This window comes from Rattus norvegicus, chromosome 3 (genome assembly GCF_036323735.1).
Source record: "Rattus norvegicus strain BN/NHsdMcwi chromosome 3, GRCr8, whole genome shotgun sequence".
Taxonomy (NCBI): Eukaryota; Metazoa; Chordata; class Mammalia; order Rodentia; family Muridae; genus Rattus; species Rattus norvegicus.
In genome coordinates this window covers 187,913,186-187,974,133 of record NC_086021.1, presented here as the reverse complement: position 1 = coordinate 187,974,133, position 60,948 = coordinate 187,913,186, and the positions used below count along the sequence as shown (strand labels likewise).

The 60,948-nt window shown below is 51.4% G+C and overlaps 1 protein-coding gene and 4 long non-coding RNA genes across 18 annotated transcripts; 2 read left to right on the top strand and 3 right to left on the bottom strand.

Annotated features, from left to right (window-relative positions):
* Positions 1-5,359: 5,359 nt before the first annotated feature.
* LOC102552550 (uncharacterized) lies at positions 5,360-14,430 on the bottom strand. 5 transcript variants are annotated; one of them, XR_005502880.2, is made up of 6 exons: positions 14,006-14,141; positions 13,098-13,522; positions 11,055-11,099; positions 7,364-7,841; positions 6,020-6,150; positions 5,376-5,485 (listed from the first exon to the last, which is right to left on the bottom strand). It is a non-coding gene; the product is annotated as an uncharacterized LOC102552550 (long non-coding RNA). The 5 variants fall into 5 exon arrangements; XR_005502881.2 differs by lacking the exons at positions 6,020-6,150; positions 11,055-11,099 and having other exon boundaries at positions 5,375-5,485; positions 14,006-14,430; XR_010065569.1 differs by lacking the exon at positions 6,020-6,150 and having other exon boundaries at positions 5,375-5,485; positions 11,055-13,522.
* Positions 14,348-16,565, top strand: LOC134486515 (uncharacterized). Its single transcript, XR_010065575.1, has 2 exons — positions 14,348-14,487; positions 15,555-16,565. It is a non-coding gene; the product is annotated as an uncharacterized LOC134486515 (long non-coding RNA).
* A 1,695-nt stretch (positions 16,566-18,260) lies between these two features.
* Slco4a1 (solute carrier organic anion transporter family, member 4a1) lies at positions 18,261-37,399 on the bottom strand. 7 transcript variants are annotated; one of them, NM_133608.2, is made up of 12 exons: positions 37,173-37,252; positions 28,437-29,333; positions 27,410-27,500; positions 25,962-26,083; positions 25,445-25,547; positions 21,814-21,968; positions 20,865-21,060; positions 20,544-20,709; positions 20,279-20,451; positions 19,944-20,008; positions 19,456-19,604; positions 18,261-19,029 (listed from the first exon to the last, which is right to left on the bottom strand). In NM_133608.2, exons 2-12 carry the CDS (start codon positions 29,245-29,247, stop codon positions 18,889-18,891), a joined length of 2,172 nt encoding a protein of 723 aa, NP_598292.2. In that variant the 5' UTR covers positions 29,248-29,333; positions 37,173-37,252; the 3' UTR covers positions 18,261-18,888. The 7 variants fall into 7 exon arrangements, 5 of the variants coding, with proteins under 5 accessions (NP_598292.2, XP_017446938.1, XP_063139112.1 ...); XM_017591449.2 differs by lacking the exon at positions 37,173-37,252 and adding an exon at positions 36,736-37,147; XM_063283042.1 differs by lacking the exons at positions 27,410-27,500; positions 28,437-29,333; positions 37,173-37,252 and adding an exon at positions 26,814-27,000.
* LOC134486516 (uncharacterized) lies at positions 29,329-31,090 on the top strand. Its single transcript, XR_010065576.1, has 2 exons — positions 29,329-29,884; positions 29,984-31,090. It is a non-coding gene; the product is annotated as an uncharacterized LOC134486516 (long non-coding RNA).
* A 10,825-nt stretch (positions 37,400-48,224) lies between the features above and the next one.
* LOC108350538 (uncharacterized) lies at positions 48,225-53,134 on the bottom strand. 4 transcript variants are annotated; one of them, XR_010065574.1, is made up of 3 exons: positions 51,659-53,134; positions 51,447-51,569; positions 48,225-48,855 (listed from the first exon to the last, which is right to left on the bottom strand). It is a non-coding gene; the product is annotated as an uncharacterized LOC108350538 (long non-coding RNA). The 4 variants fall into 4 exon arrangements; XR_010065573.1 differs by having other exon boundaries at positions 51,797-53,134; XR_010065571.1 differs by having other exon boundaries at positions 48,225-51,569.
* Positions 53,135-60,948: the final 7,814 nt, after the last annotated feature.

Sequence of the window (60,948 nt, the reverse complement as noted above, 5' to 3'; positions counted from 1 at the left end):
CTTTGGACAAACCTCCAAGAGGTGAATCTTGCTCCCTCTGTGTGTGTACAGGACCTAGAGAGCTCTGCCCTGAGAGTCATCCAGTATGACATGGCTGGGAACCTGTCATACTGGTGCCCTGTCACCCACACTACTATCTGTGACCGAAGCCTGGGGCAGACAGCCTGGCCTGCCACACTTCTATCTTTCTATGGAAGGGAGGGACTGAACAGGCTCGCTGGCATGTGGACTGAGCAGTATTCACTAGACACTGATAAGAGAAAGCCATGAGATACGTTTGCAAAGCCATGGTCAAATATGTGGCTCTGGGTGAATAGACATGCCATTTGACAAACTTTTGGAACTTTCTCATGGAAAGGGCTGCTTCCGAAAACAATAAGGGAAATCGTGGCTTTTCAAAGAGGACTCTTGGGGGCCCTAAACTTACTCCTTCGTCTTCTCCTTCCTGGGAGTCTCTTGGGGAACAGGCTTCAGAGACACAAGGTTCTACTTGCCATCACTAAAAAGTCGCCTTGCAAATGTCCAGTGTGCCCAAAGCTGCCAAGGCACCTTGAGCCCTTGGATGCGGCTCAGGCTGCAGAGTGAAACAGCTTAGCCCAAGAGTTGGAGGTTTATGGTGTCTGCATGTCATGTTCTTATCTCCAGAAGTAATGAGCTACCTCAAGAGATTCATGGCTGTGATCCTATCTCTGCCTATTGTTAATTCCCACGCCAACACTCAGCCCATCCTGACCCGGGACCAGCAGTGCCAGCAGCAGCAACACTTTGCACGATGACGTGTTCCCACCCTTCATCACCTGACTGCAGAGAGGAGGCTCGTCACCTTAAGGGGCTCCTGTGACTGTAACCCATCCCGGCCATCCAGGACATCTGTCCATTATGGTCTGCATGTGCAATGTCCCCACGGGCTCCTGTGTTTGAACACACTGTCCCCAGCCGATGGTTGTATTTTGGGAGGTTGTGGAGCATTAGGGTGTAGTACTTTTCAGGAGATTGCTTCTGGGTTTGGGGAAGTTTCTGGAAGAAGTTTGAGGGTTCTAGCTTTGCGGGTTTCAGATCAAATTCAGAGCCACATAGCCAGCAGCTACCGGGTGCTGTGAATTCTGCATGGCTTCCCAACTGTGATGGACTGTATTCTTCCAAATTGTAAGCCGAAAATATTCTACCACATCAACGCATCACGGTGCTGTGATGCAGTAAGAAACCTGTGTTTGGTCTCCAGCCACAGTGCCTGGCTTAGAACTCCTAAGGCCCTTCTAACTCCCAGTCATGATGGAAACACCAGAAGAGCCTTTGATTTGAACTGTGAACTTTGGTCCCAGTTTTCCACATGGAGTAACCTGGGTAACCAGGACATCTGTTTTTGGGAAACCCTCCTATAATAAGGGGCTGGACAAAACAGGGCATCCAAAGAAAACCATGAATAATATGCAGATATTATTCTCATAAGTTTTCTTATGAACATATTCTCAAATATGCTCATAGAAAGATCATATGACCCCCACCACCCAGTCTCTCTGGAGCCTTGGCCTCTCTCTAGCACAGGCCCGTTTCCAATTCCAGAATTCCTGAGTTCAATTCCCAGCATCCCTATGGCAGCTCACAACCATCTGTACTGGGATCTGCTGGTCTCCTGGTATGCAGGTGTACATGCAGATAGAGCATTCATAAAATAATACAATAAATACATTTTTTAAAAAAAATTGTCCTTTCTATTACTGTGTCTCTGTCCAATCTTTTTTATTTTTTTCTAGTACACGACATGATGGGAAGATTAGCGGTTGCCCTGTCCTCAGATCTATGTCCGAAGTGGGAGATGTACACCCACTCAGGAGCAACAGTGCTGTGTGACAGGTGGCTGAGGTTCCCCATCCTTGCCGGTCACTGCGTCTAGAGATCAGTAGTGTGGGGGTCCTGCTAGCACAGTGCAGAGAGCTGTAGCCAAGACCTCAGCAAGACTGTCCTTAGAGTCACCCTACCATGCCCAGACACTGGCTGAAGTTGGTTGGAATCTGTTGCTCCAGGCTGATGAGTCCTGACTAACTTTTGTAGGATGGGTCAAAAGCCTAGTCCTGTCCCTCACGATGGAACAAGCTCTCAGCTGTCGTTTGTACTCCGGGCCAAACAGAGGTCGGGCTTCATCTGCTTCTGTTCCCCTGCTGGCCCTGCCTAACCTGCCCTTTTATTTATTTATTTATTTATTTATTTGTTTGTTTGTTTGTTTGTTTGTTTGTATCCCTCCTTGAGCCCGACCTGCTCTCTCACTCAGGCTGCCTGAGGAACTAGAACTGCTCAACAGCTCCCAGGAGACCATCTCAGGGCTACAACAGTGAAGACTGGCAGCCCTGTTGGATGGGTTTAAAACACAAGAAGCTGGTTATAGCAGCCCTCATCTATATGATCCCAGCACTTGAGAGGCTGAGGCAGAAGGGTGCCAGAGGCCCAGAGCCAGACAGAGCAGTCTCACAAAAACAACCAACCAACCGATCCAAGAAACATCAAAGAACTCAGCGACCTTAGAGGACTCCTTGTCAAAGGTGGCCAAGCACACAAACTCAAAACATTTATATCAATGGGGTTGGAGCCTTGAGGAGGCCAGCACCAACCAGGATGGGTTTGAGGCAGGCAAGAAGGAAGGGTCAGACTTACATGACTAGGACCCAGTCATTGGGGTGGTAGTGCTGCAGACATTTAATCCCAGCACTCAAGGCCAGCCTGGTCTACAGAGTGAGTTCCAGGACAGCCTAGGGCTACATAGAGAAACCCTGTATTGAAAAACAAACAAAACAGACAGACAACCCAAAATAATAATAATAATTTTAAAAAAGGCTTGCCCATGTACTCTGTCGGATTTCCCATTGGACTGTACAAATTCCCTCCAGCAAACGAGTAAATCCAACAACAGTTGGGAAACCCAGTGGGGAATTCCCCTTGAGACTCATGTGTGTACACTGAGGAAAAGGTGGTTATAGCACAGGATCATGGGATGGTTTATGCCCAGAAAATATAAGGCGTGTCAGTCACCGTCATTAGGCAGGGAAAGGTCTGCCTTTCATGAACCCACTCCCTTCCCCGTGTAATTACAAGTCCTGAAGCCAGAGATGAACTCCTGATACCCCCTTGCTTGCACAGCTCCCACTCTATGGAGTGTGCGGTCTGCTTTCACACTTAATAAAAACCTGTCCCTTCTTTTGCTGCTTCTCTGTGGTCTTGCTCAACTCTTTGTTCAAGACACAAAGAATGTTTCATCACAGAAGACCCCCAGCGACCCTGAGGGGCTGAGCTACCAAAGCTTTTGCTATGCCTCAGTGTGGCTGGTGACGAACATTTTCTTCTAACTGGGTGGTTCAAACCGGCAGGAGCCTCTGTGTCTGTGCATTCCTCATCTAATCCCTTTGTCCGTCTTCCAACGCAGGTTAAACAGGGAACCACTTGCAGTGCCAAGGAGCAGGATGGACCTCTCTTGGTTTGGGACCCAGGAAGAACCCAACCCGTTGAAGCAAGGGGCTGAAGAGTTACAAGCCCAAAAAGCCGAGGTTTGTCAGACTTCATTGCCGCCCCCCACCCTTCTCTAGGGGAGCAGCAGATGCTGGTGCCGGCTGCCTGTTTCCCTCAGAAATCTCTGAGTGCACCCAGGCAAGGCTCTACACCGCACGGCTCTACAGTCTGGCTCTTAAAAATATCACCGTGGAGGGGAAAGGGAACATTAGTGCGCTTAAGACAAACTGTGTTCCCAAATAAATGAGCAGTTAAAACAAAATCAGATTATGATGCCCATAGAAATCACACCTCTTCCTTCCAACACATTCACAAGTGCTTGCCTGGGAGACTCAAACATCATTGATCATTACAATGGCGGGAATCTGGCAGGAACCTTGCAGGAATCTAAGCCCTTGTGGGCTCACCTTCCCTCCCTCCCATCTTCCCCCCTCCCTCTGTCTGCATGTGCTCAGTGTGACGTTGTGAGCATACATCCATCTATAATGAGCATGGTGGCAAACAGAGGTGGTGTGATGTTTACTTTTCCTTTACAGAAGCCTTGGCATACCAGGGTTGTAGTTCAGTGGTAGAGCGCTTATTTGTGTGTGTGTGTGTGTGTGTGTGTGTGTGTGTGTGTGTGTGTGTGTGATGCAGTATGTTCATGCACATACCATAATGTGTGTGAGGAGTTAGTACTTTTCATCCACAATGTAGGATCAGGGGAACTGATCTCAGGCTGTCTGGTTTAACAGCTTGGTACCTTTATCGTCTGAGTCACCTTGCAGGTCCATGATCAATCTGTAGTCTCTTCCCAAACGCCTTCCGGTGTAGCCCACTAATCCTTTGTTAACCTTCACTACATGCCAGAAGCTCCCCTCTGCCTACCCAGACCAGAAAAGGTCCCTTTATTTTGAGACTGGGGTCCCAAGGCACCTGTCCCTTGTAGGCAAGGCCTAGAGTGGATGGGCTGTCTCCATTCTTCCCTGCTGGGCGGTTAGAAACACCTCAGGTGTGGTTCAGGTTTACAGTCACTGCCCCAGACGGACATGTGGGATGCTTCCGCTGTGCTTGCCAGGTGGACAGGTCATTCTCCCTGATTGGTAAGTGGGTTTCTGGAAGCCCAGGGAAGAGTTGGGGTGGCAAGAAGCCTGGGGCTTCGATGGCAGTGCTCTAAGTCCCAAGTCCCCATGGCACCTGTGTTCTGCCCAGCTCCTATTTTTCTTTGAGATGGTCTGACTCTGGTTCCTCTCTCTCTGACATCTGACATGGTGGCTGTGTGTGCTTGAGCACAGACGGGGCACCTTGGATGGTGACTCCCAAGGCTTCGACTATAACCACAAGACCGTAAACAGAAGAAAGGGTGGCGGGGGAGGGGGGGGGAGATCAGGAGTGAGCTCATAACCCATGGTCTGATACCAGATAGAAAATCTTGACAGTGTCACACATGAATAATTTCTCTTTTCTGAGGAAATTCTGAGGCTGGATAACAGATGATTTTCCTGAGCTGCTCTGGGTGCAGAATGGAGGGAATTTGCTTCTTCCTGTGTTAGCTCTCCCGCAGCAGGCCGCCTTTGCATGAGCATGCAGTTCTCTGACAGCAGGCCACCATTGCATGGGCATGTAACTCTCCATAGCAGACCACCTCTGCATGAGCATGGAGCTCTCTACAGCAGGCCACCATTGCATGAGCATGCAGCTCTCTACAGCAGGCCACCATTGCATGAGCATGGAGCTCTCTACAGCAGGCCACCATTGCATGAGCATGGAGCTCTCTACAGCAGGCCACCATTGCATGAGCATGCAGCTTTCCACAACAGACCATCTCTGCATAGGCATGCTGCTTGAATAGGATTTTGAGGACTGTGTTAGTTAACCTTTCTCATTGTGATCAAACATCTGACAGACACAAATTAAGGGAAGAAGATTTATTTGGGCTCACGGTTCATAGATATAGTCCACCATAGTAGCAGGACAAGATCTGCCCAAGGCAGTGGCAGCCTCTCACCTGCAAAACAACCAGAAAACAGAGTCGAGACCAGACGCAGGATAGGGTTGGCACCCTCAAGGTCTGCCTGCTCCTAGTAGCTTATGACTGCCAGCTAGGCCCTACTGCCCAAAGATTCCACAGTCTCTCTGAACAGTACTTTCAGCTTAGAGACAGTGTTCAGACATGTAAGCCTGTGAAGAACATCTCATAGACACACAGTCTAGTACTACAGTCTCCCAGCTTTTGGTTTTCTAGACCTGTGCACAAGATCTTGCTGAACAGGACTGTGGGCGTAAGCATATTTGTTATCTAGTGATTTTCTCCAAATTGAAAGCCCTGGAAAGAGGAAGGAGGCCTGTAATATTCAGGAAGTAAACAAAACATACAAGATACAGAAAGCTCCTGAAATTTACAAGATCCCCAAGGCCCAGGGTTATACAAGCAGTAACAGTGACTAAGGAGAGAAGATCCTTTAAAAGGATGGAACCACCCACAGATTGTGGAATAAGGCCCTGGGAATCATCTCTCTGTGGGCTTCTCAAGAGTGGTTACCTCAGTCATGCACGCTCTTGTCAGAAATCCCCAAAAGGGCTGGAGAGATCGCTCAGGGGTTAAGAGCACTGACTGCTCTTCCAGAGGTCCTGAGTTCAATTCCCAGCAACCACATGGTGGCTCCCAACCATCTGTAATGAGATTTGATGCCATCTTCTAGTGTGTCTGAAGACAGCTATAGGGTACTCATATGCATGAAATCTATCTATCTATCTATCTATCTATCTATCTATCTATCTATCTATCTATCTATCTTTAAAAAGAAAGAAAGAGAGAAAGAAAGAAAGAAAGAAAGAAAGAAAGAAAGAAAGAAAGGAAGGAAGGAAGGAAGGAAGGAAGAAAGGAAGGAAGAAACCCTGAAAAGTTCTTTGGTTTGCTAAGCTGGTCTTGAGTGGAACTATTTCTTTGGTGTGTTGCCAGTACTTGTCTGGGGTGGGAAGATGTTTGTTTGTGTCTCCTCAGAAAAAGTCATACAAGAGATTCCAGTCTGGGATATACAATGCTTGACTCTTCTGGGGCTTTACTAAGTGTGACTGGTGACTCAGAAGTCACCTGCTGCCAGTTCTCCTTCAACAATGCTGAGGGACACCCCTGGTCACTGAAGTCCATTCTGAAACTGCCTATGCACCGAGGAGAGATTCTCCATTTTGTCAGAGAATATCAGTACTGTAAGTAGGAAGGACATAGTGAGGTTAGCTGTGAGCTGGAAAATATTGGAGCCAGCAGAGGCTCTCGGGGGTCACGGCACCAATCTGACACCACGCAGGCAGAGACAACAGGGCAATCAGTAAACCAAAACAAATTGATGGAGCTGTTTTCTCCACCTTGGGTTCCATGAAACAGCCAGTCAGAGCATTGAAAGCTGGTAGGGTATTGCCTTCTCATTACCGAGGAATTCTCTCCGAAGCGTCTGCCGGCTTGCTGCTGCACACATGAATGCTAATGTCCCCACAGCCCCTCTGCTGTGAAATAAATGGCAGAGTTGAGAGCATAGGAGAGGGGAGTGGGCCTTCTGCCCCCGGCTCTGTGCATTGGTGGGATTCCATGAGTGTGTCTGCGGTCTCTTTTGTTCCTCTGCCTACCCGTGGAGACTCCAGCTCCCCTGAGCAGGGAGGGAGCAGGTCACCAGGCCGTGCCCTCTGAAGGTGTTTTTCCCCTGAGGTAGCTGGGAGAACGATTATCGATCCTGGAACTTATGAGATCCTGCAGACCCACGTGGGCCTGAGACCCATGGGGCAGGGGCAGGTAAGGCAATACATTGGAATGAGGCTCAGGAAGCAACCATGGGAAGGTAGGTGAAGTGGGACAGGGAGGACAGCCCAGGGGAGAACAACCGGTCATTACCTCAATCCCAGGCACAATTCAGCCAAGGAGTCCATCTGTTCTGCCAGGAATCCAAAGCGCTGTCCTTCGGGGCACAGGTGTACAGCCATGCAACTGAGGGATGTGGCCTCCACACGGACGATGTGAGGTCAGGGTTAGCAGGGAAGCAGACGAGTGGAGTAGAGTGAAGTCAGTCAGAGGCTGTGTTGCTTTAACTCTCTTTCCTCCATATCGACTTCTCACACAGAGCTTCCGTCAGGTTAGCTCCTCCACAGTCATGGTCTTTCCTTACTTTGTGTTCCCTTGCCTTCTAAACTCTGGTGCCCTCCAATCAGCAAGGACACGAGTCTTTGGGATGTCGATGGCCAGGGTCCTCTCTACTCACCAAGGCCCCTATAGTAGTTAGGTGGCAGTCTTGCCTTCTGAACCTCCGTGGATTTTTGGGTGTGGCTTTCACCTTTCAGACCATCTTAAAGGGCTGGAGATGACCAGGACATTTCTGAAAAAGAATCAGTCCCATGAGGGGTGAGCGTAGGATCGAGATACTTGAGTAACCAAGGTGCTGGGACCCGACAGTCCCTTCTACCACATCCCACAAAGGAACCCACCAACCGCTCACCCAGTCCTCAAGGCCACAGAGTTATTGCCCACCAATCTGCAGGTATCCATTTGTGTGCCTGGCCTCCTCAGTGGTAAGATACCCTCTTCCAGCTTTCACATAAACCACATGCAGTGGAAGAAGACAGGATAGCAAAGGGTAGCCCAGGAGATGGGCAGGAGGCAGAGAGCACAAGCCACCTTAATCAGGACGAATGGTGGAAAGCCTCATTTGCATCCATAAATCTTATGCTCATCCACGCAGGGAAGGAAGGTTGGCTGGACCCCGGCAGTCCTCTGCCTGTGCCTCTAAGTGCTGGGATTGCGGGGTAACTGCCACACCTGGCTGAGAGATTAACTTCAGGGGCTTTTGTGATGAATCTGCCTTTCCTAACTCAAGTACTGGGGTGGGCTCCTGCTGAGATAGGCGCTAATGTAGCTTCTTTGAAGGATTTAATGAGTTTCTCACAAAATAAGTCCTCTTCTTGTTAGCCAAGCACCCAGCCTGTCCAGATCCTGAAGTCCCGGCAACCAGTTCTGTAGATTCTATGTGTGTGAGGTGCCTCTGTACAGCTGAGCCATGGCTGTTACCCAGAAAGTTGCATCACAGCAAGCCACTGCCTTGGAAATCAGCTGGAGTAGCGTAGGGGTTACAGCCGTCCCCCATTCCTCCTCCCATCCCATGGGGTCAACCTCCATGTGAAGTTGGAGCGTGGCCTTTAAAGTTCCTGGGTTTTCCTTCAAAGCCAAAGCTATTCTGCTTACATGCAGAGGTATCCAGTGTGCTCACAAGGAACTCAGGAAACAGAAGCAGAGCTGCTTTCTGTCTCTCTGTCTCTGTCTTTCTCTCTCTCTGAAGCTAATGGGATTAGGGGGAGGGTGTGGTTAGAGATGAGCAGGGTCAGGGGTCAACAAGGTCTGTAGTGAGTGGGGTCAAGGTTTAGTGTAATCAAAGGTAAGCAGAGATCAGAATTGAACAGGGTCAGGGGTGAGTAGAATAAGGGGTAAGCAGGGTCAGGGGTGAACAGGTTGAGGGGTGAGCAGAGTCAGGGGTGAGCAGGGTCAGAGGTGGTGAGCAGGGTCAGGGGTGAGCAGGGTTAGGGATGAGCAGGGTCAGGAGTAAGCAGGGTCAGGAGTAAGCAGGGTTGGGGTGAGCAGGGTCAGGGGTGAGCAGGGTCAGGGGTGAGTAGGGTTAGGGATGAGCAGAATAAGGGGTGAGTAGTGTTGAGATTGAGTAGTAAGCAGGCATATGGGTAAGAGGCTGGGATAAACAGGCTTAGGGGTATGCAGGGTCAGGGCTACACAGAGGAGGCATTTTGGCCACACAGCTTATAGGCAGGGACACACTTACGCTCAGTAGGGTAGGGGTGGTGTACACCTTTAATCTTAGCACTTGGGCGATAGAGGAAGGGGGTCTCGGTGAGTTTGAAGACAGCCTGGTCTATGGATCTCAGGATAGCCAAGGCTACCCAGACAAACAATGTGTTCAGCCCCCCTCTCCCCTCAAAAAACCCCTAATGTACATTGGGGTGAGGAGTAAGAGTTTCTATTTGGAACAGTGGTTCTCAACCTTCCAAATGCTGCAGCCCTTTAACACAGTTCTAGTCGTGGTGACCCCAAACAATAAAATTATTTTGTTGCTACTTCATAACTGTTATTTTGCTACTGTTATGGATCGTAATGTAAACGTCTGATATGCAGATAGTGGTAGGCACCCCCTGTGAAAGAGTCATTTGCCGCTCCCCCAATAGGGGTCGAGACCCATAGGTTGAGAACCACTGGACTGGGGGCTTGTGGATAGCAGAGAAAAGCCTTTGGGTATTGCTTGGTTCGTGGCGGTGGAGGGAATGGGTAGAAGGGTGTTCCTTTTGTCCAGTGGCCTCTTTCTCTCTTTGTGCCTCATTCTCATTACCAGACTTCCCCATTTCCTCCCGGTCTCCCCTCCCCGCTTTTCAGCATGGCTGAGTTTTCGTCATTCCGGAGCTGTAGGACATGACGTTCAGTCACAACTGTGGTATTAGTGGGGTAATAGACTGCACGCCTCTCCACGGTCGACTGCTGTCCTCGGCAAACAGAGGGACGCGCCTGTCTCAGCTGCGCACGGAGAAAAGGCTCATTTGAGCTGGTGCTTGGAGATAATGTCTTGTGAATAGCTATTTAGCCGTCACCTGTCATCCTGGCCAGGAAGCAGCGCACAGGGGTGCGGGAGATTTATAGAGATGCAAAGCTCATTTTTCTCAGAAACAGCCTGTGGGCGGCTCTGCCCGAGGACAGAGCCAGCTCTACCCAGATGTGGGGGCCAGAATCACCCAGCCATAGAGGGAGGCTCTGGACCCAGGAACCACCACCCACCCGGAAGAACTCCCCCGCCCAACTCTCTTCCTAATTTTTTAGGTTGGAAGCCTCAGGATTCTCTCAGCCACAGGGCCAGAGGTTCCTTTTATGGGCTCCATAACTACAGACAGGAGAAGAAAAGGAGAGAAATGATTGGGGGCAGGGGGCTGGGAGAAGGAAGGGAAGAGGGGGCTAGAGAGACTGGAGAGAAAGGAGGGAGGAGGGGAAGGGGAGGAGAAAGGAGCAGGAGTAGGAAGGGTCAAAGTTGGTAGGAGAAAGAGGAAAGGAGGGAGGAGGGAGGAGGGAGGGTCAGCTCTAACTCTTGGGAAAATCTGGAGAGCCCCTCCCAGGTGAACCGGAGCCGTCTGAATGAAGACCCAGCCCCATCTCTGTTCAACGAGGGAACTGGTGCTTCCTCCAGAGCAGAGCCTTCGTGGCAATGTGTGTTCTTGAGCATTTATCATGATCCTAGTCAAAATCCAATTAGAGACGAACTATTTGTGAGACACAAACTGCGTGGTGGTAGTCTTTCTGAATTTATTCTCCTTTCCTAAGAGCAGTCGAGACCAGGGGAGAAAAACCACCTGCCTCAGACAAGTGACAAGGAGCAAAGGAGCTTGCTCTGAGCTGCCTCAGAGCCCCTGCGTGCCCTCCACACACCCTCCCTACTCACCCGTTCCTGCCCTCTCACCCCTGCTACCCCCTTCCTCTCACCCTGTCCCCTCTCCTCTCACCCGGTTCTGACAGGTCCTGTCCTGTCTTTGGCTATTCCCTGGCTTACCTGTCACTTTGTCCCTTGGTCCCTCTGCAGGAGCCCAAGAGGCCTCTGGGGAGAGTAAGAAATTAACAGCAACTGTTTTCATTGTGTTTCCTTCACAACGGTCAGGAGATACAATCTAAAATTCACTTGGACATGGGGTGAGGAAGGGACCTGGGGCTAATCAGACTCCTAATTAGTGACTTCCTGGTGTAGTAATTGCCCAGTAGTTGGGCTGCTGCCAGTTAATCACTGAGGGTTCCTCAACCACTCTCCTGGAATTAAACTGCTCTCCTAGAATGGGGTTGGGTCTGGGGACAAGGTGGGAGGTGTATATCAGAGGCCTTGGCTTCAGTGACAATCTGAGGACCTGGGGTACCCGAGACTATCCTGAAGGGATTTGAGGGTGACTGGCTATGTTTGTTAGAAGCAGGTTGCTCTCAATCTGCATTGAAGATACACTAGCACAACAGACAGGGTGTTTGGGAAGACTGAGGCTCCAAGAGGGAAGCTACATGCCTGGGAGGCATCACCCGGTGGCGTGTGTGACCACCATACGCTGACCACTCTGTGTCATTTCTCTCTCTATGGAACAAGGATGAGGGTGTCTTTGGTTATTTAATAAAATTTGCATTCATTAGAATGAGGCCTTGGTGAAGCCAGGCCATGGTATCACCCTTTTCTGGAAGTAGGGAAACTGAGGCATGAGTTAAAGAGCTATGAGACCCTTGCATGATTAGAGGGTGCAGTGTGTACATGAAGCACCCGGCCATGGGAGAGGATGTGCCCTGATCTGGGATAGCCAACCTCAACTGCCTCCATGAAAGAGAGGAGGGAGAGAGGGACAGGAAAGGAAGGGAAGAAGGAGGAAGGGATGAGGCAGAGGCAGAGGCAGAGAGGAAACACTCAGTTTGAGCTCCTCCTGAGGAAGTTCCCAAGAGCCTGTAGTCCAAGGCCAACACAACTTGGAATAAATGATCAAGTTATGAATTAAACACAACAGAAATGTAATTACCACGGGAACCAGCTGAGAATAAAATAGATTATCCCCATAACAGTCATTAAGCTGTTATCACATGAGCCCCTCTAATGTGTTGCTGATTAAAGCCAATCCTAGCACAAATGATCATCTCATGGGGTTGTACTCGGCTCGGTTGGGTCCTCACAGAGAGCTCCTGGGGCCTGAAATCCTCAGACTGATTCATACATGACCTTTGGGGACCATGAACTTCCAGCATTCACTCACAAAGGCCCACCTAGTGTTCTTAGGGTGACACGGTCCTAGGACTGAGCTGGCCCTGGTTGCTTGTCCTCAGACCCGTGTGTGAGACAGTTGAGGTAGCCAGGCCCCTGCTTGCCAACAGTTCCTCTGCATTCCTGACTATGGGTGGCATTAGCTGATGGCTCCTGGTCCCAGACAGCATCCAGTAAATATTCATTGAGCACCCATTGTATGCCAGGCACCATTGTAGATGTAAATAAAAGATTCCAGCCACCTAGCTGTGGGCACAACAGTCACAGTGCATTCTTTGGAAGGTGACAACTTTGGAGAAAGTCTAAGTCGTTGGGCATAGTCAGGGGAGTCAGAACCATAAAAATTACAGATTGACAGTCATGGAGGGGTGTCATGGGGAAGCTGGAAGTTCTTGTGCAAAGGCCCTGGGGCAGGGGCCAAGAACGTGTATTATGTTGGCGTGTGTATATGAATAAGTGCATATTTAGGTATTTGCAAGCACACACCTCTTTATCTGTGTGCATGGACTCATATGTGTACATAGACCTGTGTGCATAAGTGCACATGCCTTTGTGTGTGTGTGTGTGTGTGTGTGTGTGTGTGTGTGTGTGTGCAGAGCAGAGTGATTCTGGAGGGGCTGGGGCTGGATATGACTAGAAGAACAAGGGCAGATTTCACACCAGGCTTGGTGGTCACCTCAGCAAGGGCCAAGTATGACCTGATTCTTTACATATCTCCCCTTCAGCTATGGCTGAGCTTGGCTGGTAGAGGTCTGTTCTCTTCCTGTCTACTTCCTGTCATAGCCATGGACGTGGGACCAGAATGCTACTCACCTGGACTTATTTTCACAGCCCTTAGACTTGCCTGGACATCAGATGACCTCCATTTCCTGGGAGTTCCCCACTCTGAGCGACACCCTTCTCCTCCATCCCTGGAGCGCCTACAACGTCTGCCTCTTCCCTAACCCTCTGCCTGTCTCAGGCTCCTCTTGCCAGATGGCTTCACAGGCTGATGTGTGGCAGGCTTATCCTGAGACCGCAGGGCTGGTGGCATGCGTGGTATTCTCTTAGCTTTTTCTCTGTGGCTTGGGTTCCTGGGAGTCCTCTGGCTGTCATTTCGAACTCTGTTGTGGCGTGTATGCCCACCACTGGCAGAAGCAGTTGTTGAATCTACATGTAAAACATACCGTCTTCCAGGTCTGCATGAGGTCATTGCTTGCCCCGTCCCGCAGGGCATTCGACCAGGGTCTGGGGTCCACCTAGGAGAGAATGGGGGACAAGAGAGGCAAAGAACAGACAGTAAATCAAGAGGTCTGATTAAGCTGACAATTTTTAATTTTTCTCAGGCAGAAGATAGACTGGTAGAAGGAGGATATGGGGAGGGGTTAGGTAACCACAGAAGAATGGGTCTGGCTCGATGACCAGGATATTGGCTGGGTAAATCGGCCAGTGGGTGTGGGGGGGACAGTAGAGTGGGTTGTTTAGTGACCTGACCACTGGTGCTAAGCGACCTGACAACCAGATTTATTCTATCTATTGAGTTCAAGCAGAACTGCAGGTGCAGGTCCAGGTATGGCTGCTTTGATCTAACCTAAGGCCAGAATACAATTGCTTTTTAACATGAAGCCTGCTTCCCTCTCTTGAGGCTGCTCCCAACAATTGCTTCAGCCATCACTGGGACCCTTGGGTATCTCCCACTTCAGTTTGGAGCCAGGAGTCTTTCCACCGCTGTAATGACATACCAGAGGTTCGGAGGTGTCGCGCGCCCAATGTCCCGCCAGCAAGAACGACGCGTGGCAACAGGATTCTTCTGCGAGCAAGCCTTTACTGTGTTACAGCTCTTCTTAGTGTTACAGCTCTCTTAGTGTTACAGCTCTCTTGAACAGGGACTCCGAGCAGCAAAATCGCTCGGCTTATATAGACAACAGTATGCTAATTATCTCTCAGGGATTGGTGGGGCTTGGATCACCCCACTACTTGTCCTCCAGGGATTGGCCGAGAATGAATCACCTCATTAGCATATTAACGGTCAACTAACACCTGGTGCATAAACCGCACATGTGCAGTACCGCTGTTCACCACTAGAGGGAGCCCTAGCAAGGGGACAAGCCTGCACATGCGCAGTAAGTCGTTTATATCCAGACAAGGCTGGATGTCGGCGCCATCTTTGTTTCGCCGCGCCGCTCTCTACACGGAGGCTCACAGCCTGCAGGTGCTGGTGAAGGTAGCATCATGGACAGCCGTTGGGAATGAGGGGGCATGGGTTAGGGCAAGTGGCTATATGGGTTACCTCTCCAGGAAGCAGAGCTTCTGCGGCATAGAGCTTGCTTTGTTCACAGCCACCTTCTCTCACAAAACCATAAAGGGTTACAGAAGCAGAACCTTATACCGCCAGTGAACTGAGTATCTTCCAGTGGTCACAACCGGGCCTCAAAGGCCTCCCAGATCACATCAGCTGTTGCAGGGAGGGTTCTGGTCCACCCTAAATACTTGTGGACACAGCAGGGCCATACACCAGGTCTAGGGTTGTGGTGATTCTAGGAGGGTCCTGAGGTTCTCCTGTCCCTCTTAGTACCAACTCTAGCTTTTGCCACACCTGGCTCAGAGGCCTCTGGGAGTCAGTGCTTCTCCAAGGACCTGGGCACCATGGCGTAGCTCTTTTTTCTGAAGGGCGCAGGTTTCTGGATCATGAGCAGCTGCTCCCCAGGGAGGTGTTGTGCAAGCTTTCAGCTCCGTGGAGCAGTCTTGAGGCGAGCACAGGCCCAGCCACCCCATAAGTGGTGTGTTCCATGGCGGCCTCTGCTGAAGGAGCAGGGACTGTGGTCAGAAGTGGGAAGACGATGCCTAGGAGACGCCCTTGGTCTCCACCGGGTTGGCATGGGACACAGAGGTTTTTGTACCCTGGGAGTTGGGACCAATTTGACGAAGACATGATATGCTGGGAGATTAGATTGGCGTTTGACATAGGTCAGGGAATGTTCTGTTCAGAACAGCCTACTGGGAAGAGATCAGCACACATCAGGCCTGACAGCCGAGGTCATAGCGTGCACAGGCAGGCATATGACCCCCAGGCATTCAGCTCCCAGGTGTGCAACCCCAGGCATTCAGCTCCCAGGTGTGCACAGTCCTTATAAGAGTTGCCTTGGTCATGGTGTCTGCTCACAGCAGTAAAACCCTAACTAAGCCACCCAGTTAACTGTAAAATCTCCAAAAAGGAGTGAACATCTTAGTTTGTGTATCATGGGAGGGCCGGGCCTCCATCTGATGGAATTCCTATAATCTCTTTTCTAGGTGGCGTCAACTGAATTATCAGTGTCTCAGCAGAAAACAAAGTGAGGCGTCAAGGGATACAGTCAGAAAAGGCTGCTGTGGACTCTGTCGGGCCCTCTGTGGGGCACACAGAGGCTGTCAGGTGTGATGCACGATCAGGAGCAGTGTTCAGACCTCAGCATGAAGACCAGGCAAGCATCCGGACACATCGCCGAAGCCCGTGTGAGCAGCAGCCAGCCTTTCTGAGAGAGGGGACATGTGTTCTGCATTTCGCTCCGCAGCTGGACACCGCTGAGACACCACTTGGGGAGGCGAAACGCAGGGCTGCTAGGCTACATTACTTTCTCCCCGTTGAGGTGCCCAGCTGGTGGGATTCTGACAAACCACTCAGGGGAGATGAAACCCAGCCTAAGTAAGACAGGGTCCCCTGTCCATGTTTCTCTGTGGTTCTCAAACTCCTAGGCACCCAGACACTGCTGGGAACTTTAAAATGTTGAGACCTGGGGCTGGGGACTGGGGGGTGGGCCGAGATGAGCCTGGGTGGGGTAATCTGACTTAGCTCAGCGTGAGTGTCAGGAGCGCAGAGAGGCCTTCTGTAGGAAACTTAGACACGGCTCTGTATGATGAAGGCCTCCCCCGTGGTGATCCTCCATAAGAGAGACAGTCCTTGCCTGTCCAAACTGGTAATTCACGGCACGCGACTCACTCAGGGTGAACCAGAGATTAAATGCCCAGGAAGGGAAGCTCACTGGCTAAACCCTTGGGGTCCATCTAGATATCTCATTAGCATGGAGAACTCTGGGTTTCTATGCTACATGACCAGTTGTCATGGTCCTCTTAGTAGGGTGTCGTAGTCACATGCTCCAGGACAGGAATTTGGTCAGGAGCTAGTGAGCTCTCAATTAAGGGAGGTCGGGGTTCTGAGCTTTTGCTATTCTACTACTTTACCAGTTCTCTCTGTGGCACAGTCCACTGCCCCACAAGGACAGGGATTCTTCTGCAGAAAATGAAATCAAGGCACTGAAAAGCCAATCAGGCTGTTTGGAGTCATTCAGCCAGTGGGTGGAGCTTCTCTGAGCCCAGAGGACAAGGCTTTGATCAAAGGCCCACGAGTTTCACTGCTCAGCTGGTAGAAGCCAGCAGGCTCCAAAGTCAGGTGGGCCCACCTGGCCATCTGCCCACACAAAGAGCCTCCCTCTGGTCCACATTGTTCACAGTCCTGCCAGAGTGCTGATGGCTGTGCAGGTTGAGTTGGAGTGCCAGCCCCGGGGAAGGGGGATGGTGTCCCCTTCCTTCTCTCTTTGTGAGTCTGCGTGTCTGTGTGTCTGTGTTGCTCTCTGTGATAGGGCGCTGCCTTGTGTGATGGTTTGTGTATGCTCAGCCCAGGGAGTGACACTATTAGAAGGTGTGGTCCTGTTGGAGTAGGTGAGTCACTGTGGGTGTGGGCTTTGAGACCCTCATCCTAGCTGTCTAGAAGTCAGTATTCTGCTAGCAGCCTCAGATGAAAATGTAGAACTCTCAGCTCCTCCTATACCATTCCTGCCTGGAAGCTACCATGTTCTCGCCTTGATAGTGGACTGAACCTCTGAACCTGTAAGCCAGCCCTAATTAAGTGTTGTCCTTTATAAGACTTGTCTTGGTCATGGTATCTGCTCACAGCAGTAAAACCCTAACTATGGTACCTTGTGTCCTCCTGAAGGACCCCCCCCCCCCATCACTTCTCCGGGCAGGAACTCTGATGCTCACAGGCTAAGGGGCAGCTCACTCGGAAAAGTGCTTGCAGTGAAGATAGGAGATTGATCCCCAGTACCTGTGTGAAAAACCAAACATGACAGCACATGCTCGAAATCCTGGTGCTAGGGAGAGAGGCAAGGTAGATCCCTTGGGCAGATAGCCTAGTCTACTTTGTTAGTTTTTGGTCCCAGTGAGAGACCTCATCTCAAAAACAAGGTGGATGGGGCTTAAGGAATGACCATGGAGACTTTCCTCTGACCTCTACACGTATGAATTTACACATGCACCTCCCTCCTATCTAGTTCCCCCCCTCAACAGGCTTATGAGACCCCAAACAGCATATTGGCATTTTCTCAGCAGAGGTGAGGGACTTAGCTATGAGGTGGGGCAGAGAGAGGCCCTGCATTCTTCATTCCTCTGGAGTTGGGTAGCCATCAGAGGAGGCCATCTCTGTGTGCCCGAGTGTAAGTCTCTCAACTCTGTACTCACACCCTCATGTGGATTACACTTGCATCTGTACAATATACCTATGGTCACATATACAGCTTATACCTTATCGACAGCAGTGTCTGACTACTCTGTCCCCAACCCCGAGGTTTGTTGATGGGGTCTGAGTCATTAAGAATGTGGGGGAGGGGGCTGGGGATTTAGCTCAGTGGTAGAGCGCTTACCTAGGAAGCGCAAGGCCCTGGGTTCGGTCCCCAGCTCCGAAAAAAAGAACCAAAAAGAAAAAAGAAAAAAAAAAAAAAGAATGTGGGGGAGGTCCAGAGGTCTGACTAAAGCCTGTATACTTCGGGCCAGGTGTTAGGAGCCTACACCATTATTGCCTTGCTTCTGGTCACAAAGACAGTGGGGATGGTCCCCCGCCCCAGGAGTGTTGTGGCCCCAGCCAATGCCTGGGACTCCCTATTGCTATGGAAACCTATATCAAAGGTGAACAGACAGGCCTGCCAAGCCATAGACTCTCAGACATAAAACATCACACAAGGATCATTGGTTTAAATATTAAAATATATTATATACATATTGTAACCAAAAACATAGAAACACATTGTCCATGCAAGCCACATGGCACCTCAGATGGGATCATGTCCTCACTGCAGTTTGCTTGGACATGAGTCACATGATCAGGTACAAAACTGATTCCATAAACACCATTCAGTGCAAAACAGACGTCCGGACATAATGATTCAAGTTGCTCCCACCCCACACGGAGGCCACCAGGCTTCCAGGACAGGCAGTTAAGTAGATTCAAGCAAAACACCAACTATCTGGTTCCACAGGATCATGCCCAGGGCACTGCTGCCCTGCACAGGGCTTGCCCTGCACGGGGCTTCTTAGTAGACGCCGGAAGTCAGAACCAGGTTACGGTCTATGAAATGTAGTGACCACTTAAGAGACTCCAGGATTTGGGAAATGTGTCTGGTTCATACATGACCCATACACAACCCACGTGACTTCCTCCTTAAAGTCTCTGAAGGCTGTTCAGTCACGGTGTGGGGCGGCTCGAGGTCCCAGAACACAGTGTGAGGTTTTGCAAGGTCATGAGTGTTACTATCCTGTGAGGGTGGGTCAGGGTTTCCAGGGAGAGTCCTCAGGAAATGTGGAGGAGCCACCTGTGTCAGACGTTGCTCTGGAGCTGTTCTGTGGGGCTGTCAGAGGCTGAGGACTGGCTGGGCAGGGAGGCCTCCAGGCCGTCTGAGGACACTGAAGGGGACTTGTAGAGAAAGTAGGCAGCGACAAAGAAGAGGAAGCCTAATACCTGAGGGACAGGAGGAGATGTTAGCTCTCACCAGCCTGGGGACTCTGCCCAGTTGTAGGCTGCTGGTGTAAGACTCTGCCCTATTCTTTCTAGCCCAAAGACACACCCTTTCTGCAAGATGAGTCCCGCATGAAACACCAGTACTTCAATTAAAGAATGAGAACTATCCTTGTTTAAAAGTAGGGGCCAAGGCAAGGTGGAAGGACCTGGCACGGGCTAGACAGGGTCCCCTAAAGACATGTATCACCCTTGTCCTTAGAAACCATGTACAACAACATGGTCTCTGTAGGGCTGAGGAAAGACCTCAAGATGAAGTCAGGGTGGCCCTACCCCATGGCTGTGCCTTTATAGAAGACAAGGTAGGAGGATGGTGAGGAGACAGGGGCAGTGGCAGAGGTGGAGGCAGACAACAGAGGGCCATCTCACCTTGAAAGTGAGTCCTGCAATGAGCAGGTACCGACTCATGGCTTCATTCTTGTACACGAAGCAGGAGCCCTGATGACCACACTGGTCTTGCCACAGCAGGCAGGCCTTGTCAATCACCCAGCCAAAGGCAATGGGCCCTGGGATACTGCCTGCCAAAGGAGAGAGTTCGCTCAATACCCTAATGGTTGAAGAAAGGGTAGGTCATAGAGGAAGACCCTAGCAAGGCCACGCTGTCCATTTGTGTTCTCAGGGGCAAAGGGGGGACTTAACCCCCTTTTCTGCAGAGCTGGCATTGGGCAGGAGTGCCATGGTTTCTCAGGAGGACCTTTGTTGAGGTAAAGAAACCTACTGGGTATATAGAGGGACAATGTGTCCCTCTAGTGGGCAGTTAGGGAAAAGGCCCTTCCTAGTGGGGCCCGTGGCCTCAAGCTTGGAATGCCTCTAGTTTCCGCACAACTGTACATGGCTTCCTCACCCCCAAGCAGTACCTAGCGTTCTAACGACGATCCACTGGATCCCCAGGGCAAAGGACCTCTGCCGATCACAGACACATCTGCAATAAAAATTTCTATGTCAGAGCCATGGAAGCTTGGCTGTGCACCTCATACCCCATACACCAGCCAAAGTCCTGGACAAGTTCAAGGCCACATCACCACCTCCCTGGGTGCCAAGCACCTCGCTGGGGACCGGAGACAGTCAACTCCAATGCCACTAGAAAGAGGCCCATTTCCTGAGCCTGCAGCTACGGGAGGGCCCAACAGCATCTGTAGAGCGCCACCTGCTGGTACTGCAAGAGAAAACGTGGTGAGAGAGAGCTTCTTACCGTAGAGTAGCAGTTAGCGCGGGAATGCTGCTGAGGAATGTAAAGATAATTACAACGAACACGAGAACCAGAAGGAGGGGCTTGCTCTGACAAGTGGAAGCGCACTTCCCTGCGGTAGCATTGCCCCAGCCAGAGGAAGCCTTCTCAAGGATACAGCTACAGCCTCGGTATACCTGGGGAGCCCAACAACAGTGCTGATCACACAAAGGCAGACGTTTCCCCGAGTCCCGGCCAGAGCAGGGGAAGTGGGCGTGGCCACACTCACCTTCTGGCCACCCGGGCCGGTCACAGCACCTTCGGGGCAGCCTGCATAGCAGGGAGAGTAGTACATAGTGCCGTCGGAGCCACACAGGGGGCTGTAGTGCCTCGGCTGGCAACAGTAGAGGGCGTTGCAAGCCGCCTTCAGGTCCAGCTGTCCCTTAGGCAGGAGGCTACAGAAACGAAGCATTGGATGGTGTGTTAGCAGGTGCTCAGGCTTCCTCTTCCCTGCCCATATGTTACTGTGACCCGCACCCCCACCCCAACAGTGCCAACCCTCCTCAGGAACACAGGGCCCCCACGTGTGGGGCGCCTCTACCAGGCTCACCTCCCAACATAGCCAGTTGTCACACCTGCCATGTGCACATTGGGGCAGTGCATGAGGAAGACAAAAAAGGCCAGTAGACTGGTCAAGGTGCAGAACAGGCAGAACCTGATGATCCCAGAGCCACGGAGTTTGAACTTGTTCACCAGGAAGCCACCTAGGAGTGTGCCGCCGCCGCCTGCTGGCACCACCAGATATCCTGAGGAAGGAACTCAGTGAGGGCCAAAAAAAGAAAACCCACCCAATCCTGTCATTCCTGCAGCATTGGTGTGAACACTGAGGAATGGAGAGAACAGTCCCTGCCCATGGGTGCTCAGGGATAACTGTGGTCGTAGGGTGGGTTCTCTCCAGCCGTGCAGTGAAAAAGGTGTATGGTGGGCATTTTTTATTGTCTTACACAACATACAAGAGGTGAGGGTGTCAGCACAGAAGAGTGAAAAGACTGGGAGGGAGCCATCAGGTGTGGGCATCTGGGCCAGGTAAGGATGTGTCTAGGAAAAGCAGAGTCACCAATATGACACCCTCTCAGTACCCAGAAAATGAGATCTGCAAGGTGGGCTGCATCCGATGGCTCCTATGCACACTGGTCGGTGCCTTAGGCAGAGCTCAGTGCTGACCAGTGTGCGGGGGCATCTGCAGCCAAAGGTGTGATCAGCAAGGCTGTGCCCTACCTACCCTCAGCATAGGGAGGCCATGAGCTTTAGAGTAAGGGCTCTAGATGGCTCCTGCAAGGCCAGCCTGCCACAGAGTTCTGTCAGGCAGGTACAGGGACTCGGAACAGGGACTCAAACCCTTTCTGTAATGAGCGGTAGGTAGAGTGGCTTGCATGTAGAGGCTGGCCTTCCCTCCCCTCTTGGAGCACCATCTACTTGGGAGTTTGAAGGCTGAGGCTAGCACTTGCAGGAGCTGGAGTTGTCTCTGCAGAGAGCTCCAATGCTCAGGGTCTCCTTACCGAACAGGGTGGCAGCCTCGGAGGCACTCAAGCTGAACTGGGCCTCGAAGAACTTGGGGCCAAATGTGGACATGCCGGCAATGAGTGTGGCTTCGGTGGCCCCTGCCAGGCAGAGCAGGATGAATGTGGGGTTTCTCAGAAGGATCCAGACGGAGCTGGGTGAAAGGGCATAGAGACCAGAAAAACGGAGTCGGGATGGGCCAGACTTTGCAGGCAAGGAATCTGCCATTCCTGAGGTTATCCACACACGAAGGGAGGACCCTGCTCCTGAGAGGGTGACGTGGTGTCCACCGTAAGCCTTTGGCACCCCTGTCCACAAAGCTACTATAACCGATTACAGAGACTATGTCACTGCTGTGGCCAATTCCCAGTTTCGGGGTGCGGACATGGACAGACAGATCCTGAATGGATGAAGATACTGATTGTGTCCGGTAGGCACCGGGACAAACTAACAGTGTCTGAGCCAAGGGCTAGAGAGATGGTGACCACCAAGTTCAGGGCTGGACAGGGCTAGGAAGGGTGGTACTAAGGGATTGGGGGGGGGGGTCACTAAGGAGCCAGGTCATCGAAAGAATGGGGTCTCTTGGAGATCTAGGGACTTCCCTAGGGGCTGAGGTCTCTAATGGGATGGGGCTCACCAAAAGACGGGCCACTAAGGGGCAGAGGTCACCAAGGGGTAAGAGGTGACATTAAGGTATGGGGACCCAGAATGGATAGGAGTCACCAAGAGAGGTACAGGTTTCCAATCACAAACTATAGGGAGAAGAGGGAGGCATCTTCTGGGTTTGGAAACAGGGGCCTTCAAGGAGTCCTAAGTAGGTCTGTCTAGCTCCCTTTCTCTTGACCTGTACTTAGGGGGACGGTGTCTGTAAGAGTGATAATAGGATTGAGGTCAGATACAGTCTGCTAATCCCATGGTGGCTTTGGCCTAGAGCCCTAAGAATCCAAGCCCCAGCACTGTCAACCCTGGGTTCCCTCATGTGGCTCTTTCCTTCCACCTACCCACCCTGTCTGCGACGCCAAAGACATCAGCCACGCCGTGAGGTGGCGACTGACCTGCCTTCCACAAGGCAAAGTCACCAGGGCGTGGCAGGACAGACTCTGGCCAAGATAGCCTACCTGTCTGAGAGGTGGGCGATTCTAAAAAGCTTGAATTGCCTGCTGGCGAGGAGTCAGGATCGAGCTTCCCTGGGGTGAGCGAGAGCTGTGTGCTGACTGTGGGGTTGAGCATGAGATATCACACAGCTCTTGGGAGCAGAGCCCGAACTAGAACCTTCTAGAAGAGCCACCACCTTAAGCCTGCAGGACGTAGCTGATCATTGTCCCCTTACAGTCACCCATCTCAGTCACAGGTCACACGGGGCCAGGGCGTTCTTAGCTCATGCAGTAGCTACCTGCTTCTGCACACTAAAGTGCTTCTATAGAAGCTGGGAGGAGGATTGGCTCTAGGAAGCGGTGTGAACACCACAGCTTCAACGCTGTGAGTGTCCATCTTACCCCTTTAGCTTATCGAGGCCTGGTGAGCTGGTGCCTGCTCCTGTCTCCCGTGAGTGGCCACCACACATCCTTGCCCCCTAAGACTCACTCACTTGGTCAAAACTAGACCTAGGATGTGACAGTTCTGGGCATCAGCCAAGGCTGCCTCACACAGCTCCACACTCATGCTCTGTACAGGGAGAATATGGGCCAAAACACACCATGCTCTAAAGAGAAGCAGGGATTAGTCACTGCCCCATCATCCACAGGGTCCATGACAGTGTGTGTCCTGGCAAGAACCTATGGCTTCCTAGACGATGAACCGGGGTCATTGGGCAGTCAGACTGGCCCTGGTGAGACACTCACAGGATTCCTCCCCTGAGGTAGGGTACACTCAATTCTTTTAAATTTTACTTCTTGAGGGTTGAAAAGTCTTTCCAGTCAATTGCTCAGCTCTGTGTTCTGGCAGGGGAAAGTGGGTGTGGAGGAACCCTGACCCCAACAGGGACCTACGGGATCAGAGCCCTAGCCAATCTCTGTTCCTCCCGTGCTGGTTCTGTGGATGTGTCTGGCACGGGATAACCGTGTACAGGCTGGTTTGTTCCCAAGGTATTGCCTAGACTTGCTTAGCTTCAGGCTGTGGTGGTTGAGGACAAGGGCAGCTCTGTCATGTGGAACGTGTCACACATGTTACCTAATCCCACGGGAGGCTGGCTGGCTGAGAGTCTTGGGTCTGCACTGGGAACTGTCATGAACTTCAAGATCTTAAGGAAGGAACACATCGGCAGGCTTGTTCTGTGCCAGTGCCTAGCTTCAGACACTAACCCTGGGCATCAACCTCTTACTGTATCATGCATGGTAAGAGGCCCGGGTTCCCCAGCTAGGCAAAGCTCATGCCGTGCTATGACAGACAGCTCTGTTGTTGGGGTGAGGAAAGACCAACTTTAGGACAAACTATTAGACCGTGCTTGTAGGCCCTCAGCCAATTCAGTCATGCCTGGGGCTCAGCCCTCTTTGGTAGGCAGCGCCTGGCTCTCCTGACTGAGCAGTAATGAAATAGGAAGCCTCTGAGAACTTGCACCTCCACCTTCACCAGCCTAGCTTTATTCCGGGCTCCCTGGGGGTTAACCTTCCTTCTCTGTGTTAAGGACAGACTGCGGAACTCAGCCCCACCCGCAAGAGCCTTTCCAAGTTGGATGCCACCATTCTTAAGATCAGGACAAGTAATGGGGTTGCAACACATTCTAAGGGCTGCCTCGTCTAGGTCTTTGGGAATTTCAGTCGTGTAAGGAAGAGGCAATAGATAGATACCAGGAACTCCTAGAATCTATACTGTCCTCCCAGTAGCTCAGAGACTGTCCCCTTGATCTAATAAGGATAGTAGAGCCAGGACAGACAGACAGAAAAGAGGTGATGGAATGAAGACATTAAGCACAGAAAAGGACTACCCCAGGGCAGGATGATAGTCAGTGAGAGGCAAGAGCTGGGAGTGGCCTCTGCTCCTGTGGTTCTCTGTCCTGTGGGGGGTCCAGAATAGCACCTTCTTGGAGTTTCTGATAGCAAGATGCCCAAGAAAAGACAATGATGGTCTATACTGCCTGAGGGGCTCTCTGAGGAGGGCCTGTGCCTTCAGCCAGGAGCTTCTGCTTCCCATGTCTCAGAGTGTTTGGTGGGTCAAGAAAAGGGTTAAAGGGCTGTGGACGGCATGGAGGATGCACTGACCCCATGTGGGTACACACACACATACACTACACCATACACACAACACAATAACACAACACACAACACAGCACACACACAAATATAACACACACACAACACAACCTACACACAACACAATAACACAACATACATATAACACAATAGACACACAACACACAATACCCACACAAACAATACATACACACAACACAGATACAAGAAAACACACACAACACACAACACACATCACCCACATAAGCACAACAGTCACACAACACACAGACAAGAAAACACGCACAACACACACACTACACCACACACCCAAGACAATAACCCAATACAATATACACACAACACACAACACCCACACAAGCACAAAGCATACACACAAAACACACAATATAACATACATCACCCATACAAACACAACACAACCTACACACACACTCCTTACAGGGGCAGGTCTCTGACAGTCTTGCCAAAAGCTGGATTGTCTCGGCTGTGGTCTTTGAGCTGCTGTGTTTCGGCTGCTCTCATAACGACATAGCGCTGGGAGCCTGGAGGGACAGAATCAGATAACAGTGGTGACTCCCAGAGGATGTTGCCATGGAGGTGGGCCCACCCCAACCCCTCCACTCCTTAGGACCTGGGAACAATGCATGCAGATGCTCATGCGGTATTACAGTCTAAGGCCTGAGGGTATGGCCAGAAAAGGGGAAGCTGTCATGTGACAGACTTGCAGATATGGTCGCAGGGGCCAGGTGGGCCCTGTAGCCATGGAGGTGGAGGGGTCATTTCTGGCAGAGACACAGACGGGGAGAGCAGGCTCCTTGATCAGTTTTGTTCTCCGTATAGTGTGAAGATTCTCCATTCCTCATTCGTTGAAAGGACAGGGAGAAGGGAACAAGACAGGAAAGGATACCTCCTCCTGCCTCCTGGATCGGACCTGTGTGCCAGGGCAGGGAACCCACCTGGTAGCTGCCGGGGATAGCCAAGAATGGGGATGGCAATAAGGAACGCAGCAATTCCAGCTCCCAGGAAGCCGATCCACCAGGCACCAACCCACAGTGGGCTGTCAGTGGTCAGCTCCGTCCTGTTGGAAGACACAATGGTCCCTGGATTAACCATCGGCGCCCCTGTGTCTTTTCTAGTACTTGCGTGGGTGACCCTGCTCATTCCCCTAGGACCTCTTCACAGAGCGCAACAGAGACTCTTGGGGCCACACCTCTGTGTTCAATTCTTCTTCAGACTGGAGAAGCCTTCTAACGTGGCCATTCCTTGAGAGAGCAGTTCCTTACTCAGACCCTAACTGCTAGACACTGGGAAGCTGCAACTGGGTTTCAGACTGAGACCTTGGGGGCAGAGCCCATTGGGGACAGGAGCTTCAAGGAACAGCTGCTATCCCTCCCCACACCAGCTGGGCCTCAGGGCCACAGGGCTCAGGGGACAGAAGGCTCAGCTGGAGTTCACAAGAGTTACTCACACAGGGATCATTAGGCTTCCAACTGCCATCTGCACAGGAGAGGGGGGGCGGGGCTCTCAAATAGAACAGAAGTCATGGGAAGATAGCAACTGGCCAATGGGATTTCATACTTGGGAAGAAGAGGGAGCAAGGGATGGCGGGACAAGGGTGAGGTAGAACGGAGGAAGGACTTTAGACAGCAAGGCCGGGAGAGCAGAGCTTATATACCCTCTGTTACGGAACAGCAGGAAGCTATTCCAGAGCCTAGATCATGCTCCCACCCCAGTGTGCGGATTAACTCAGAACCCGGAGCCCAAGGAGCACAACACATCCAGATGCAAAGGCACGAGCCTCGACCTACCTCAGGCTCTGCACAGAACACGCACCCTTGACCCCATAGTATCAACCCAGGGCTAGAGGCGGCAAGTGAGAGGGCAGAGCGCTAGAAACCTCGCCGGCGCCATCTGCAGAGAGAGTCCCAAGGTGGAGTGGTGCCCCAAACCCAGCACAGCCACCAGGAAAACTCAACGAGAGCCGCCCTTCCATGGTAAGACACAGGGCAAGGCCACCTGCACACCCCTGCTGGGCAGTACCCAGCAAAGGCCACCCCGGCCTCCCAGCTCTGTCTCCTCCCATCCCTCCCACTCCCCACTCTCTTCCATTTACATTTATAAAAATTACCATGACGCACTAAAGATATAGACATGTCGCCAGCCACCTCAAGAGACGGGCTTTGAAGACACGACACGGCTAGGGCTTCGGAGTCATGTCACCCCAAATCCACACCCTCTCCCCACCACCTTACTCTCGCTATGCCCTGGAAGCCACTCATAGAGCCGGATTCTCTCTGCACACCCTCAGTCCTGTATCCAAGACCAGCCCAGATTTTACATACTCTAGCTTCACGCTGTATTATCAGAACTATTCTTTGGGGCCCATAGCCACCCAGGTACTCACCGTTGGCCCACTTCTGTGTAAACATTTAGCATGGCTCCTCCAATCAGGTAACCTGCCGCAGGTCCGAGGATGGCTGCTGTGTAGAAGATGGCTAGAGAGCAAAAAGAGCGTGCAGCCGTCACGGGCCGCTCAGTGGGCCTTCTAAGAGATGCCTCCACCATGTTCCTGTGCCTGTAGCCCTGTGGTAGACTGCTCTGTGCAGCCTGCAACCGGGACTGACGCCTAGACACATCAACTTTTAAAACGTCCCTCGAAATGCACTTTGGGGATCATTCACGCTCAGCACGAAAAGCAAAGATGCTATGACTCCGTTTTGCACGGTGGAGGGGCAGCATCATCCATGGAGGAGAAACATAGAAATGCAGACATAAGGGAGCAAAGCAGGAGGCAAAGGCTATTGGAGGGACAGAGTGGGGCCTGTTACTGACCACTGGGCTCCCTACTGCTGGTTGTGAGGCAGGAGCCTGATCTGAGAGGGTCTGGAATCTGAGGCTACCTGGGCAGACCTTGAACTCAGCTGCATTGTGTGCCGTTGTCTGAAAGGCCACCACGCTGTGAGCTGTTGTGTGGCTTTGCCTCAGAGTCAGCATTCCTGACTTCTTACTATTTACTTCCCTCTAGCGAGGCCAGGCAGAGAACACACAGGGCATGCAAGGAGCCGGTCTCTATTCCTCCCCCCACCCCCACTTACCTTTGCACAGGAATCTTTTCTAAACTACAGAGAGGCCAGTTGCCAGCTAACCCTGCCCTTGCCCTGCCTGAGGACTTGGAGCCCCTGAGTCACGTGAGCAGCCCCCAGTATGAGGCAGTGCTGAAATCTCTGGTCTGAACCATTATGGGCGTCTTCAGAAAGTTGGTGTCTACTCTCCTGTCTTTTGGTAACAGCCTTGATGGTTGTAAGTGGTGACTTGGGGACACTTGGGTCATATGACCAATGGAGGGACACCAGAAAGCACCACCTTCATTCCATGTCACCAGCTGGTCCCTTCTGCCTATCCCCTCCAACTCTTTGGCAAATCCCACTTACCAATATAGATGGGCGAATAGCTCGACTTGACGTTCTCATCCAGATACGTGACACCCAGCGTGTAGAGCGGTGTGGCACCCACGCCGTGCAGGAGCTGGCCCAGCATGAAGATCAGCCGGTAGCTAGACAGGCCTGAGGCCCTGTCTTTACACTCCACCTGGCTCTGATTAGTCAGGCACGTCCCAGTCTCGGTCCCCAGCCCCTCGTCGTCTATCTCTACCTCGTAGCGGCCAGCCGTGAAATGGGGCAGAGCGAATACCAAGGAGCCAATTCCTAGGACCAGCGCACCCCAGCCCAGCCAGCGCGGTTTGTGTCCGTTGCCCCCAAAGTAGCTGACGAAGGTAAGGCAAAGACAGGCGGCGATGTCATAGGAGCTGGCAATGAGCCCGCTCTGGTAGCTGTGCAGATCGAAGCGACGTTCAATGGAGGTGATGACGGTATTGATAAAGCCGTTCACTGTCATACCCTGAAGGAAGGAGGCGGCACACAGGAAGAAGAGGAAGCCCTTGGGGGTGTTGAAGACCTGCAGGCACTTGGGAGTGAAGGACTGCCAGCCGCACAGCGTGCTCTGTGGCCCCGAAGACAGGTATTGCACCTCACGGGCTGCTTGGCTGCTCCGTTTCTCAACCTGGGGCTCAAACAGAGGTTGGCTGGAGGAGCCCAGGGCGCCGTGGGCAGAGCGCAGGGAGGCTGGGGACGCTCTGCTGCTGGGTGGAGTGTCGCACCCGCTATCCGTGGTCGAGGACGTGCTGGTAAAGAGGTGCTTCGGGAGGGAGAGGAAATGCTTGTCCCCCATTGCGTGCTGAGGCATCTCCAGCCTCGTGGGGAAGGCTTTGACAACAGAGTCGGTGAAATGCAGTAGAGGTGGCCGAGAGACTGGCTTGTCACTGGGTCACCCTGTGAACAGAGTTTCTTGTTAGTAAACCTTTACCTCTTCCCCAATCTGCTAAAATCCCTACATGAACATTCACTTCCCACTTAGTCTATCACTGCGATCAGCCTCCCCACCCACCCTCGTCTGCTCCTCCCTGCCCCGCCCCCAGACCAGAGTGGCTGTTGGTCAACCCCTGACATCTTGCTCCCAGCCATGACCCTGCTGCCACTGGGTCACACACAGCCTGGTCCCAGGGACTGGATTCCAGCAGACTCTGAAGGTATGGCCACACCTGAAGACAGTTGGAAGCCACCCAAGCAGTGAACAGAGCTAAGACTCGGAGGGGCTCACAGGTACCCTGGGTTCCCCAGACCTATACCCCATGTCCATGGCTTTGCCTTGCTTGCCTGGGCTGTCTTCTGCCTTATGAGCCAGGAGTACTAGATGGCCAGCCAAGCAGGAATTCAAACCAGAACCACATGGCTGGATCTAGAATCCACACAGTACAACACAGCCACCAAACATCTTCTGAAGGACCCTGTGACCCGCCACCTAGCCCTCCCTCTTCCACTAGGTAGGCCCTAGAGATTGAACTCAGATAATCAGAAACGGTGTCAAGTGATGTCAGGGGCTAAGCCATCTCCACCTTAATTTTTTTTTTTTTTTATCACAGGGTCTCTAACAAGACCTGGAGCTCACCGATGTATCTAAGCAAGACCTGGCGATCTTTGCCTGCCTGCTTCCCTTATTCTGAGGTTACAGGCATGTGTCCCCATGAGTGTCCTCTTACATATATAGTGGGGATCCAGTTCAGGTCTTCAAGCCTGACCAACAAGCTCTTCCCTGCCAGAGTCATCTGCCCGGGCCCAAAGCAAGCGCTTTCTCAAACTGCAGTGGAACAGTAGAGAAAGACGAAGAGGAACAGCATAGGGCCAGCTAGAGGGGTGAGAATGGCTACACTGTATGTCAGCCTTGGAACTTGGGGTTGAAGCAGACATCAGACTCTTTGAGCACAGAGAGAATCAGAGGGAAAAGACTCAAGGTCGCCGGAGTGCTGTTTGCTTTTGCCTTTAAATATGGGCTCCCCTCATGCCCACTGTGCTCTCGCAACGCTATCCCGGGACAACTGCTAGGACTGCACAGCACTACACAAGCAGATGGCGTATACATAGGGTATAAGGCAACTTAGACAGCCGTTTTGTGATCAGCACCAGACAGAAGGAAACAGAAGGATTTCTTCCTTGGAAACTGAAAACGAAAGCCAGCACCTAAGAATCCTAGGTATGGGTGCCCCACAGCCACATCTCCCTGGTTTCACCTGAGCTAAGAACACTGACAAATGTTTGAAGCCCAGTCTAAAATTAGACTTATCTGTATTCTACACCGAAATGAGCGATTCGAAATCCTACTGTAAATATTAGTCACGTGACTTTCTGATGTTTGCTGTCCTTCCACTGTAGGGTGGCGAAGCTGACTAAGCCTGTGGCATATGCCAGTAATATCAGCATAGGGAGAGACTGAGATAGAAGGGTTACAAGTTCAAGACCAAACTAAGCTAGAAATGCTGACTCAAAATAGATGGGGCAGGCAGTAAGGCTGCAGGGATGACTTAGCAGTTAAGGCAGTGACTCCTAGAGGAGCAGTAGCACCCATAGGTGTCTCTAACTTCAGCTCCTGGAGATCAAATGCCCTTTCCCTGCCCTCGGTGGGCACCCCTACAAAGGAGGCATATACTCCACTCAGCTGCATAAATAAAAAATAAATGTTTGAGAACGGTAAAGTGGTAAAGTGTTTGCCTTGCACCCGAGTTCCACGCTCTGGAGCTCAACAGTTCTTTGGTTGTTGTGGATTTTGTTTTTTTGAAGTTGGGTTTCGTGGTTTGTGCTCACAATTCACAGCACCGAGGAGGAGGATCCAGGCTCATTACTGACGCCCACTGGCTAGCCAGCTTAGTCTACTTGCCAAGTTAATGAGAGACCCTACCTCAATAGACAAGATGAGGTGGCGCTCGCGACAGCTGAGGGTGTCCTCTGGCCTTGACACACATACACACCACGTCTACCTGCACACACATGAGCAGTGACACAAGCGTACACCTCACTATATCACCACCGATAAAACAACCTCATGGCACGAACTGCAACTTTTGGGTCTCTATGCCCACACCCAAGGCTGCCATTCTGGTTTTGGCAGGGCAGAGCTGCTGCTGAGGTATGGCCAAATCACCAGCTTTCACGGTTCTTCCTCGGTTCTGGTTGGTTGGTTCCGGGATGCGCGAAGTAGGCCTAGTGTTAGACTATAGGTGCATCTGTCACATGTCCCCATGGGCATGCCAGTGTGCGGGTCTCTGGATAAGACACCATGGAGCGAGTCTACAGGAACCAGTCTGGAGGATCTAACTGTGCGGAAGGAATCCTGGCCTCCCATTACCGTACTCAGGATCTTGGGACATCTCCACTTTCATAATCTTGTGAGTCAGTTCCTGATTGTAAAACCCCCTGTTGGCTTCTGGAGAACCCTGCTGCATTTGAGGTCATTCCATTCCTTTGACACTGATACTGCTCTGCCATGGGTGGGGCCTCTGCTAGGCACCAGGGTTTAGGGATCCTCCCCCCAGGATAAAGAAGTCATTACCAGGACCCCACCCACCTCAGTGGTCCTTAAGGGTTCCTGGCCAGCCATGGGGTGGCTGCTGTTCAGAGGGATACAGGCTCCAGGGGGCAAAACACATGGAGCTGGGGTGTGCTCACTCACTGCTGACAAGGGGAGAGCCTTTCACAGGACATCCAGCATCCTTGTGTGGGTGACCAAGTGGGGGTTGCCTGGGTCTCCTGGACACGTACGCTCACTGATTCAATTTATAGGAAGGCAGGTCCATTCCTCTACTCACCTGGGCCCTGTACTCCCGATAGTATCTGAGGACAGACCTTTTTACCCACTGGGATTCCAGCCATGCGGTGACCCCCACCATCGCCACTAAATGGCTGTTTCGTGCGAGGGACTACTTACTGGAGTGGAGCCTGCCTGTGTGGCAGCCCCAGCTCCTGCATCTGCTTCCACTTCTAGCAGCTGTGTAGTAAGGAAGAAAAATATTTGAGATGGGGAGAAGCTGGCACCAGACTTGGGAGTTTTCTTCTCAGCCAGAGCCGGTGGAGAGGAGCAGGGATAGGGCTCTTTGCATAGCCTACACTCTAGGGAGCCAAACGTCCCTGTTCTGTGTCTCAACCCATGAGGCTGGCTCCACCCAGACATCCCAGCAGGCCAGCCCTGTGGGATTAGGCCAAGCTGATTAGCCCAGGATGATGAAGCCCTGGGGCCTCTGGCAGCTGACAATGCCACACCTGAGCATTGTGGGAAGAGCAGGCGCGTGCACAGGCCCGGTAATGCACGTGAGCTATTTCAGGAGGCCACAGGTGACCAAGATTCCCTTACAAGTCTCCCCCCGCCCCCCGCACTGTCTTCAGGGCTGCAATTGCAGCGTTTAGCTGATGATGTCTTTTAGTTCTGGACAGAACCCAGCTGTGGCTGCCTCCTCAGAGTCTCCCAGGAAAGGTCAGTGGCCAGAGGCAGCCTCCTGCCACAGGCTAATCTGTGAGAAAGGGTCTCAGGCCTTCGCATGGCTGCACACGCCTCCCTGCTTTCTTATTTCCTTATCCATTTACCAAACTACCAGCTGGAGCAGTCCCTAAGGCCTCTCAGCCCACGCTGCAATTTGAAAGAAAGAATTTCAGAGTAGTCCTCTGCCCCAGATCCCTGCTACCTGGGTCTCTGCGGGATGTTCCCAGGGCACTGTAAAGTCCTAAAACTGGGATGTCTAGCAGAATTCTGTCCTTGTTTGGAGACACTTTGAAGCCCAAATGCTAGAACCTCCTCAGACCTTGACAGCTAACAAATCACAAATTCATTTTTCTTCCCGTCTCTCTTCTCCTCTCCTCTCCACTCCTAATGCCCCCCCCCACCCCAGCTCCAGCCAGAAAAAGGAGGCAAAAGCAAGTGTCTGTTCTCTGCACTCAGCTGCTCTGGGGCTACCAGCAAACTAAGCTCCCTTCTCTCCTGACACCCCTGCCGACATACACCCTAGTCAGCAGTGACCCCAAAACTTTGGGACTTTTCTCTGAGTCCTAATTTCTCCCAGGCATCCCTCTTTACAGACAAGTGGAGTGTATTTTCGCTTCTTCAAGATAAGGCTCTCACACAAGGGGCACAGTGTATTGGCTAGCCACCAAAGCACCTAATACAACCCAGTATGCACATCTGGTAGCTTTGCACAGAAGCTGCCACGACCTAATTGACAGGAAACTTAAGTAAGGGACACCAGGTCTGGCACCAGAAGGACATGTCCCACACAGGTCTGCTGTCTCAATCAGGCAGGTTTGCTCCCATCCTGTCTGTATCTGGGGATCTAGGGATCCGGGAACACGTAGAAGGTTCTGCCGTGCACCACGCTCCGGAGGGGATTGGAAGCCTTGCTAGTCAAGGTGTATTTGAGAAGCAGAGAGCCAGGTAGAGGCTGGCTCCAAGCCGGACAGGTGTTCCCCACTTTGGCAAGTCACAGGCCTCTCTGATCTTCAGTTTCCCTCCTGCAGTATGTCAGGTACAGGACTCAGCTCTCTACACAACAGGCCCAGGTGCCACTAAGTCTCACGGGAAACCAACCTGCAGTGCTGGGTAACCTCGACCTTTGAGACATGGCACTCCTGGACTTCAAGAAGGTCCCCACACCCCATTTGAGGTCCCTCAGCTCATCGGATGGTTGGGAGACAAAAGTAGCTTCCCTTGTCCTTGGCTCATTGCCAACTGTTGGTGTGACAGTTCTTGCAAAAGCTCTTCTACAGTCTGGGGGACAGTGAAGGAGTCTGGTAACAGACAACCTTCGAGATTTTTCAGGGTCCTCTTAGGTTCAGAAGGAGGCAGCTCTCGCCAGATAAGAGACCTGCCTGGCATAGCCAGGCCACTGCCTCCAGGTGGCCTCTTAGGGTGTGAAAATACCCACAGAGTACCCTGGCTGGTGGGAAATTGGAGGGTCCCAAGTAGGTATGGGTGGAGGGGAGAGGACCATGCTCACTCAGATAGTCCTGAGTATTCTCTGTGGCTTGGGTCTGAGGGGCAATGTCTGACGTGTGCCCCAAAGCTTGCAGGTTTAAAAGTTACAAGGCCAAGACAAAGCCTGGGCATATGAAAGGGGAGAAGAAAGGACACATTGGAGGTCCCTCAGCTCCCAGAGTTTTGGGTGTCTCATGCCAAGGGAAGCCCAGACAATGGCTGCAAACCTTACCCTACTCACAACCCCCCAGTTTCTGAGCCACAACAAGCAGTTTTTTAAAGGACCAGAGGTTTGAGAAAGCGCCACCCTCATCTACAGAAATGGTCCAGAATTCTAATTCCTTTTTTGTTTGTTTTGTATTCTCAAAGATGGGGGGCTTGCTATGAAGCTCTGGCTGTCCTGGAACTCACCATGTAGACCAGGCTGGCCTTGAACTCACAGAGCTTGGGCTGCCTCTGCCTCCTGAGTGCTGGGATTAAAGGCCTGAGCCACCACACCCAACTATTTCTAATTCTTTGTAAATGCTAACAAGAATGAGGTCAGGATAGCTGTCCACAGGGAAAGGGATTCTGGGGGAAAACCAGAGAACCTTCACCTGACAACAGAAGGTTTGAAGGATGATCCCAGATCAGCCGTTACCTTGTGCAGTGACCTGCAACAGGATACAACCCAGGTGCAGCATGCTGGTACATTTCTCCCACTCCCCACCAGCAAGGCTTCCAGGCTCTACTGGTCAGGCAGAACTCTGGCCACTGGACACATGGGACACAGTCCCCATGGGGCTGTCCAGTTACTCCCAGTGGCTGAGAACAACATTTGTGCCTCCCTGTCCTGCTTGTTCATCAAGACCACACAAGGTCAGACTTCCACCAGAATCCCAGAACGAGGACTGTGGTGAGGTTCCAAGGATTATCCCACAACCTTTCTCGGTGACCATGGAGATCAGGAAGGAAGCACCCAGTCTCTGTGTTTCATGAGGCATTGAGTGTACCTCAAGAGGAAGCATGGGTGTCCAAGAGCACCAGAGTCGGCATTCTGTGTCTCAAATGCTTCATCTTGCAGCGGACCCTGCTGGTTGGGAACTCAACCTGTTCCACTTTTAGGAGATCACAATGGTATGAATTCATACAACGCAACAGCACCCACCTGGGAAGCAGATTAAGTCAGGAGACTTCTGTAATATATATCGAGAGAGCACTCAACCGGCCCCAAATCTTGAACTGAGAAAATCCAGGTGTCTGAAAGCAGGACCTAGAGTCCAAACCGCTACAAACTGGCTACTAGGAATCAGTAGACCTCCTGCTGGGCCCATTTACAAGGTCTTTATCCTGCCTGCCCTGCCCTTCTCTTAGCCCAGTCACAAGCCTCCTTCTTTCGGGTCTGGCCCCACTGCAGTATTGGGGAAGGTTCTGGTTGGGACTTGTCCAGCACCTGCTTCGGGGGCCACACCCAATGAGCTACAATTAGATCATCCAGGAAGAATTTTTCCAGGTAGTACCTGTTGGTCTTTCCTAGTGGGCAGGCAAAGCAAGTCTTGCACCTCAAAACAGTACGAGGACAGCCAACCGGCAACCGGCATAGTTCTGTGCTGCTAACTACTGATTCTCTGACCTGGCTTTCCTTTCTTCTTGAGGGGAGAACGGCTGGCGAAAGATGCAAACCTCCGCCCCAACCCCCTCGCCACATCATTCTAGGCAAGCCAAACATCTTGGTGACCCAGGCTGATCCTCTGTGCCAGGGGACTATAAAATGCTGCCTGAGACTGCTCTTGTCCAAAGCCCTCTCCAGCCAGCAAATGCCAGGCTCAGCAAACTGCACCTGCTGTCCCCATTACCACAGCTAAGATTTATAAATAATTCGGCTAAACACCAGGTGTTCTCTCCCCTGCTGTCCACCTGCCCCAAGCTGCCTTAACAACAGCTGACTAGACAGTTACCTTGGTTTACTAAACTAGAAAAGCCACTGCCTTGAAGTAGGATCCGGAAAGAAACATCCCACGGCCATGTCTCCAGGAGCCCAGCAATTCTCATCACACTAAACCCAAGCCACTGCGCCTAGGGCCCCAAGCTACAGGGTGCGACTGAATGTCTCCATCTCATTCTTCCTACAAATGCTAACCTCTCCCGCGAAGGAGGTACCTGCCTCAGGTTCCGAGTTTTGGACCCAAGCGTGCCAATCAGGCAGCAAGGCCGCCCGAACTCTCGTGGGCGTACACCTGCGTCCGGGGGCGCCCGAGAGCTGCATGAAGGTACGGAGCCTCAGGGACCCGGGCAACCGCGCTCCACGTAGGGACAAAGCCCGCCACTCGTGAGCAACTTCCGTGCTCCACGTTTCCCTCAGACTTAGCAACAGACACCACAGACACTGGATCTGTCACTCACCAGACCGGCAGAGGCTCGCACCTGCGTACACTCGCAGACCTTTAACCTGGGCCGACAGCCCAAGCGGTCCCCCGTCACGCTCTCCTGCGCCCCAGCCCTCTCCCATCTTCCCTCTGGTTCTGGCGAAGCGGCTCTGCCTCCCTCCCTCGTCTGCAGACTCGCAGCTTCCCTCACGTGTAGCCGGCAGTGAGAAGGGGTGAATTCTGCATCCGGATCCCTCGGTCCCACCCTGTCCCCGCACAGGGGCCCCGGGACGTGTCGCAGACAGCGCACCCCGCGCGCTGCCGCGCTTTAGTCCAGCCTCCGCAAACACCTGCCGCGCTCCTGGCGTCAGAAGGTCCGAGTCTGGCAAACCTAGGAGGCATCTCGTGCGGCGCCAGTTCCTATACCCATCCCGGTCCGAGTCCCCATAACAGTCCAGGTCCCAGAGCGCTCACCTTCCCGCGAACCCGGCCGCCGTGCTGCACCCTGCACTCTGGCCTTCGCGCGCAGCCCACTCGCCCTTCATTCATCGCTCAAGCCGCTCCCGCAGAGATGGGCGTAGTGGCCTCACCGTCGCCACCAATGGCAGCGAGGTTCGGGCGGGCCGGGCCGGAGGTGACCGTAGCGGGAACGCGCCGGGGCGGAGCCGAGCGGAGGGGCGGGACCTGGGCTGGGCACGGACAGAGGGCGGGACCTAGCCGGTGCTTTACACGCGACGATTTCTTTCTGTCTGGGGAGCACTCAGGAGGTTGCAGGCTAGTCAAGATGGTGCCAGGCTAGATACCACAGCTCAGGTCTCACTGCGTCGTAGGTGCTACCTGCTCCGAGGTTCGCGCTCAAGCGTGGAACAGAGGCGTTGGAGGGTGCGAGTGGCTATCCTCTCAGGCGTGGGGTACAGTTGCAGCCTGGCAAAAGGAGCTCTCCACTTTCTGCCCAGCTCAAGCAGTGCACGCTCCTTCTGTTGGTTCAGTGCAAAGAGGCGCTGAGCCAAATTACACCCTCACCGTGGGAGCCACAGGGTTCCAACCCCGGGGGCCTCTTGAGGTGAGATGGAGAGGGAATATAGAAGTCACCTTCAGACTGAGGCGTTCTCTGCTGTGCGACCTTGAACATATATCTGAACCCTCTGGGCCAGTTTTCGCATCTGCAAAACTAAGATAATTGGCCATTCCAGTGTGGTGCTGTATGTACTCAGGAAGCTGCAGCAGAAGAAGGCACCCAGTTTCATAGTTCTAGGCCAGCCTGGGCTACAAAAGAAACCCGGTCTCAGAAAATCAAGCAAACATTTTTTTTTTTTTAATGAACCCAACACATCATGGAAGGAAATGGAAAACAGCAGATGGTCTGAGTTTGGCCAAGTCACAGCGGACAGCCACTGGCCATTGACATCATAACAATCAACAGCCAATGGCAGAAACTCTCCACAGGTGTCTCCCTTTTGGGTGTATCACATTTAGTTGAAAAGACATGTGAGCCAGGTGTGACGATGTTCACTGATAATCCTATACCTGAGGCTGATGCAGGAGGATCTCTAGTGGGAGGATCAGACTGGGCTACCTGATAAAATCCTGTCTGAATATAAAATATAAAAACAAAATAAAACCAACAGCAACAAAAAGCAAAACAAAACAAAATAGCCTTCCTCTCCTCCCAAAGGCATCATGAGTTTATAATCTGGACAGGGGAAGTGAAGACAGAAGGAATCAGTTTGTGACCAGCTTGGGATACACAGCAAGACTCTCTTCAAAAAAAAAAAAAAAAAGAAAGAAAGAAAAGAAAAGAAAAGAAAAGAAAAGAAAAGAAAAGAAAAGAAAAGGTGTGTTGGTCCTGCAGTCAACTCATGAGGACATGGCTGGGCACAAGGGTGCCTGGTGACAGCCCTGGCGTCCATGCAGCCTTGGGAGCTAAGGCAGACCTCTTCCTTTATGTGTAGAGAAGGGACTGGCTGCTGAGCTCAGGGTTTCGAGTCTAACTTGTTATGACCATGTCTTCCTGGAGTGGGTGTGGTCGGTACCTACTCAGGTTTCCGTCCTGGGAACCTCTGGTGATAACTTCAGGGTCCAGGGTCAACTTGTTAACATGTGAGTCTCTGCTCCAGAAAGTTTAGTTTCACTTCAGCTGCCCCAGGTGTTGACCTCCATATCTGACGCTGTCTCTGGTCAGAGAAGACATCTGGGAAGAATGGGCAGACAGGCACCATGAGGGATACATGGCCTTACTAGAGAAAAATAGGAACTAGTTCTCTCTCTCTCTCTCTCTCTCTCTCTCTCTCCCTCCCTCCCTCCCTCCCTCCCTCCCTCAGGTACAGGTACATGGATCTGGCTCAGATCTGAAGTCACAGAGAGCAAGCTGAACACGAATTTGAGAAATTGTGAGTCCTCCACTTCAGGATGTGTGAGCAGAACTTGCCTGCTTTCTAGAGGGGACTCAAGGGAGCTCTCCAAATGTCAGGAGCAGACTTGGACACAGTGCTTTCAAAACTTAATTTTGGGTACATCCCTGAAACCAATATTGGTACAATATTTTTCTTTAAACATCTGGTGTGTTTTATGAAAAGGTTAAGTTTGTTTTAAAGAAGGTAACCAGTGTTGATTACTACAGGGAGGTCACTGTGAAAATAGGTAAAAGGTAACACAGTGATATTAAGTTCTAGACAAATAGTGCTGCTTGCTGAGGGGCCTGAACTTTAAGACAGACTCAAGCCCAAACAGGAATTAATCTTCTTTTTGACATGCCACCTAAAGATGATTCTAGAGCAAACACCCATATCCAGGTATTAATGAAAGACACAGGCTCTGTCCTGCCCTCAGAAGCCCAGTCACATGCCCAGGCCCTCTGGGGCCCTCAAGGTACCTGTGTGTCTGAAGACCCCCATTTTCTCAGCCTGGCTCCTCCAGGCTCTTCTGTAGTTCCTGTGACTAAAGAGTAGGAAGTCCCAGAGTTTGATTGGATTGAGATCTCTATCCAGTGTATATCCAAGTTCTGGTCACCAGCAGAGAAAGAATTCAGACACCAGGCAAAATAAGGAATTGGGAGAAAGTTTATTACAGATAGGATTCATGTTTCTTGGGGAACATGCATCAGCCAGAAGCCTAGAGTAATGTGAGCGTAATGGAGGGAAATTACTCATGAAGTTAAAGTGGTGGGCGACATGGGAAATTCCATAAATGAGCTGAAATTTCCCCTTTCTGGTTCTTGTGTGGGGTCTTGAACGTGGTGTTAGATACATGGTGAGAATGGCCGTTTGTGATAAGCATCTTTATAAGGACCTGGAAGGCAGTTGGCATCCACCGACTTCACCTCTCAGTCAGCTCTGCTGTGCCTTGACTGTCTGAAACAGTGACTGGCCTTCTGCTGTGATACAGCTGGCAGCTCTTGGAGCTGTCTGTGCCTTTCTAACTTTTCACAGAAGGAACAGAGATGTGGCACATGGGATCCGGTGGCAGCCTCCTTTCAAATGACTGCTTCCCCCTCATCTTGCCAGGGAGGAATTGGAGGTCCAGGGCAGAGCCCCAACGAGGTCAACCCCAGGGTACCACAGCAGCTTGGAACAAAACTGGCTGATTATGAGCTCTGGAACATTCTGCTCTCAATAAGTTCTATCCCAGCGGGGTTTTTGGAGAGGAAATAACCAAGAGGAAAATAATCCAAGTAACCCAAGTCCTGCTGGGCACCCATGGTCCCAGAGGAGGGCACTGCTGTATGCTGGGGCGGGGGTGGTGCTCTGGAAGGCTCTGAACAGATGTTCATGCTTTTATGAGCAATCACTGTCCCCTGTCACAGTGTTGAGGGGAGGGGAACCCTGAAACGCTGAAATGTAAACTCACGTTTTGCGTGTCCTTTTCTCCTGGTGCTGCTGCTGTGTGGACGTTGCCAGTGTCAGGCAATTGATCTCCAGATTAGAAAGAGAAAGGACAGGGCAAGGGAGGGGCAAGCGGCTGAGAGAATGCTTCTCCAGGGCACGGGCAGGATGATGGCCAACCTCAAAGGCCTAGGTCAGAACTAGATCTGCTCCTGGTACTTTGACAGAGTGAGCAATCCCCCCCCCCACAGTGTTCACCGAGGTGCCTGCTCTGGTGGACTTTGCATATCTATATTTAAACATGCTCCAGTTCTTCCTTTTCTGGTTTATAAAAGGGCCGAGACAGTCTAGTGACAGTTGACCCATGCTTAGGAAATGATGACACAGTGGCAGCCAAACTGTGGTCTGTGGCCTCACAGTCTCTGTTAAACGTTTGAAGCTAAAGCTTCTAAACATTTGGGGGTAGTGCACGCCTGCAATCCCAACACATGGAAGGTTGAGGCAGGAGATTTGCTGCAAGTTCGAAGGCAGTCTGAACTACAGTATGAAACTTTATCCCCCAAAATCAAAATAGATAAATGAATAAAGTTAGTACTTGACTGTTTTTGGTTTTGGTTGTTTCCTGGCTTTTCTTAGGTTTGTTTTTGTTTTCTGAGACAGGCACCCCCAAGCTTGCTTTAAAGCTGAGGGTAAACTTGAACTCACGATCCTCCGGCCTCCCAGATACTGGGATTATACCGTGGCACCAGATCCAACTTCAGGGCTCCACCAAAGCTCAGTAAGGAGATACGAGGACAGTTGCAGTTCTGAGGTGACCATGCCAGAGAAGAGACTCTCAGGGTTGGAATGATATTAGAAAAAAACCAAAACCAGTCCAGAGTTGTCTGGGTTGGTGACACCAGGCCATTAAGACCGTGGTATGAGGGACAGCTGTGGGTGACATGAAGTATCTGGTGGCAAATTTTAAAGTATTGTCTGTCCTCAAAGTTCTAACTCCATCCTGGAGTACCAATGCCTGTCATGGGCTGAAATCTCTGCCTTACCAGCCCTGGCCTCGGACACTGCACTGGCAACCCCAAGCCTCCATTTGGGTTCTTCTCACAGGGCCTCATGCCAGGCACACAGAGAGCTGTCTGTGTGAACGGCCATTTTCCCATTGTCTTTCTTGGCTACTCTGCTGAACCTCCAATGTGAACTGAGACACTCTCTTGCTGGGAGTCTCACCACGTCTGTACTAATGCCATTGACTGGTCTGGGTGACAGTGACCGGCAGCTGTGAGCAGCTCACTCCTGGCAACAGATCCCCACTCTTCCTGTTCTGTGTGTCCTGGAGAGAGATGACCAAGAGACAAGCTTCAATTCCATCTTTGTTTCTGAGGGTCTGCACTGCATGAAGCAGCTAAAAGGAGCTCAGAGCTGGCACACTGGAGCTGCCCTTCCTCCCAAAGACTGGCGACACCGGTTGAGTCTTGCTCTGGGGTGGATGTGCAGATGACCTACTCAGATAGGATTTCATGAAACAGATCCCAGGCTGCTGAAATGGCAGTGTAAGCTTTGGCCAGGAGAACATGTGCAAGCATAGAGTCAGCTTCTCCATCATGTAGCCAGAAGCCAGGACCCACCTAGGCATATGTTACTGGGCTCTAGTACTTACCTAGGCCTATGGTACTGTACTCTAGTACCTACCTAGGCCTATGGTACTGTGCCCTAGTATCCACCTAGGCATATGGTGCTGTGCTTAGTACCTACCTAGGCATATGGTGCTGTGCTTAGTACCTACCCAGGCATATGGTGCTGTGCTTAGTACCTACCTAGGTATACGGTCCTGTGCTCTAGTAACTACTTAGGTATAAGGTACTGTGCTCTAGTACCTACCTGGGCCTATGATGCTGTGTCCTAGTATCCACCAAAGCATATGGTACTGTGCTCTAGTACCTACCTAGGCATATGTTACTGGGCTCTAGTAACTACTTAGGTATAAGGTACTGTGCTCTAGTTCCCCCCTTGGCATATGGTGCTGTGCTTAGTACCTACCTAGGGATATGGTACTGTGCTCTAGTACCTACCTAGGTATATGGTCCTGTGCTCTAGTAACTACTTAGGTATAAGGTACTGTGCTCTAGTTCCCCCCTAGGCATATGGTGCTGTGCTTAGTACCTACCTAGGGATATGGTACTGTGCTTAGTACCTACCTAGGCATATGGTCCTGTGCTCTAGTAACTACTTAGGCATACGGTACTGTGCTCTAGTTCCCCCCTAGTCATATGGTGCTGTGCTTAGTACCTACCTAGGCATATGGTCCTGTGCTCTAGTAACTACTTAGGCAGAAGGTACTGTGCCCTAGTTCCCCCCTAGGCATATGGTACTGTGCTCTAGTACCTACCTAGGCATATGGTACTGTGCTTAGTGCCTACCTAGGCATATAGTCCTGTGCTCTAGTAACCACCAAGGCATGTGCTTTGCTTTGATGTAAGAGCTAGGGCAAGACCCAAGTTTGATATACACACACAAGAAAGATTTCAAGAAGGATTTGACCTGAGTGTTGTGGCTCATGCCTGAATCTTAAGCCTGGGAAAAGTGAGGCAGGAGGATTGCCATGAGTTCAAGGCTAGCCAGGGTTACAGTGTGAGACCCTATCTCACCACCACCCACAAATGAAGCTCAGTGCTGAGAGCTGATGTGAGAAATTAGGTTTGGAGGAGACTGAGGGAGCCCCCACTTTCCTATCTGGACAGACAGGACTCACAGTGGCCACATGGGGTACCCTAAACTTCAAGGTAAGGGGGAGGTCATGCCGCAGTGGTGGCTTGATCACTCGATGCCCTGCAGAACTGTTCCAGTCCCTGAACCTTAGAAGCCCTGCTCCAGTTGAATCTCAGTGTTGATCTACTTGTGTGGTCCTCTGCATAGCTTTCAAAGAAGTGAATGTCCTTGCCAGCTGGAGGCATTCAGAACTGTCTGAGCCTGCCCAGCTCTTGCCCTGCCTAGCTAGGGTAGAGGTGGGCAAGAACCCATGTGGTTGAGACCTCGAATTTAGTGAGTGATTACCTTTGCTTCCAAATGTGTGTGCTGTTGACGCGTCTGGTCAGGCCTTCCTTGGCTGGCAAGGTGGCTTTCTTTCCCAGCCCACCTACCTGCGCTGGCCTTGTGACAGGCAAGGTTATAGTGCATTGGGATGCTTTTATGTTAAAAAAAAATCAACTATAAATACTCAAATTGTCAGCAATTACCTGCAGCTTTAGTCATTTCTTTGTGTGTTACTTTGCTGGGGTCTGAGCAAACGTCAACAGGCCGGTCTTTGTCTTCTTGTCTTCACGGCTCTTGGCACAGCATCTTCCCGTCTCACTCAGGGTAAGCCCCAGAGGTACCAGAAGATGGTGACATCCCCACTATTCTCCCAGCCCCCTCACTGCTGAAAACCCCCACCTTGTATAAGAGAGGAATGAAGACTTATACTATCTTTCAGAGGTTCCCTGGTTCTGTGAGGGACTTCCTGGCAGTGTGCACAGCTCTGGAACTGTGTGCAGAGATCTCTGACTACACACAGCACACCCTGGCTGTGTACAGAGTCAATCAGCTTTGCTAACCAAGCTTGAGATGGGTGACTGGAAATCCTGCTGGCATCTAAGATTCCTTCTTCACAAGTGTGAGCTGTACTCAGGGTCCAGGCACCCTGCAGGAAGCCAGGACCAGCTTGTGCCAACTTAACCTGGGCTAGAAGATGCTGCCCCAAGGGCTAGCTGGCAGAGATAATGAACATCTTTAGGAACTGTCTCAGAGGCAGTGCTGTGTGGTTGGCGCCCTGTGGGGTCAGATCTTTTCTGTGAGAGATTCGCATTTCAATTCTTCAGCCTGAGCAGAAATGGATCTGGCTAAACAAGAGGCTAGATGTTCCAAAATGGAATGGAGAGTCGGCTCAATTTCCTGTTGAGAAGGCCTGCCCACTCCACAGGAAGGAGAGTGGCTCCTGGCTTTGCCAGGGCTGCAGGGCTTCAGGGCTGCAGGACAGATCCAGATCTGAGGGTCATGGCTGGGCCTCCTCTGAGCATTCAATATGGCCAGTGTCTGCCTCTCTTCTCCCTTGTCCCAGGCCTGGCACCACTGCCTATCATGCCCCCACGCCCTAGAAATGGTTCTCTTCTGCCTTCTGCAAGCCCTTGGTGGTCCAGCTGTGTTGGAGAGCTTGTTTTAACCTGAGCACTTCAGGAGCTGGGATTATCACCATTACCTCTAAGCAGACCTCCATGCTTGCCCCTTAAGACACAACTTCATCACTCCTACTCCCCAATTCTCCTAAGGCTCTCCTCAACTTTCTAAATCACTACAACCTTTACTGGCTACCCGACTTTCCTTTACCTCCACCCTCCAGGTGCCCGGTACAGCAACGTTTCTGGAACTTCCTCTTACAGCCTATGGGGCAGGTGCAGCTATGGGAGGCCCACAGCAGTCACTATCCTATCCATGTGACCAACAGGGTCGGTTTCACAACCTGGCCTGCGTAGACATCTGTGTCTGCTACAAGGGTCACAGGTCTCAGATCTACCCCAAACCACATTGCAGCCTAAATATTCCTCCTCAGCTGTCTTGCTCTCTCAAGCTTAGATACACCTCAGTTCTCCATCCAGCCTGCATGGATCTGGAGATGGCTCCCTGTAGCATTTACGGGACTCTGTCTGCTCTCCACCTCCACACTGAAGTTGCAGCCCAGTGCCTCTGCCTGACCATCCTGGCCTCATCCATCTGCTCAAAGCCTAGTCTCCATACAATAGCAAACTTCCTCAGACTGGCTGTGGCAGTAGCTCTTCTTGAGTGAAAGAATTAAGTCTGCACCCTCTCCTCCCTCCCTCTCTCCCCTCCTCCCCCTCTCCTCCTTCCCCTATCTCTGTGCTAATGCTTGTACTGAGGACTTTGTGAGAACCAGGTAAATATTGTACCACTGAGTCACACAACCCTATAGTTTCTGAAATTTTTATTTTGATTCAGGATCTGGCTCCATTTCCCAGGCTAGCTTTGAAGCTGTTATGTAGCCTAGGCTGGCCTTGAACACTTTTTATAATTTATTATTTTTATTTGTTTTGACTGCATGCTTGTCTATGTGAGGGTGTTGGATCCCCTGGAAGAGGAGTTTCAGACAGTTGTGAGCCGCCATCTGGATGCTGGGAATTGGAACCAGATCCTCTGGAAGAGCAGCTACTGCTCTTAACTGCTGAGCCATCTCCTCAGGCCCTGGCCGTGAACTTCTGACTCAACCTCATACCCATAAGGACAAACCTCTGCACCAGCCCTGCTAAGGACTACACTTAAAACCCAAGATGAAGTAGCCTTCTGCTCTGTCAGTCACTGGCATACCCGCGCCCACCTTGTGCCTTTGCCCGATGTCTGCACACATCTTCAAAAGGTCGTCCTGCTCACCCAGGCTGGGCCCAGCCAGGGGCTCTCAGCCTCTCCTGATCATTCTTTGCCCCTGCTCAAAGGCCAGCCTGGCTTTTGTATATCGGTTGCATAGAGTTGCCTGCCCCCGGAGCTGATGCAGACTTACCTGTGAGGCAAGAGTTGCAGCTCACAATATTAACATCTTGAGTTTAGTCAGTAAACACCTACGCTTGGGTGGCCAACAGGAGCTTGCACCCTACAGCACTGCCTCAGTTCACTGCCATACTTCACTACACTCCACTGCCTTCTCCGGGGTGTCAGCCAGAGCGTCAGGAGACCCCAGATCCCTCCAAGAGATTCTCTCTTCTAAGCCCCATTCCCAATCTGTCTTACTCCTCTGCTGGCTGGGCCCTGAGCTTCCTTCCACTTCTAGGCTGAAGGCAGGCAGCCCCTGTGGCTCTCTCCCCTCCCACTCTGTGCATCTGGGTCTCTTTCATTTCTCTCCGTTTTTGCCTCCTGTTTCCATCCCAGAATTTTTATTTACTTATTGCAATGGTCACATTATGATAGGGCTTGTGGTGTGTGACAGGAACATGTAGGATGTTTTTCCCAGTTCCCATATTTCACTCTGGTCTGAGGTCGTGATGACAGGCAGGCTGTTCCCGTGTAGGCTTGTATATGTTTCTGCATCTCTCTCCACTCATCATCATACTCTGATGATACTCTGTGACCCTGTGTAGACACATGTCTTGGGCTGATTTCTCAGTCAATGTAGACTATACCTGCTAGAGTGCTGTTAGCCTGGGGCAGAGGCTCCAGAAAGACACATCTGCAAAGGTGGGTAGGAATCACCTCCGTGACCTTTTGGGAGAATAACTTAGCATTGACTATTACAGGGGGGCTTCACACAGTGCCCAGGTCCAGTAGCCACACATAGGCTGGGGTCCACAGTGGAGACCCCTGCTTATGATGGTTATTGCCACCATAAACACTTCCCAGGGCTGTTCAGTGAGAGTCAGACTCAGCCATGACCCAGTCTCCTGGGACAGCACCCCATCATCAGCCCCTGGGAGGGACAATCCTCCATCATCAGCCCCTAGGAGGGGATAGTCCCTATCATCAGTCCCTGGGAGGGGCAGCCCCCCATCGTCAGCCCCTAGGAGGGGCTTCAGTGCTTTCTACCTGCCCTAATCTGGCTCCTTCTCTGCCAGAAACAGGGTCTTGCTTCTCCCTGTCTGTTCTCAGTCTATCTCATCGTCCATGGCTATAGCCCTCAAGATGTTCCTACGAGCTATCCCCCAGGCTTGTCCCAAGCTGGCCCAGCCCTACATCCCCAAGAATAAACCGTCTTCTTTCCCTGACCTCAGACCTGAAGTTCCTCCCTCAGCCCTTTCCACTGAGGGTGGTGCCTCCTCTGGGCATGTGGTCCTGGGTAGTATGAGAAAGCCGGCTGAGAAAGCCATAGAGAACAACCAATTATCAGCATCCCTCCATGGCCTCTGCTTCAGCTCCTGCCTCCAAGTTCCTTCCTTGAGTCCAGGACTCCCCTCCATGATACTCTGTTACCTGAGAGTTGTAAAATGAAATAATCCCTTTTTTCCTCAAGCTGATTTGCGTCTTAATGTTTTTATCACAGCAATAGAAGAATAACTAAGACAGTATAGGACTGCATGGACCTGTGTCTCCCGGATGCCTCGGGATTTTCCATACTGAATCTGGGAAAGGTATGACCTCCTTCCAGAACCTGAGTCTTTGACCTTCCCGGCATTTTCTTCTCTAAAACAAAATAGTAAAATAAAACTTACAAACACTGTATGTATTGACAGTGTAGAACACAGCGTTTTGATACATAGAGGAACCATGAGAGGAGTAAGCAAGAGGCTCCACAGATCTGTGAATCACTTGGTCTGTGTGTCTGGAAGAGCAGGAGCCCAGGCTTTCAGCAGTGTGCAACATGCTACACTTGTTGCCAAGGACCTGGCCACAGAAGCAGCAGGCTCAGGAACTTGCCCCATCTTTTAACTGAAACTTGTATCCTTCCAACATTCTCAGGTACTCCACCCTCCTCTGACTCTGGAAAGTACCACATTAGGACTTTGCCTTTACTAGATTCCTCAGGTGGCATTTAGCATCCTGCATGTGGTTCTTTCCATTTGCCTGATGTCCTCTAGGTTCATTTAAGTCACTGCAATGGCAGGATTTCCTCCTTTCAGGTTAAATACTATTCCACTGTAATATCCGCCTCTCCCTGACGCCCCAGTCATCTGTTGTTGTTGGATTCCATTTCTTGGCTACTGAGAACAATGTGTCTATAAGCATGAGAGGGCAGAGGTCTCTAGTGTATTGTTTTATTTCCTTCCGATATAAGCTCAGTGAAAGGGATGGTGGGACCACACAGTAGCTGACTGGCTGTAGTTGGCTTTTTTGTTTCTTCTGAGGAACTTCCATAAAAAATTTCCATAATGACTATAGGAATTTGCATCCAGCCTGGAGTATACAAGAGTTCTCTTTTGTCTGCATCCTTGCCAACACTTGTTTTCTGTGTCTTTTCATTGTTACCGCCCTAGCAGGTATAGGCAAGTTGCCAGTTTGGGTTTGCATTTCCTTGGTGAGTCTTTTATCACCACCACCACCCCTTCCCCCTCCCCTGCCTGTCTGTGTTTTCTTCTGGGAACTGTCCACAGAGGTCCTTCCCTGTTTTCACTGGGGTTGTTTGACCTGTGGCCCTGCTTGACCTCCTTGCTGTGTCAGATAGCAGCAGCTTGTCTGCATAGCTCCCAGATATTTCCTCCTGGTTGTTTCAGCAGGTTGTTTCTTCTCTCTGTTGACAGATTCCTTTCCGACACAGGGGGCCTTTTTAACTTAGTGCAGCCTAATTTCTCTTCTCTTGATACTGTGGCTTGCACATTCAGGCTCATGTTCCCGGGACTTCCTTGGAAATACACCTGTGGCACTGCGGGCTGCTGGTGGGGTTGTAAAACAGGACATCTGTCGTGTAAACGGCACAGTGGTTCCTCAAACTAAAAATAGAATTTCTGTACCCTCTATCGATTTCACTTGAGGCATATTGCAAAAAGCTCTGGAGACAGCAAAGAGGTAAGAAGATTTGCACGGTTCTATTTATAGCAGCAGTATTTACAGTAGCCAAAGCGAAGAGACAACTATTTCTCAAAGGATACATAGTTGAATAAGCCAATCTGGCAACTATTTCTCAATGGATACATAGATGAATTACCCAATCTGCCCCGTGTAACTCAGCCTCACAGAGGAAGGATCCTGACCAAACCAGAAGGTGGATGAAACTTGAGGATTCTATTTTTATTTTTTTATATATTCACCATTATCATTGTGTAAGTGTAGTCATATACGTGCGGCCCTGTGTGCCAACGCATGCATGCCGTGCTGTGTATGTGGACATAAGAGGGCAGATTTTCTTTTTTCTTTCTGCTGTGGGATCCAGGGATCAGACTCAGGCTATTAGGTTTGCCCAGAAGCCGTCTCACTGGCCCTTGAGGGACCAGTCCATAAGAAATCCATTGTCATGTCATCCCAGTCACTGGAAGTCTCTGGGCGTGGGGATTCTGTGACTTTAAGGATGATTTTTGAAGAAATGAATACAGCAGATGTTGTAACCATTGTAGGCCAGGGTGGTGTGCATGGTCACTACCAGCCTAGGATCTGGGTTAGCAGACTGTGATGGGTTACTGACTGTGAGTGATTCCCACCATGCTTCCTTAGGTGACTGTCTCAGTGCCTCGCATTTATAGAGCTTTGTGAGAATCAAATGAGATAACACATGGAAAGGCTTTGTCACCACCAGGGTCAGGGCAAAGTAGTGTGTGTCATTCAAGAGGCATCTCCCCTCGCAGTGGGCTGATCCTAGGTTCTTGGAATGCGGGTCTCCCACAGAGTTCAGGCAATTAGAAGCCATGAACTACCTCAAGGAGATAATGAGGCTGCATTGCAAAATACAGCATGACTGCGGGACAGATGTGGGCTCCTTGAGTACGGTTGGATAGCCAAGGTATGAGCTGGGATAGCAACCTGCAGCAAAGCATCGGCAGAAGCCACCAGAAGTGAAGCCTGCAGCACCCAGGTGGGCCCTGGGCTTAGATACTGTGAACAGTGCTCACCTGTGGCAGGAGCTGACCTGAAGTGAGGTCAACTTGACCCACCTGGGTGGGCCCCTGGGTTTAGAACCCGTAAATAGTGCTCACCTGTGCTTGGCGCTTAACCGTGACTGGCTGAGAAGCTGACACTGGGCTATTATGACAAGTGGGGTTCTGGACAGCAGGTTTCATGCTTGGCTGAGGAAAGTTAGGGCCTGGTTAACACAGCTGTTGGTGACCAATGACTCACAGCTGGTCGTGACAAATCAGGGAAATGGAAAAACCCCAAGAGGGTTCATAAATATTTCCCTTATAAACTTCATTAACCATGTTTCTAAACGACCTGCAAAGTCTTGGTTCCCTTGTGGTAAGGAGGTTGGAGGGGGAGGGTGTCTCTCCTTCCCTGGCACATTCAGACCATGAGCGTGGGGAGCTAAAGTCTGTTTCTGCTGTACTGAGATCTGCTGTTGCTTGGCAGGCAAAATATGGTGATGATGGAGGTAGTGAGGGTGACAGGTTACAAGGAGTAAGGAGAAGGCAGTTGTGAACCCAAGGTTGTGCCCAGGACTCACTTTTAGATCACAAGTGGTGGGTGAAGCCAAGAGCATCATAGATCCTCTTGGATGCCTGCTGGGCACCAGAAGTGAGAGCACTTGGACTCAGCCTGATCGAGGCCTTGTCCCCATGTCACTCTCAGGAAGGGAGGAGACTCGAGTAGCTTCCTGGCCCATGCCAGCTCTAGGACTGGGGAGGGCCAGCTGGGAACTGGGAGCAGTGAGAACTCGTGGGGTCTGGTGCATGGCAGGGCTAACTGGGAGGATGGCAGAGGACCAGAAGCTGAGGGTCTCATCCCTGCTGTATTCTGAGGTTCAGAGAGGCTGTGAAAGTCCTATCCCAACAAAGCAGGCACGTCCAGTTAGACCATGGTGTGACCATTCATCTACCTTCCCCTCCCTCTCAGTCCACATGCTTCACGATCCCTATTAAGAGCTGAGGGCTTGGGGACCCTAGGGCATGGAGTGAAGGGTGTTCGTAGGGCTCAGCGGCAGGGAGGGCTACCCTGGGCCTGCAGCATCAGCTCCAGCTTCCGTTCTCCCTCGGATCCCTCGCTCGGAACTGACTAGCTCTGCTTTGTCTTGTGGTGTCCACAAGGAGCTCTGGGTCAGATTGTCAGGTGACATTGCATCAAGAACTCTCATGTCTCTGAGACCTATCTCCTTGTACCTCCTGCTTCACAGTCCAATTTCTCCAGCCCAGGTGCCCTACTATGTGCTGCATGCACAATGCCTTGTCAGGGTTGGGCATAGTGAGCATCTCCTGCTTGCTTCCTCCCTCCCCTCCCCCAAACCCCCAGACTTCCCCACCATGGTTTCCCCACACTACCCAGCCCCAGTGAGGATCTATGTCCAGCAGACGCTTCCTGTGCCTTTTGAAATATGGCCTACCCTGTATTCTGTTCCTCAGCGAAGGTTGTTGTGGTTGGTTGGAGGCAACATCAACTGGAAAACACACAGTGGATGAAGAATGCTTGGAATTTCATCCTGACGAAGGACGTGGATTTCCTACAACTGGTTATGAAGGAAAACATCTGAGGCCCCAAGGAGAGTGACCCGGGTCACTGTCACTCACACATCCCCAGACTGTTGACCCACCTTACCTCCCTGGCTCAGCTGCTCACGGGTCATAGCCAGAGAGAGAGAGCTTATCGAGTCTAGAATTCCGTGAACTCTCCCCTCCTTCTGGGGAGGCAAAGGCAGCCTCCACCTGGCCATTCCAGAAGAAGTTGCAAGCCCACCTGCCTGCTGCCCTCGGGCTGGGGGCCACATCGAGCGAGTTTGAGTTCTTCTCCTGCTCCACCAGCATCTCCCTCCCGCAGAAGTCAGGGGACAGCCTTCCTGCCTGCCTACATAGCAGTGGGTGTCCTGCTCCCCCAGGCACCAGTTCGGCATGGTCTGCTCTTCCTGGGGCAGCGACAATGTTGTCCGTGGGTTGACCACTTCCCCTTTCTCATAGAGACATATCTGAATAGTCATAAAGACTTTCTCCTGAAACTGTCCCTACACAGAGTTACCCTGCAGTTACTGAGAAGCGCCGGGCTCTTGGTGTCTCTAGCCCCTTCCCACCTGGGAGGAAGAGGATCATCGCTGACCAGTTCCCTTGGTTAGTAGGGGCCCAAGTCACCACCTTTACCCTCATGGGCGCGGTCTGAGCGCTGAGCTGTTACTGTCGCGCAGATGGACTCTACACTGATCTGCAGGGTCCTGCCAGACCCCGGGCACACCACTCCCTGCTCCTCGCCATTGGTTGGCAGCCACACAGGCCTCCTGCCATGAACTCTTGCCACCTGTACTCCCAGAAGGCATTGGGGTCCAGCAAGAGGTTCGGCTTTTTGGCTTTGGTTTGGCTAGGCTCCATCTGAGGCAGGCCGTGTGCCACAGTGCATCCCCCTGGGGTCTGGTGCTGAAAGGAACCACCATCCGACACACAGCCTCAGGTGTTCACATCTGTCTCCTCTGTGCCTCTCTGACCAGGGACGGCTCTCCTGCAGGCATCTGTCCCACAGGTGTCCAGAGAGTCATGTGTCTTTGTCCCCGTGGGCCTCCTTCCTCCAGAACGTTCCCTACCCTGTAGGGGCTGCACACATATGCCCAGACCTGTACCTGGAGGGGGAGGGGGAGGGGGAGGAGCAGACCCAGCATTCCACCTGCCTTGGCTCTCAGAGTTTGGCCTTTCCTCCATGCCCACCCAGCACTGAAACTCTGAGAGAGCACATATTTGAGACAGTCTCATGCTGGCCTTGAATTCCCTAGGTAGCTTGGGGCAACCTGGAACTCCTGATCTTGCTGTCTCTACCTGTGCTAGTGCTGGGACCACGGCTGGGATGAGGTGGCTTCTGGTTAGACAGAAATAGTTCTGCGTGTGCCGTCAGCAGCTATATAAATGTTCTTTTTCCCCGCTTGAGAGGAAAGTTTCAACTCTGGAAAATTACATTCAGGAAACTAGGGAAGTCTCTGCCCTGGGGATGTTTGAGATCTGTTTCCTGGGTTGGTCTCAGCCTACAAGGAGAATGCCTAACTCCAATGGCTTTTACGGCAGCCATTTGGGTGGGGGGGGCTCTGGCAGTGAGGAATACTCGTACCAGGCGGTCCTGGTTACGCAAGGACACGGCTATGACCAGGTACATGGCCCTCGTGACAGTGTCAGGAGCAGACTCCAAGCAGTGTTGTCGATAGGGCACACCAACTCCTAGGAAACAGCTTGGTCCAGCTTGCCTCGGTGACAGCAGATTCCACCCCCCTCACCTGGGTAAATTCCTTTCGAAGCGCCTGGAAGCCTGGTAACTGGGAGGGAGGGTTAAGAACCAGCTAAGTTATTAAAGCCTGAGACATAGTTGGCCAACCTTCCTGCTGGTGCAAGTCTGGAGGTCTGAGGGCCCGGGGCGGGGTGCAGGCCCAAACATACCCATCTCCAGCTTTCCAGCAATAAGTGGAGACCCTGTATCCCCACCCTACCCACCCCTGCCCCCAACACACAGTTGCCCAGCCTGATGGTGAAGACATCATTAGATCTTTGTCCAGAGTCTCAGGTGGACAAAACCTCTTGTCAATCCTCCTGCCTCAGTCTTCTGAGTGTTGGGATTGTAATCGAGTTGCTATGGTGGGTTCATTTAGAGTCTATAGCCCTTGAGTCTTCTACCCAGGTCTCCTCCTCCTCTTCCTCTTCCTCTTCCTTTTCCTCCTCCTCCTCCTCTTCCTCTTCCTCCTCTTCTTCCTCTTCCTCTTCCTCTTCCTCCTCCTCCTCCTCTTCCTCCTCCTCCTTCTTCTTCTTCTTTTTCTTCTTCCTCTCTCTCTCTCTCTCTCTCTCTCTCTCTCTCTCTCTCTCTCTCTCTCCCTCTGATGGAAAGAAAAACTGACTCTCCTCTAGTTCCCTCTTGTGGGTAGGGCCTGACATACCTGTGTCTCCCACCAGCACACATGGGTTTTGTGAACTTTGTTTATTAAATATACAAGTGAATGGATGACCTGGAAGACCTTCACACATCTAAAAAACAAATTCCACAGACTGTTACCTGAGACCTAGGATTTCAGCCCATAGAAAGATAGGTTCCTACCTACCTGTCTTGGGACCTTCTCTCTCATCACACCACACTGCCCTGGAGCTCTATGAGGAACTACAGGCAGTGGGTGAGGCCATCAACAGATCCAAGGAGTTTGCTGACCAGCTGTGGCGGGCAGGCCTGGGTGTAGGGATTCCAGACTGCTGAGCCCTGTCAGTACCCTTTCCTGTGAGGCCTTGGTAATCTCCAGGCCTCAGAGACCTCCTGGTTGGGGTTAGCACCACATCTCAGTGAGAGGCTCTGGGCCTCCTTCCTTTTTTCTTGTGTTTCTGATTCCATTCACATGCTGCAGCTGCAGTGGAGCCCGACAGAGCCCTCCGTGGAGACTAGACACCAGCAGATAAGACCGGACAATCAGAGACCGTGGCAGAATGTCGTAGATATGACTTATGATAGTGTGCACTCAGAAATGACAGAGAGCCACAGTCACATGTCACAAGGATCAGAGCGAGACCCTGTTGCCAAACAACAGCAAAAATTTTTTTTAAATAAACCAGTCATTATCTACGTATGCGTTAGGCCCGTGGGTCTACTTTACAAAAGTGTGCATTCTTGTGTAAGAAGGTGCACATGTGCAGACGTTTGTGGTGGCCAGAAGTCAACCTTGGGTGTCATTCCTCAGGTGCTGTCTGCCTTGGATTTTTGAGACAAGGTCTCTTCCTCCCTGGAGCACAGCAAGTGAGCTAGGCTGACTGCTGGGATCTACTGTCCCTGCTTCTGCAGTGCTAAGGATTACGAACTCGAGCCACTACGCCCACTCCCTCCCACCCCCACCTCTAAGGTGAGTTCTGTGAATTTAACTTGGGTCCCTGTGCTTGTAAGGCAAGGTACTCCACTGACTGAGTTGTTTCCATATCCTGTTTCAGTGCTTTGTTGCCTAACTTTTGTGAATTCTAAGTCCAGTCCAGAATCTGTTTTTTAAAATGTTACCACATCATCCATCCATCCATCATTTATCTGTCTATCTATCCATCCATTCATCCATCCATCATCTATCTATCCATTCATCATCTATCTATCCATCCATCCATCCATCCATCCATCCATCCATCCATCTTGCGTGAGGCTTGTGCATGCCACACAGTATACACATGGTGGTCAGAGGAAAAGTTGTGGGAGTTGGTTCTCTTCTTCACCATGTGGGTCTTAGGGATTGAACTCAGGTGGCTTGGTAGCAGTTGTCTTAACCCACTGAGCAATCTTGCCAGCTCTCTAAGTCCAGTATTTCTGATAAAAAAAAAAAAAAAAACCCTCAGTACCTGAATTGACACGGGCAGTGGATGTAAAACACAAATGTTTGAAGATGTAGAAGCTAAACAGAGTAGGGTATCTGCCGTTCCTCACATTGCTTCCTTATTGACGGGGTGGTTTTATGATTCTGTTACATTTAAATAAAAGATATCAAGATTAACTTCGCACCAGGCCTGGTGGCACAGGCTTAGAATCCCAACTCTCTGGTAGGCTGTGGCGGAAGGACTGTAAGCTAAACACCAGGCCGGGCAAACGAGTGAGTCCTTGACTCTGAATTAAAAGTAAAAGGAAGGCTGGGGATGTAGCTCTTACTTATATGCTTGAGGCCCAGGGATGGAGCATGGATGATACACAGAGACAGACCTCACGGGCTTCAGTGTTCTTAGTGTGTTCAGTCAATCACGTGTGTGCTGCCATGTTGTTTTCACTGCTGAGCAGGACTCACACGCAGCATGTAAGGTCTGTGGGTTAGGGGACCCCTGGTGTGATGCAGGGACAGCCTCACTATGTATGGCAACTAGGCGTGGTGCTTGTCACCATAGAGAGAGGCAAACAATCTTTGGGTATTTGGCTGTGGGAATGGAAGGGCTTGCCCAGGATGGTGCCCAGGGGGTTAATTTTGTACCAGAAAGCTTCAGACCAACTACATGTGATGTCTGGAGACCGTGTGGACAGCCCTGACTCTGCTCAGCGACCAGGGCCCTGGGAAATAAGGCCCTGTTTCAGCTTCTCCAGCTGTACCACCAGATGAAGCCTGGAGGAGTTCCCAGGTCTCACAGTTAGCCCATGGGTCCGTGTCAGGGGTCCCTGTGGTTAGCATATGTGGAGGTTTCAAAGGAACAGGATGGTGGAGTCCTGAGGGATCAGTCTATGAGACTTCCTGGGATCAAAGTGTGGGCTTCTTGGGTCAATGAATGGGAATCTCTGGGCCAGGATGTAGGGGTGGGTGGGAGCCTTGAGCAGAAAGTGCTCTCTAAGGAAGATGACCCCTAACATCTCACCTGAGGCATCTGGGATTCCCCCTCTCACCCCGAGTCTTCTGTTAGGGTAGCAGTGTTCTCTGCTCTGACAGCTCCTGGCTTGGCTGGCTGTAGTTCAAACTTTACATGATGGCAGGGTTACTCAGAGCCTGGTCCATCTAAGGAAAAATGACATGTTAGAAGGCCACCATGGTCTGTCATGAAAGTCACAGAGAAGCACTTAGAAAACTGTCATTCTGGTCTTGAGTGACACTTCCTGTCATCTTGGTGCTCAGGGCATTTCCCCAGGGCTTGGCATGGTAGCTGGTGGTAGGAATAGGGATTCTGTGAGGGGCAAAGCTGGACCTGGGTTCTGATGGGGAAAGGAGGAAGGAGACACAGGTCTCAGCTTTGTGTGTGCGATTCATCTCCGACCCTTCCATTTTCTAGGCTAGGGTGAGGGAGCCACCATCTCAGAAACTTGTGGTGAAGCTCAATGTGGGTTCCCACAGGAAGTTGGGGGGAGTGTCGAGCAAGGGCCCAAGGGCCCAAGGGCCCAAATGCCACAGTGGAAAAGTTCTTTGATAAGGCAAAGAGCACACCCCTTCCTCCTGTTCCTACATTGGAGGTCTGTTCATCTCAAGCAACGAGGATGTGGTTTAGTCACATGAGAGACCGATGTGCCTGTGGAAAATTCCAGGTCCCAGCAGAAACCCTTGGTCCTCTGGTCCTGGGAGGCCCCGAACCCCGGGTCTCACATTTCTCTCCACATCTCTGTTCTTGCTTCAATCATGCTGGTGAGCCAGCCTTTGCAGGCCACGGAAGCCACAACAGGGGACACAGTAGGGGATCTCGGATCCCTGTGGAACAATGGATTCTGCTGCTCTGGGCACCGCAGCAGGAATGGTGCCCCGGGTCTTTTACGAAGTCCTCACAAATAGACTTGGGAGCCTGGAGTTGACCAGCACCTGGGTCCAGCCTTTGTGGGTGGTGTCTACCAGTTCCTGCTTTGTCCTGTTCTGGAAACATTTAAACACCCACACACAGAACACACACAAGCCATCACCAGTCTCTGCAGGTCCCACCCCCAGCCCACCCAGGTTACTTGGGGCCAAATCTTGGGTTCCTATGACCTCATCCATTCCCGCTGCCTTGCCGAGCGTGGCTCTTTGCACGCTTAAAACACAAACACAGCCCTGCTATCACGCCCACCAGGAACCGCTCACGCAATGCGCTCGACTGGCAATGTGTGTCTAAATAGGATCAAAGCTTGGAATGTGGCTGGCTTGTTTTGGGTTAAGGAAGCTGAAACCTGCCCTGACCCCATGTTCGTGCAGACATCTTTCCGCTACTGTGGGCACCACGGCCCTGTGTCTTCAGATCTCCCCAGAGCAGCCACTGAGGGATGGCTTTGCTGTTTCAGTGTCACAAATAAAAGTGACAAAACGTTTACTACTTTACCACCTGGTGCTGGGGATGGAGCCCAGGCCCTCCTCCACGCCAGACACACTGCCTCCAGCCCAGGTCCAACATTTATTCCTGTGTTTGTTTTATTGTTGCTGCTGCTGGGCTCTTTGGTTTGGTCTGTATTTGTTTTGAAACACAGTTTCATTTAGTCCAGGCTGGCCTGGAACTTGCCACACAGCTGAGAATGACATTGAAACCCCATCCTCTTACCTCTACCTCCTAAGTGCCAGGTTACAGACGTGCCACCACCATACACGGCCCAAGTGACTATTTTAAAGTACAGAATTCAGGGGCTGGGAAAATGGCCCAGTAGGTAACACACTTGCCGAACAATGTAAGGTCCTGAGTTCTGATCTCCAGCACGTGTAAATGGTGAGCAGTCATGGTGGCTACCCACACACGCAGGGGGCAGAAGCAGGAGACCCCAGAGCTAGCTGGACTAGAGACCACACCCAAATATATAAGGCAGAGAACTGAGAAAGACGCCCAACAGCCTCGGACCTACTCTTGCACACATATATATGTATAGCTGCCCCCACATACATAGTGTGGAAGTCAGAGGACAACTTCTAGAGGTCTGTTCTCTTGTTCTATCATGTAAGCCCTACAGAGAGAACTCAGGTCATCAGGTATGGCAGCAAGCACCCTTACCGGCTGAGCTGTCTCCTGGCCCCTGTCCAAAACACTTCATGAGGTAATGGTCCAACTGCTTGAGGCCTTCTTGGCATGACCTCTTCCATAGGCATATGTCTATGACAGGAAGACCGGCCATTGTATGCACGATGGGGAACCGTCTGGCCACCTTTGTTGTTTGTTGATCCAGAGGCCCTCAGCGCTGGGCAGTGAATTCTCATCCTAGCCCACCCTTTCCCATGAGATATTTCTCTTACTCCTTGACTACCCAGAGACAGTGTTTGTGTGTGTGTGTGTGTGTGTGTGTGTGTGTGTGTGTGTGTTCATGTGTGTGCGGAATGGTCCTCTTGCCTCTCCTTACTCACTTCAGAACCCAGGAGTCACCTCCTGGCATTTTAGGTGGTGACCAGTTAGCATGTCTGAATATCTTGGTGCTCATGAGGAATCTGGAAAGTGGGCCTCTCAGTGCCTGATTCTCCTATTAGTTCTTCCTTGGGCCCAGACTGAGATGCCTGTCAGAGGGCACCTGCCCTACACCTGGCACCTTAAGAGTTCTGTTATGCCACGATGGGCCTCAGGTGGCCTTGGGCAGGACTTGCTGTCCCTTCTCCCATCCTACATACCCCTCTTCCTCCATACTGGTTCATCCCAGCCTATGCTGGTAACTTCTGCAGGAGCTACAAACACCCAACATATCTTTGACAGCAAGAAAAAGAACAAAAGGAAAATACACTAGTAGCCTCTCTAGTCCTCTGTGAACAATGGGCTCTGTCTGGGCCCTTTTGGTCCTCATAGCACACATTTCTGTTGTCTAGGAAGAAGGAAAAGCAAAATCAGACATGGGCAGTGTCTGCACCTTTCAGGCTGGGGCAAGAGTGGTTGTCATGAACTGATCTGGGCAGGAAGGTCTGGAGTAGGTCCACAGCCCAGCAGCTTGGGTTCCACAGAGTTGGCTGCAAGGCCACCAAAGAAGACTCCTGCTGAGGTCCAATTGCAAGAGCATCTTCCCCGTGTTCTGGTTCCACTGGAATCCAGTGAGGCAGGACCTTTTCCCCCAAGCTGTTTTTCAATCATTCTCGAGGAAGAGTCTGCTCCACTGTGGGCAGAATGGTAGCAAAAGCTGATATTTAAGGATATACTCAAGAAGCTTTTCAGCCCTGGATGTGGCTCAGTTCTACAGAACTTGGTTCACAGGCATGAGGCCTTGGGATCTAGCCCAAGAACCGTAAGAGGGAAAAAGGAAAAACAATTTTATTAAATCTCCTGGATTCTGTTTACTGGTAGGCCATCTGGGTCTCACACTACCACCAGACACCTGGGTTTGGGGTAAGACAGCCAGCTATGTTTAATCCTGAATCCTGAGGCATACCAGTCAGACTATATTCTGGCCCAAGTTTGCTTTAATGAAAGTCTGGTGGCCTGTAGGAACAGGCACATCCCTTCCCAGCACTTCCCTTCCCAGAACACAGGAGCCTCAGAACTCTGCTGCTTCTGGGAGGCCAGGGGTGGTGGGGTGGCAAGGCAAGTGTCCACTTTTTGGCAGCTCTGACTTTGGGGAGTACATTGGTTGGCAACACCTGGGGGTCCCATGCCTCTCTTAGTAGCTGTCCAGTCAGGGATGTTAACCAGGGCTTATGACCTGGAACCCTCAAATTAAAACCAGGCTTGTTTACAGAGGAGGGACTGGTGGCCATGTGTAGTACTGACTCTGGGCTCTAAGAGGATGGTGGAGACTCATCTGGTATGAATCCTGATCAAGCTGAGGCTCAGGGCTCTGCAAAGCCTGGAGTGAACTTTATGGAGGTGAGAGCTCTGCCATCCGTAAGGCCACAGTGGACTCTAAAATCTGCATGTTTTATATATCACCTGGTCTTAATGGTAAGGACTCCAGAGTCAGTTCTAGATGTCTGCAAACAGGAATGGCCAGACTCTGCCCAGGGCATGCTGGGCTTGTGCTGCTGGTGAGGCATCTGGAACATGGCCCCTAAATATAGCAGCCCAGGGGCTAGCTTCGTCCCTGGCTTACTGCCATTGTTGGTCTTGCTTCTCCCCAAGCCTATCACAGGCCCCAGAGTGTTAATCCAGCACCCGCAAAGGTGTCTGCTTCTCAAAGCCTCGGTTTTTCCAACTAGAAAATGAAGTTGCCCATATTCCTATTTATAAGAATGTGGGACTCTGGGACACCGGGCTGGAGAGATTGTTCAGCGGTTAAGAGCACTGACTGTTCTTCCAGAGGTCTCGAGTTCAAATCCCAGCAACCACATGGTGGCTCACAACCATCTGTAATGAGATCTGATGTCCTCTTTTGGTGTGTCTGAAGACAGCTATGGTGTACTTACATAGAATGAATGAATGAATGAATGAATGAATGAATGAATGAATCTTAAAAAAAAGAGAGAGAGAGAGAATGTGGGACTCTATGTGGCACAGGAAATCCTGGCCATGTAGCCTAATCTAGTTCCCTTTCCCGGTTCTGAGTCCAATAGGTTCCCCTAAGTCGCAGGCCTTCTGTGTACACCC

Coding starts and splice junctions, on each gene's coding strand:
- Slco4a1 (NM_133608.2), bottom strand. CDS start 29,247: ATGCCTCAGCACGCAATGGGGGACAAGCATTTCCTCTCCCTCCCGAAG. Junction 21,969..25,444: donor ACTGTCAGAGACCTGCCCCT/GTAAGGAGTGTG, acceptor CCTTTCACCCAG/CTCCGTCTGGATCCTTCTGA. Junction 20,710..20,864: donor ACAACTGGCTATGTTGGGAG/GTGAGCCTGGTA, acceptor TCGTTTCTGTAG/CCTCCTGCCTAAGGGACAGC.